Genomic DNA, 72,089 nt, shown 5'->3' with positions numbered 1-72,089 from the left:
CTTTCAAACAACAGCTTGAATGTAATGCCAGGGGAATTTGCATCTAGAGCCAAAGGCCAGAAGCACTCCTCAGAAATAGACATGCAAAACATGTGTTTTATACCAATGAGCCATAGCTGCTTTTCTAGCCCCTAAAGTAGTCTACAAGTCCTTTTGGGGGACTTGGGGATTAAGCCCTGAGCAGCCAAGCCAAAAGTAGATCACTGGATAATATCCAGATGAACCACATCCAGCTCTTCAGATCAGTAAAAATAGGAACTGATACAAGGTCATCCAGATGGGTCTGAGAAGTTGAATAAACAGGGAATCAGGACTAGGGATGAACACAAACTGGGAAAATGTGGTTCATTTTGGTTTCTGGTTCATGGCATGCTTTTAAGTGCCAAATGACTTGATTTAGTTTGTGATAGCTAGAACACCCCCACACCAGGCTAGAGATACCAAAATCATAGGGGGCTTCAGCTAACTTTCCTCTACTTGTTCTCCAAATTTGGTGAGGATTAGATATATGGAGTGTGAGTTATGGTTCCCCAAAGAAGGTCCATGAAAATGTTTTATGATGAAATGATAGGAAGTTTAGGAGGTTCAGAAGTGCATAGAATGGACTGTGCAAACTAGAGCAAACTCGCAAAGGACTTCTCCCTGATGCTCCTCTTCATGCCCTTCAAGTTATGTTGCTTTGAGGTTTGGTAAACATTTTGACTGAGTGGAGACTGTCTGGAAATGTGTCTATTCATTAATCACTGCAAACCATCATGGAATGTTCACACTGGTTGACCTGCCAAGGTCTTCAATTCATGAATTTTGGTTCATGAAACTTATTCATGCCAATCCATAGTCACATCAGGCTGGGCTGAGCAGAAATCAAGCAGATGGGAATTTGGGAATCAGCAAAAGATGGAAAACTGGCAAAACGAATATAGCTTAGTAGGCTTATTGACAGAGGTGGGCATCCTGGTGTAAAGGCTGCCAGAGAAATTGAATCAGCCTACCAGGCAGCTTCTAATCACAAAAAATAGATGGGCCTAAAGACACTGAAAGGTAAAGTGCAGTGTTGAGGTGCAACCAACTCATGGTAATCTCATGAAGTTCCATCTCATGATAATGATAATGTTCATTAAATCCTTGCCCACTTTCAATCTGACTGAGAGTCTCTTTACAATTACCTTCCCCTATTGCACCCCATTTCCTTCCCAAATTCTCTCAATATGCATCAGTACAACTTGGGTAATCACACTTATGTTAATTCCACACCTTCATCACTGCCATTAAATTCATAGCACATTCTTGTTCATGAGGACCTGATTACTGGCATCTTGTTCCAAAAAACCTTTGTACTGACATCAAGACTACAGCAGTAACTCTATGCACACATTTTCATGCATGCTGACTTACTAAAGAGTAGACATGCTTGGGATTCATGCTACCTCGATCTATGTGACCTCATGCCATGGATAATTTTCCAATTAAAATATTATTCGTTGATGAATGTTACAATGTATCTCTAAAGAAATTTCCATTCTCATATAATTTTTTCAACTATCTAGTCTCATATGTCTTCTGTTTGGAACTCATCCACTGTGCAATTAAAGTGCAGGTCAGTAACGTTGAACTAACATTGGTTTAAAATTCACCTAAGCTGTGCTGTTGTTCTTTTCTGTCCCTCATTGGAACTATAGAGCTGCATGGACAATTTACACCAACCAACCGAACAGCACTGCACCTGGTTAAAGAGGGAAGCATTTTTTCATTTCAGTGTAAAGAACTTGTATTGTTCATCCTTCCCTTGTATTTAAGACTGGTTGTCTTATACTTTGTAGGGAATGTATACATATGTCCTTTTTTTTTCTTTTGCCATCATAAGCCTTTTCATTGTGGTCATTTTTATTGTTGGTACTTCCAATTTGTTTCCCTGACACTATTTTATGTCATTTGTGCATTATACAATTATATGCTGCTTATATACAACTGATGAACAGATGGGAAAAATGTGTTAATTAAAATGAGGAAAGTGTAACACTAGGGACAAGGACAGAAATTCATAATTTTTATGGAAGAAGTAAAATTGAAACAAGTAGTTCCATGTTGAACCAGCAATAATCGGAAATTTGATAGCATCCATAATACAGACAGATCCAGTAATTGTCATGATATCACCCAGCTGATTTCTTCCATCATCTGCAACAGAAACTCTGAGAGGAACAAAATGTATCCAGATTGCAGCCTGTTGGAGACATCCAGTTAGTTAGGATTGCCACAATGACAGCTGCTATGCAATGCCTTTATTTCTGCTGCAGTAATCTTGATTCCTAACCACATTTTATTTCTGTATTTTTTATTCATGAAGTCTCCACTTGTTGTTCAAACACCCTTCATCCTTAAATGCATTGATCCTTGTACTTGTGCTGTTCACTTCTGTAAACCCCACTTCACTGGCAAGAAAAGAATAGATTTTGCAGCTTGCTCACCACTTTCCTTTGTCAGCTGTCAGTCCTTATTTTCCACGACTATACTACCTGTTGACTTTTTAAAACCAGAAATTTCTATGCTTATCAATATGGCTAAATCTGTGGATACATAAATCTAGAGACTGAGGACATGAACAAACAGTACGGTCATTTTACAAGCCCGAGAATGCCAACATTTGCTGAAATATCTGAAATTTAAAAAATAGGGTGGGAATAACTAGAACTTGTAGCTCTGAGAAATGAATGCCTTCCCAATGGGCACTGTGGTGGTTACCAGGCAGTCACAACTGTATGGTTCTAAGAAATGCCCTAAAAAAGGAATGCCCTCACAATGAGCATTGTGGCAGTTACCTGGAAGTCCCAACTTCAAGTCTTGGTTTCTGTCAGGAAAGGGAATGAACAGGGCCCTTTCCAAGGCTATTTTGACTTTTGAAAGAAGACTCAATGTGGCCAGACCTGCCACAAACCACCAGGTCACTTGCTACCACCCAACTTTCATGATTCACCCAGGCCTGACTGCCTGTTGAATAGCAGGGGGTTAGTCATGGGTGCTAAGGTAAGGAAGACAGTGGTCATGTAGGTAGACCCTCCAAAATGCATAACTTCCCATCTAGCTTGCTAATATACTAGGAACACATTCCTTTTTTTAAAAAAGCCTTCAGGAAGCCTTCAGGAAGGACATATTGATAACAAGAGACCTGGAAAGAGGACAATTAAAGGGCAATGCAATGTGGATGCTCCAGAAAAACCTGCTGCAGTTTGGAAAAACCTCCATGTAGAAGCAGCATAGTCTGTCATACTTGCTAGTCCTATGCTAGGAATCATATCATCAGAGTACTAAGTGGAGCCTAAAGATCATCTTGTCTAACTCCCTGCCACAACACAGAATTTGCTCATATTAACCCACATATGAAAATTCTTTCATTACAGACAGATTATTTGTCCACTAGCTCAGTGGCTGGCCAGCCCAAGCAGGTCTTTCTCATTCCTGAGATGCCAGAGTTTGGCCATGGGACCTTCTGTAGGTAAAGTATGAGCTCTACCATGGAACTAGTGCCCCCTTCCTGAAGAAAAAACTCATACAACTCACCAAACCCTCAACATAGTGATTCTCCTTCGTCTTAGGATAGTGCACCATAGGCTGAGAGTAGGCTAATAAAGGGCACAACATGGAAAAGGCCCCCAAATGCAAAGAACAGTCTATGAAAACACAGTCAGCAAGTCAAATGAGCATTCCTGATCTTGAACTGAAAGTAGATGCAGATGTCCATGATCCCTCTTCAGCTATCTACTCCCCTCTCCATTTTGGCACTTCTCAGTGCACAACTACAATCTGGTGCTGACTATTTCCCAAGTCATTTTTGACTAGTTAAAAGTTTTCTCTCCCAGAGCCATAAATTACCATGACAGCTCCCAGAGAAACTCAGCCTTTTTGTCTTCTGCTCATTTCCTTTCTGTCCCTTGCCATTGATCAAACCTGCAGAGTTTTTAGACTTTTTCCAAAGCAAGAACAAAGCAAAGCCGGGGCCTCGTCTAATTGAGATGTGAGTAATATTTAGCGGTATTTTCCATGCACGCATTCAACTATAATTAAGTCTGCACCTAGAAATTTCTGATCACTCTGCTGTCTTGTGCTTCTCTCCTCCCCTTCCCTGCCAGCATTATGATTAATGCCTCCCGTGATGTGCTGCCATTTCAGCTTTGTGAATACTTGATAACCCCCTTTAGAACATCAGGGCTCGAGTTTCTGCTTGCAAGGAGTAAGGAGACCACAAGTTGTACTATTAATCAATGTGTAATTCGGTCAGCCTATGGGGAGATATCAGAGCTTGGCTCTCTCTAAAAATGATATCCCCCATGGAATGTAATAAATATTTTTATTGCATGTGCTTTGTTGCTGAGAGCAGGGAAGCTGAGCCAGAGGGGAATACTAGCTTACTAAGTATCGCTGTTTTGCCTGAAGGTCATTAAGTACATTTGGGTGAGGAAGAAAAGGCAACGTAAGCCAATGCTTTTCCAATGTGTGGATCGAGGGCTCTAACAGGCACTAAAAAGCTGATGTGGAAAAGTGAGAATTGTTTTTCTACCCATTAAGGCCTGGTCTGACTCCCCATGTCAAAGAAGAGATGGAACAGGCATTGATGAGCAACTAAGATTCCTGGAGCAAAGTCTCAAAATCCCTATAGGTGAGCTTTGGAATAAATGAGAGAGAAGGGACAAGGAGGGCTATATTCAAGGTTTTCTTCCTCACTAACCAGACATTTTTCTTCTGTTTCCTAAATACTGAAACTCAAAGGACGGCAAAATGCTGTATAAACAAAGAAAAATTCTAATTGACAAGGTGCTGTCATCTTCAGAGGGAAGCACTTCTGTGAACACGGGAGAAATAATATGGTCAGATTATTCTCTGGATAATCATTTAGCACTGGAGTTGTATTATTTGGCACTGGAATTGAAGCACAATACTCTGCCTAGGTGGCAAGTAAAATGAAAACCACTAACTGCTCTCTAGAATGGTGTAGGTGCATAATATGCAGTGTACTCGTATTTATATTAGAAGTTGAGAATGCCAGACCATGAAAAGAGGAATTTCTAGCAACCCTCCCCCACTACAGAACCCCTTCCCACTAGAGTTACCAGACCTTTCCTTAGCAGCATTATAAGACTTACCTGGTTCAGCTACAGTGTACAGTGTTAAATCAGTCAGGTGTAAAGCAATGGGAATTTGACTATATTTTATGCAGGGAAGGGGAATGTTTATTTTTATTCCCCACCCTGAGCCTTCAGGATGGTACTAGTTATACATTTCAATAAATAAATGAGGTCCTGATTCCGGTTTCCTGGGATGACTCATTAGGGTTGCCAGCTAGTGCCTAGCAAATGACAACTGGTGGCTGGTAACTGGCAAGAGTCTGGGGTGGAAGCAATTTGGGGAGTGGGGGATAAAACCAAGTGATGGCATTATGTCAGTTCTGGGGGAAACTGGACATCACATCACTCTAGGAATAGGGTTTCCATAGAGTTTCCCCTGATTCCTAGAGCAATGTAGTATTGCTTGCAGACCTTCCTTGGAAGTGATGTCAAGCAATCTTCCAGTGACAATAATGTATTTTTTTCCTCCCACAGGCTGCCCAAGTGCTGGTGGGGGGTGGGAGGTGCAAAAAGCCCATCGCCTACCAACAAAACAAAAATGAATACATGTGTCTCATCGGTTGCTGCCACCCGCTCCCACTATATACATGTGCCCTTTGATGAGAACATGCCTGTAAATTAATTTTATTTACAGCAGAATGTATAAATGTGCACTTTGTGTACCAGTGTAATATGCATAAATTTATTTCCCACCGGTTCGTGCGCATGGAGATGCTTGCACATGTTGCTCCGCATACCATACCATTTTTTTTAATTCCCTATCTGGAAATGGGGAGAGGGGAGGGCAGGTGCAAGGGCAGGACAATGCTGGCGAGACTGTCACATGTTTCCCCCTCCATACAGGGTTGCCCCTAGATGCTTCCCAATGGGAAGTGTGATAGGGGGTGGCAAGAGTTTAGACAATTTTCCTCATCATGAGGCAAACTAAGCCAAAACTCATGCCACCCTATGGATAGCCTCGGGTTGCAGACGACATCGTGTGGAGGGGGCTTTAAAACCCACCAGCAACCGGAAGCTGTCTCAGGGAAGATTCCTCATGTGGAAACAGTCTAAGAATATTCTCAAATATTTTGGAATCAATACCAGCTACTCTATAAATAGGTAAATTGGGGGGGGGGGAACCTAAAAGAGCAGAAGTCATGCAAAAAACTATATATATGTTCCAATATAATTACATGGAACCATTTCAGACTGTGGTATTCATTAATTCACTAATTCACTAATTCACTAATTCATTCATTCATTCATTTATTCCATTTATATACCGCCTTCCCTGGAGGCTCAAGGCAGTTTACATGGAACAAAGGAACAGGAATAATACAGGGAAGTTATTAGTCATTAAAGAACGAAGGAACAATAAATGGAAAACAGTAGAACAATAAATTCATAACTAAAACATGTCGATGGGCCCATGAATGGTCAGTACAGGCATTTGTTTCAGTTTCATGGATCCATTTCTAACACAATATCCTTAGAAAGATGAGGCAGAAAAACAAGCCATAAATAAGAAAACCTTTACTCCTTTTCTAATAAGGATAAGTGTAGAGTTCCACATCTGGGTCACAAAAATGAGAAGCATGTATACTGGCTGGGAGATACACTTCTGGGTAGCAGTGTATATGAATGTGATCTTGGGGTACTTGTGGACTGTAAGCCAAATATGAACAGTTTGTTGCAGCAGTGAAGAAGGCAAATGCAGTCTTGGGCTGTATCAACAGGGGCATCACATCAAAATCACAAGATGTCATAGTCTTGACAATATATTGCATTGGTCATACCATAAGGTATACTGGGTACAGTTCTGGAGGCCTCAGTTCAAAAAGAATGTGGACAAAATTGAGAGGGTGCAAAGGGGAACAATGAGAATGATCTGGAGCCTGCAGACCATGCCCTGTGAGGAAGGCTGAAGGACTTCAGCCTGGATAAGAGGAGGTTGAGAGAGGATATTATTGCTGTCTTTAAGTATCTAAAAGACTGCCACTTAGGGAAGGGCAGGAAAAGGTTCCTATTGGCAGCAGAGGTTAGGATCCACAGTAATGGGTTTATACTATATTGGCTAGATATCAGAGAAAAAAATGTCTGTTAGAGTATTTCAGCAGTGGAATAGGCTGCCTAAGGAAGTGGTGAGCTTTCTCTAACTGGCAGTCTTCAAGCAGCGGCTGAACAGGTACTTATCCTGGATGCTTTAGGCTGATCCTGCACTGAGCAGGTGGGTGGACTTGGTGACTTGGCCCCTTCCATCTCTATGATTCTGTGATTCTAAGGTACAGTCAGAATATGAGATGCAAGGTAAAGTAATAAGTAACACAATGCCAGGTACACTGCCCTTGGTTGCTGCCTAATTGAGGTGTGTGGGAGAATCTAAGTGGAGAATACAGAGAAAAAAGATATTGCTTGTCCTGGGCTGATTCTGCACTTACTGTTTTTTTTCTGTTGTGGATCCTGCTGAATTTAGATCAATTTGAACTCAGGTCTTCCTCTATTCCCTCCCCCACAATTGAAACAGAAAGTGTTCTGCTATCGATTGAGAAAGCTCAGAGCGGGGAGGGGAGCCAAGCACAGCAGGAGTCTCTTTCTTTCCTTTCTTGAAGGGGGGGGGGAGGATTGGAGACAGCAGAGGAGGGGGAATAAATCCAAGAGGCAAATCTCTGCTGAGAGAAATTAAGGCTTCTGGAGCGCAGTCAATTTAAGACAAACCTTGCACCGGGAACCAGGAAGTCTTTGAACTACCGCCCTGGCCAGTCAGGAAAGACTGCTTTGCTCTGATGCATGGAGCAGTGAGTTAATTCCAAAAAAGGAGAAATCTACACATTTACTCATGGCGGTTTTTGAAATATCGAGACGTATATCCACTCCAGGATATCGCGGGGGAAAGGGAGAGTCACCACGAATCAATCATGCATGTTGCAGAGGGAAAATTTTAAGAGCCCAAAATCTAAGTGGAAATCAAATTCAGTGTAGACTGCAGGGATTTAGGTGATCTGGGTGATCTGGGATTTAGGTGATCTGCAGACTACACCCAGATCTGAAGAGCCCATTGCAATATGGAGCAGGGCAGCAGAAGGAAAAGCTAATAGTAGTTGTTATATAGACAAATCTTTAAAACTGGAGAGAGATCTCTAGGCAGTCACTGCTTAATAAACAGGCAAAAGCCTCTGTCTCAAAATTATTTAAGTTTGTGAAGGCAAGAACATTCACTCAAGTTCTATTTTTCCTTATTAAGCACTTGATAGGAATCACCCCCTTTTACTAGGAGCTATTCCCTTAAGGACAGACTATTGTTCCCTCTATTAGTAGCCAGACCCTTCCTGACACTGTGGGATAGTTTATAGATAGACACCCATTCTTTTAATATCACATTAAATTTAAACTTGCAGCACATTAACTGGCTGAAATTGATATTGAAATAGGTATCAGCTATATTGTTGAATACAAAATTCACTGTCTGTAGATGTCAGCTATACTGTTGAGTACAAAATGCATTGTTGAGTACACAATATGTCAGTCTATTGGACACACCTGGATGCTTAGTGTCAATTCTGGGGGAATGCAGGAACTGACTCACTAATAGGTTCCTCCTCATACCAGGAAGATGTATAATGAGGAAAATGGGTTTCCTGGGAAATGGTAACGAATCCTGTCAATTTCTCAATATCTCTTTTCCCTGACATCTACTTACCTAAATTAGCAATTCATAACACATTGCCCCATCTTAATAGCTTCCTGTCCAGTAATCAAGGGGTCATCAAGAAACTTTTTTTCACCTAGAGTTCACCTCAGGTAAAAACAATTAGACGTATTGTTTATTTGCTGAGAACCCATTGAAGTTTCTTCTGGAGCATTGTTCTTTGCTGGACAAGCCCATCACATGTCTCCCAAAAGCCTTGTCAAATCCTGGAAATCACATCAACACATCGTTTTAGAAGTTTGCACATAATCAATGCCTATATTAGGCGCCTAGTCATCAGTCTTTGTGTGTGTGTTCTGGGTGACTTTCATACATCCCTTCTTGTGTGTAGGTATTCCTTCTACCTTCCATGAAACACTGGCTGTCTTGCTGCTGGATTTATGGAATCTCTTCATGTCATCATGATTAGTAAATATTGCCTTTCCCCCAAAAAATGCTCTCCCTTTTCACTCCTTTCTTCTTATTGTATGTATGTTTCCTGTGTTTTGTGTGTTAGTTGTACCTCATTTAATCCTCTTTAATAAAGAACATGTTCAAGTCACATCTGACTGGCTTATTTAGAGTTTCTTAAAGGGAACCATCCTTATAAATACTGCTAAAGATTCCATAGTTACCCCCTCTCACTAAGTTTCTAATTAAAAGCTAATTTCCCTAATTAAATGAGACCTCCAATTTGGGCAATACCACTTCCTTATTTCAGGATCCTCCACTCTTAGTCTGCTTAATTGAACTTCAGCGTTCTCAGTGCCACTCTTAACTGCTACTCTCAGCTGTAGAATTCCATTTGAATTCCCTGTCACTTAAAGCAGGGGTAGTCAACCTGTGGTCTTCCAGATGTTTGTGGACTGCAATTCCCATGGGAATTCCATGGGAATTGTAGTCCACAAACATCTGGAGGACCACAGGTTGACTACCCCTGACTTAAGGTTCCCAAGCTGGTTTAACATATTATAGGGCCAAAAACAAACAAACAAACAAACAAAAACAGAACAAAAAAAAAAACAAGATGGAATTTGGGGTCCCATAATGGGTAACATTTTAGGAGCAGGTGAAGGAAGTTCAGTGATTTCAGCAAAAATGGAAGAAACTCCGGGAGCAGAACCAGCTAAAAATCTGGAGTGGCTAGGGAGCCTTAGACTTCATTCAATCCTGTGCAACGTTTAGTACCCTCAGAAGGATTCAGTCTATAGGGTGTTTTTTGTTCCTTTTGTCATGTTTGAATTTTTGGTGAGTGCAACAGATTAACTTTTAGAATAGAAGTCCAAATAAGGATAGGTTAGATAGAATGACTTGTGTAATAGCAAGGTATCTTGGATGGGTTGGGTACACTGGACTATTGATTTTCCTGAACTTGATGGCATTCTCTGGGATTGGGTCTGGGACTGAATTACTGGAGAAGTCTCAATTGTAGAAAGGACTATGAAGTTTCAAATTATTGTCGAGAAAACTTGAGTCAATGACTTGAGTCAATGACTCAAGTCATGAGTGTGAGAGAGCTCTCAGGCTTTAGGCAAAAGGCCTTTAATCGGTATGTTCCTTAGAGCATTCCAGCAGTTGTTCTACTCTCATATGATAGGGCCCAAGGGAATTTCTCTGATTTTCAAGGACCTCTGCTTTGATATCAAATTGACCTCTGGCATATGAGTCAGAGGATCTTTGGCAGTCCATAAATGCAGGGATCCCTGTGAGGGGAGTCTTGTAAATAATGGGGAACTATTGGGGGACCCCATCCTAAGGAAAGGAACTTATTTATGTCACATATATTCCAATTGAGATGAAGTCCAGCCATGTCTTGAGAAAGTGAAAGAACAAAACCTCTCTGCGCAAGGAAAATAAATACAAAACACAAATTTCTGCCCTTTGCTGGGAACAAGCTGTAGAAGCTGGGAAGTGGCAGGAGCTGTGTTCCTTGGCACTTAGCTATGCCCCTGTACCCTTTAAAGTGCCCTCTCAAAAAGGCACTCAGTGGTCCTCCTGGACTGGCTTCCATCCTCAGCCAAGAGAGTCATGCTCTGTCAACACAGCCCTGGATAAAAGCCCTGAGCTCTATAATAGACTTTTCCTGTGACATTTACTAAATCTTTAAGAAGTTTTCCTCTTTCTGCACTAAATATCAGTTGCTTAAGATAATCTGTGAACCTGTAGCCTGGCCATTAGGCACTCCCTTGTGACTGGGTTAATTCAAAGCAAATTATAGTCACTGCCAAAGAGCATGTGGAAGCGGCAGGCAGCACCGTGCTGTAACATTTACCCAAGAATGGGAGAAATGAAAGAGAATAATCAAATTCTCTCCCTCTAGGAACGAAAAAGGCCAGGTGTACGAGGGGGACTGGAATTGTTTGAAACAGTTGTGTGTGGGTTCCTGAAAGGCAAGTCAGGTTTATCATAGGAAAGAATGCACAAAAATAGAGTCGGCTGCATGGCAACCCCTGCCTGCCAACTTTCCCATGTTCCTTTTGCCTTCTCTGACTTCTGTTACTTTATTCACTTCCCAGACCTTTCTTCTCTTTCCTTCCCACTGACTCCTATATGCCTGAAATAGAGATGGGCAGAACTTCATGATTCCACCCAGATATTTTCGCACATGCCCTGAATTTGTCAGCATTCTTCTTACATGAACCTCTATCAGCATGAAGTGGAGGGTGGGTTATGAGGAGGTTCAGCTTTCTAAATACAACTGACTATGCCATGAGCCTGCACTGCTAGTGTGTGAGGTGGAATAATGATCCCTCAGTGTTCTGATACAGTTGACTGAAGACTAATGCAGTGGGCAAAATGGAGGGTACAGACAATGATTTGGAGACACTAGATGTTTCTCTGATGTTCCCTTTCCAAAACCACCTCTCAGAGGATTAGGAGAGCCTAGTAAGATAAATGTTTCACAAAGGTGGAAGATGGGGGTTGCAGTAACAATGGGGGAATCAAGGAACATTGCTTCTTTCCTCTACTTCAGTTGCCACAAAATGTAGGTGGAAGAGGGGGAAAGAGGTGATTTCACTTGAGTTCCCTTAAGCTGCAACTCTATCCTTTCTGTGGTACATTTTACTTGTGAGGATCTCCTGGGCATCAGAAGAGTAAGCAAACAAACTGCATGGTGAAGAGAAGAGTCTAGAAAGATATGATCTACCAATATCTTTCTCAAACTCTTCTGGTGGATCAAAATCTTTGGCTTTCACACTCTGCTTATAGGCCTTCCAGAGGCCTCTGAGTGGCCATCAATCAAATCAGTGGTTGATCTTATTCCATACCCTGTTTCATAGCTACTCTTGGGTCTTTATGCCACATTGCCATACATTTATATAGATGTCAACCGAATCTGTTATAATGAAGAAATCTTTCAATCAGTTGGGCAATCAGTTGAGCACTTCATCTCTAGAGCTTTCAAGCATTCTCTGCTCCTTTTAGTGTTTGCTGGTTCAGGAGAAACCAACAGCGACTGAGGCCCTGGCTTCTGTGTTGGCTCTTTTTTCTCCATACAGAATGAGCAGCCTGGCCATGACTGGAAAGTATTCTTGCATTCCAGTCCTTCCCCTGTTGAGTCTGCTTCTTGACATAGCTTCTCAGGTGGGTATTCCATCAGTGGAGGGCTTGACTCCTCCTAGGGTTGCCAATTCAGAGTTGAGAAATACCTGAGGCCCTTCTTCTTCCTACCCATTCCAGGCCCATTGTCGGCCATTTTGGGAGAGGAGCAGTTGACGTGACCTTATATGATCATATCACCTGATAAATGTTTAACAATTTTTTAAAAATTATATAACATTTAATTAACTCCCACCCATTTGGGAAACCCTTCGAGGGCTGTCAAGAAAACCCAGGATTTCACGAAACCCTAGTTGAGAAAGTCTGAGCTAGAGCAACTAGAAGCTCTGGCAAGTAGGCTGTGGCTCCCTCCACCAAAATTCCCATGGTTTCAATTGCTGTCACTATTTTAAAAATTAAGAAACTCACCCACATCATGAGCATAATGATTTTCTTCCATGGAAAACCTGGAATCAACAACTTTAGGAATTTCCAGAAGCAATATGGTTTTACCATATTGAATAGTTTTCAAGAACTATTGCTGACACTTCCCCCCCTAGTAGTTATATCATTACTAGTTTCAAAGCCCATTTATAAAAATGGGCTTTGAAAGGGGAGAAGGGGGAAGGGTAAGGGACATGCTCCCACCCACCCACCTTTTCCAACCCCCCCCCCAAATGCGGGCCGGTGCCCCTCCCTCCCAAGGCGAGACAGAACCCCAGGGCCACTCACCGGCTTCGCGCAGCTCCTGTCTGTTAATGGCGTGGGCATGGTCCTGGGGTGGGCAGAAGGCCAGGGCGGGCTGCAGAGGCAGCAGGAAAGCGGCATGGGGGGGGCAGCGATTTCCTCGGTGGCATTTTTTCGCGGCATCCAGCCGCATGCAGCATCCAGCGTCTTGCCGGCGCCAGAGGCCAGTGAAGCGGCTTCCAAGCGGCTGCCAATGCGAAACGGCTCCGAGACATTAGGCCGGCCGCAAGGGAGCCCCCGGCGGCGGCCTGACGTGTCGGAGGCGCTTCGTGCCTCCGACGCATCAGGCCAGCGGCAAAGGGAGCAACTGCGAGCCGCGCTGCGCGCGGCTCGCAATTGCTGGGGCTGGGAATTGGAGGGACCAATTGGTTCCCTCCGATTGTCTGTACGGAGGAAGGGTCCAATCCGGACCCTTCCTCATCACAGACACATCCCGCCCTAGAACCCCTTAGCCTTTTATTTAGTCCGTGGCGCCTGTGGCGCCACGGGCGGTTTAAAGATGCTTCTAGTGTCCCAACCATATACCCACCCCACCCCTCCTGCCAGGTTTAGCCTGGCAATCTTATCTGGCAAGCACAGACCAAAAGGCAGAGAGCCAGCAGAGGAATGCAGACTACACCTAATACAGTCATGCTAACTGGAGCTGAGTCGATATTCCAGAGAGATATACCTGGCAAGAGCTTTACCTCACTCAGTATATGACATTCATTTCTTCTATCAAGGGCCTTTGGTGTGCTTTCAGCTGGTAGCAGAACCTCTCATGATTATTATTTGCAGTGGGTTGGTTTCCTACATAAGGCTACTGTTGATGTGAGTGTGGGATCCAACTGGAAGTGGGGCATATTCAGACAGATACTTACATAGGATATTATGATCACACATGCAAACAATATAACTAAGGTAACTTTGCAAGATTCTGTCATAGTAGCAAAAAAAAAAATCACTGATCTTTGGATAAGTGCTGGATTGTTTCTTCCTTCCTCTGGATTGAAGAATCTCTTACTTGACTTTAGGACTAAAGGGACAGTTTACATGTTACTATTGCACTATGATGGTTGCTACTAATCCATAGTCAGTTCCCAGAATTCATTGGTGATGTTTAATAATGACAGCCATATAGGCTGTTTGGATTATGGTATTTCCCACACTAGCATCCGGTGAAGAGCAATGGCTATATGCCCAGATGCAAACTATGCCCAGGGTGTCTTAGAATGTGTTGCACACAAACTTGAAGAATGCCTGTCATTTGTTTTCAAGAAAATATTGCTCTAGGTCAAAGAATTCTGAAGCACTCTAATAACTTTCAGTAATGGGTAACGCTATGCCTTCTTGCCCCTTATTCACACATCATATTACTTTTGAGCTCATAAAGCACCAGTTTGCTTAGTGCCTACCAGCCCTCATTTATGGATGCTTCTGTAAATCTCAGTTTTTAAAAAAACACACCCTAATTTTCTTATGCTGCAGACTCAAAATATACAATAAATCCAAGTGTAACAACATTAAGCTATATAATTGGCCAAATATATGCACATTGGTTTAGTGTATCCTCCAAGGTAGGCTAAAAAGTATTACATTAGTGTGCATGCTCTATTTAATTGCAAATGAACATGTATTCATGGTTATATCAACCAGAGAGAACATCCCTGCCTTCAGAAAATAACTCAAGAACAAATGGAAAAGTTGATTAAAATTGATGACTTAAATCGCAGCTCCACTTGGTGATTTAAGTCACTAATTTTAAATCAATCTGTTCTGATTGGGGCAGAAGGCATTTGAGCTAGTACCACTAATAAGTCCCTCCGTGGCAATTAGGATGTTTCCTATATGCATAAAGTTGCATCTCATCCACTGAAGATGTGAAAAACGGTTATCAAGCAACAGCTTTAGTAGACAGCCCATCAAAGAAAATAAATACGAGGCACACAACCACCACCATGCCACGGGGTACTAAATTGTGTTAATATGAACTTTCATTTCTGTAGCTCTTAAAATTTAACTGCAGCAAACCTTTAATTTGTGGATCCTTGTCTTCTTCCTGGAAATATACATATTAACCTGTTGGGACAGTTCTTCTTTTTCCTGCCAACCAGTGTCAACAGTCAATCAAAATCTGTCAACATAGCAATTGTAACATCCTGAGCTCTAGTAGCAAGGCAAGTTGCCATGGGAACAAGGAGAGCGACTGTGGAATAGCTGCTTTAGATACAAGGCTGTCCGAGCCCTCCTCCCACCCCATCTGCTGGTATAAAATTACAGTTGTAGTAAACGTCAGTTCAATTAAGGAAAGCCTGGAGTTTATCTAAGCAAGTTCCCTGGAGGAAAAAAAAAGGACCTTTGAAGATCTGCAAAGTTCTTATCTTGCTACTGCCTTAGCTGTACTTAGAAAGGGAAAGGAAAGCTAAATTGCTCCTCATTTTGTCAGTTGGTTTCTTGTTTCCAATATCACACATCGTGATGGATGTCCATGCAGTGTCCTGCCCATGGAGGCAGCCTGTTTTTCCTGGTGGATCCCTTGATTGAGACATTTGAATTCTGTGAAGAAATATTGGCAGCAGAGGAATGAAAGGAAATCTTCAAAACCAGTCTGGAATTTGGTTAGACTTATTATATTTTCTTTTCATCAGATGTTTCAAATGAAGCCAGGAACTATATAACCTCTACTCAAATATGGCCTACATGACCAGAAAGAGGAGAAATATATCCTTAAGAATAATGATGGGTACCTTATTCTCTAACACAGGAAAGCAGAATCCAAGCAAGTATTTGGTTTTTCAGGCTCCCCTTACCAGCTTTAGATGCTTAAAGATTTCTGTCCTTCTTGGCCCAATATCCCCGATTCTTCATACTCCCTGAGTGGTTCAGGAGGCACATGTGGATCTTTGACATGCCACCTGTAGTTCTTCTGAGCAGTGTTCTCAAATGCGCTACCTGCTCCCTGTTCCAGGAAAGTTGCCAATGACATTGTCTGGTAGGCCTTGTACTTAGCAAGAGACTGGAGGATACGTTGACTGGGAGACTTCCTGAAGTTCAGACCTTATGCCAGGGATGAGGTCCAGTCCTTTCTAATTGTACCTCACCATTCTCTGCAGCCTTTGCCTCTCACTCAGCAGCCAGAGGCCTGTCAAAAAGGAGACCAAGCTGGCTCCAGTGGAATTAAGAGTACAACTACCATCATGGCAGTCATTCCTCCTTAACAGCAGTCTTGCTCTCCTCTGAGTGCCTTGACTATCACACTCTCCAGTCTGGGCTGCTGAACGTCATGCTGATGAGAAATTGGGGTGAGGAGGTGGGGTGCACAGGATATCCAGCAGCCAGGGGGCCCTTTTGCTTGATGATCATTGTGACTAAAGTTCACAATGAGAACTATAGAGTGAGCACCACTGCTCTAGTTATATATATCAACTCCATATTCCATAATCCAAGTGGCATCTCTGGACAATTTCCTCACCTCTCTGAGATTCATGACTGTTCAACAATAGGTGATCATGATCTGTTCTCTGGGGGGGAGAATAGGTTTACCAAGTACTTCCTGTTCACCAGTGAGGGGTAGGGCTGCCAGATCCAGGTTGGGAAACTCCTAGAGATCTAGGGGTGGAGCCTTGGGAAGACAGGGGTCTCAGTAGGTAGAATGCCATAGAGTCCACCCTCCAAATTATTTATTTTCTCCAGATCACTGTAGTCCGGAGATGAGCTGTAATTCCAGAGGAGCCCCAGGTCCCACCTGGAGGCTGGCACCCCTAGGGAGGATGAATGTTTAATAACAGGGAGATCCAGTGTAGCATAATGGTTACAATGATGGACACCCTAACTGTTTCTGAACTAAGGTTTTGGCTTGGATTTCCATTTGCATAGGGTCGAGATTTTCATCCATTTCTGCATTGAAATTCCACTTTTTTGGTGCAGACTCAACTCATCCCCTCAGTTGCTCCACAACAAGGGAAACCTCATAAATCCAGTTCTCACTTTTTGTACTGGGAGCTAATGGGGTATGAGTCAAGTATGGCTAATGCAAAAACATAGAAATTCTATTTTTCCAGTCTGTGTTCAACAGTGTTCCCTCCCCGTAATGTCACTTCCTTTGGCAACCACCCCAACCACCCCTGCCCCTTTATTTCCCCCCCCCCTGTCCATTCTAATGCCTCTGAATGCCCCATTTCCATGTCTGATTTTTGAAATTCAATCACAATGGTGTTATAACATTATTCTACTATAACATGCTTGTCATTATTGTCTATCCCCCCTCCCCCACTGCCTGCCTCCAGTTCAACATCACAAGCTTGGCACTCAGGCTACGGTTAGCAGCGAGGTTTTGGAGTCTTGAGTTACTATCCAAATGGAAGCAGTCAAGGAACTCCTAACTTGGGAAACTGGAGTAACTCCTCTGGGGCTACTAGTAATTTTCGTTGAGAATGACTGAACTAACTGAAAAATAGGAAAGTGGGGTCCTGGAATTAGAACTGATCTCCAGACTATATAAATCAGCCCCCCTGGAGCACATGATCCAAAGGAGGGTCAACTGCTTGGCTTGATACCCTACTGAGTTCCCTCCCTTCCCCAAACCCTTTTGTCCTTTTGTTCTACCCCTGCATATATACAGGAATTTCCTAGTCCAGAATTGATCACCGTAGAAGAGCAGGAAGTGTTTATGACGAAGAAGAAGAGTTGATTCTTATATGCCAATAAAAAAAGGGAAGAAAAAAATTAGGTTCTTGCGAAACCTCATGTAGGCCAAGGTTGTGAGGTCATTATAGGAAAGAAGCAAAGAAAGCTGCACCAGATATAGGCCAGGAAGCCAAGGGACACATCTTGAAATTCTTCTGTACATTTTATTGGCTGAAATAAATTCAGGGTAGAAGACTCCTGTCCTCAATTGACTACCCTATTTCTCATTAATTCACCCAATAACTAATGAATCTGGAGCTACCTGCTGGGCTGACTCACGTAGTTTTGCCCATCTGTAATACCACATTCACCCCCCACACAATTATTCTAGTAAAACAAACTCCTAAGAATTTTTCTCTACTCATCATGGATATATTCCATTTCTTCATAGACCTTCATTTTATGCTTCTGGAAGCCTTCCTTTTTTATTAGGCACAGCTCCTCTTAATGCCACTGCCAGGTTAATTAATAATTAGTAATACTGCATTAGCATTGCTCGTTTCCATGGTCAAAATATGGGAACCTCACTGCCAGACCCTACCACCATTCTGCTGGCTGCTAGTGGTGGGGCTTACACAGAAAAAGAACAAGTAGGGTACTTCCCTATTGGTGAGAATCAAGTCTGAAATAGCAGACCCCCTGGTTCCCCTCTCTACTTACTGGGAAATGAAGCTGTCGTCAAGACAAGTTAAGAAATTAATGGAGTTTGTATTTTTAGCAGAGTTGGTCTTCCAACAGATATCTAGGTAATTGAAGTCATCCATGACCACTGTTTTCCCCCTCTTTGAGAATTGTGTAATTTGGTCTAGGAGTATCTCATCCAAACTCCTTGACTGGCTTGGTGGTCAATAACAGACCCCCCACAATAATACCGTTCTCATTTCCTACTCCTTTTATATTTGTTGTTGTTGTTATGTGCGAAGTCATGTCCGACGCATCGCGACCCCATGGACAATGATCCTCCAGGCCTTCCTGTCCTCTACCATTCCCCGGAGTCCATTTAAGTTTGCACCTACTGCTTCAGTGACTCCATCCAGCCACCTCATTCTCTGTCGTCCCCTTCTTCTTTTGCCCTCGATCGCTCCCAGCATTAGGCTCTTCTCCAGGGAGTCCTTCCTTCTCATGAGGTGGCCAAAGTATTTGAGTTTCATCTTCAGGATCTGGCCTTCTAAAGAGCAGTCAGGGTTGATCTCCTCTAGGACTGACCGGTTTGTTCGCCTTGCAGTCCAAGGGACTCGCAAGAGTCTTCTCCAGCACCAGAGTTCAAAAGCCTCAATTCTTTGACGCTCGGCCTTCCTTATGGTCCAACTCTCGCAGCCATACATTGCAACTGGGAATACCATAGCCTTGACTAAACACACTTTTGTTGGCAGGGTGATGTCTCTGCTTTTTAGGATGCTGTCTAGATTTGCCATAGCTTTCTTCCGCAGGAGCAAGCATCTTTTAATTTCTTTGCTGCAGTCCCCATCTGCAGTGATCTTGGAGCCCAGGAAAATAAAATCTGTCACTATCTCCATTTCTTCCCCTTTTATATTTACCCAAATATAAAATGTACATTTAATATCATTATATGTTTGTCATTTCTAAATTAAGATGTGCTGCTGCCCCAGATTTCTGCATTGCAAGATCAAAATCCTCTGAATTCATCAACTAGCTCAAAGGTCCTCCAGAGAGAAGCTCATTTGGGGAGGATCTGTAACTTAGGCCATTGGCTGAAATTATTTACATACTCTTAACGAATGATTGGTGCAGATGTGCTATGGATTGTTTCATGTATTGTTTATACGTTTAATGTAAACCGCCCTGAGGAAGGGAGGGCGGTATATAAATATAATAAATAAATAATAAATAAATACTTTTTTGAGTGGTATAAACAATCCACTGCACTGCTTGTGGTTATGAATAACCGTGTATGATTTAAAGTATAATATTATTCTATGAAACTCACATTTCTAAACTGGTTAGAAACTAACACTAGAACACTTTTGTATGGTGCTTTGTGGCTGTTGATTATCTGGTATCTTCACACTTGCCCAAAAGGACAATTTCAGAGTATATGATGCAAAATGCCAAATGAGATCAACAGAGGAGCAGAAGGCACACAATAGTATCTGTGAAGAGATGGAATGTTCCAACCCCTTTCCCTACCCGAGCTTCCTCAAATAACTAATTAAAAAGGCTTGTTGCTTTACTGAGATGTTTACAATATATTTTCAGGTCATTGACAGTAAATTTGCAAATGAAAAATTCAATGGGAATGTCTCACCATTTAATGGGCAACTGTTTACCACAGAAGCAAAAACCCTTGGGTACTTAAGGGTTTGGGGGTCAGAGCAGGGCTTTGGGGGGTGACATTTATTTCCTCTGAACTGTAGATATCATTTGTTCACAAATCTATGTTGAACTGTGTGTTATATCTGAGCTGAAGATGCTGTCTTTTGTGTAATTTTGTAACATCAACACAAGTCAAGTTCACTTACTCATAACACAAAGAGGAGTTGGATCCTTGCAAAATGTTCTGGTTTGATCTAAGCTGGTCTGCTGAGAGGGGAGAAATACAGCACAAAATTCCAGCCCTCCTCCCACATCAACTTAGCATTTTAGGGAGCTGGGCAAGGTGCTATAAAAGGCTGGGCCAAGGACTTCTGGCACCCTAGGCAAGTAAACCCACTCCCCATGCTGCAAAGAAGCCACTGCCCTCTCCTTCCCCCCACAGCATGTAGAAGCTTCTCCTGCCCCCCAACAGAGGCAAAGAGTGAAGGAACAAACTCACCCTAGCAGGCCTTTATGCCATGGGTGGGAGGGCCAGCAAGAGGTCTGGTTTTGGCACTATTACCCAAAATAGATTTGTTCCCTGACTTATTTTGGACTTGTCTCCAAGAAATAACATCACACCATTGCCACAATGGCAGTTTTTCCGCCGCATCAGCCTACTGGCAACCCTAAGTGGTAAGGCAACAAGATTTTTGTCTGGCCCCTTGGAAGCTCCGTTAGTTTTTGTAAAGCATATGGTTTCCTTAGGATGCTTACCTGTAGAGATATTGCCAGGTATTGGAAGTTATGTGTTTCTAAAAAAGCAGACAAAGATTACCAGCATGTCTACTCAATTCTAATGTGGGATGCAAGCCAGGAGTCCTGAGATCCACATGTATGAGGGAACAACAGTCATCATGTCCTTTTTAAGCACATAAGTTGTGGGCTTGAAAGAAATCTCTCCTGCCAAATTGATGTTAAATTTTTTGTTATCTGTATCCTGTCATGCTATCTATGGAAAGATGCTTCTTGGGGTTGACAGGCAAAGGCTTTCTTCTAGGTCTAAAATGTTCACAATTGATGCTAGCAGATTTACTTTTTCAGTGTTATTCCCCACAGGCCATCAGAGACAGAGTGAGATGGGAAAGACTGAGCCCAATTTCAAATCAATCCATAAAAGATAGAATGAGCAGAATGTTTACCAACGAAGGCCTAGTCAAAACATATTCTGGCCTGTAGAGTAGCAATAACCAATGTGAATCATATATCCTAACTGCTTATTCTAATTATGCACAGTTTGCAAATCATTCAATAATATAGATTCTGCAGAACATATTCTACCACAGGATGCAGTGATGGGGAAAGGAATAGGCAGCTTTAAAAGAATAGATAGATTCATGGAGGATAAATCTTTCAATGGCTACTAGTTATCGTGACTGAGGGAAACCTCCACACTCAGAGGCACTAAACCATTAAATCCAGGAGAAAACATCAGGAGAAAATCTCAGCCTCTATGCCTTGTTATCGACTGTTCAGAAGAACTGGTTGACTACTTTATGAGACAAGATGCTGGACTAAATGGACCACTGGTCTAATCCAGCACCGTTCTTCTTATGTTCTTGTTGTTAGGTTCCATCAGGTCATTTCTAATACATGGTGACTCTCTTATTCTTAATTGAAACAGTTGGGATTGGGACTATATGCAAAAATTTGCACTTTGGCTGCTCCCCCCAGCCCTCCAAGTTATATTTGCATGATCCAGCCACAGCCAAGCACTGTGAAACTTGAAAGTAAGGAATGTGATAAAGTAACTGGTCTTAACTGTACTTATTCATGCCTGGATTATCCCACTTCCAGTAGGTTTTAAATATCCCACAGTGAAGGATTTGGAGGTGTTATCTCACTACTACATATTCTCTGCCACCATTTATCACTCAAGATAACATATTCTCTATTACAATCGCTGCAACTTGGTATTAATTAGGCAGAGGGTAAGCATGCACTGTGCCCATAGGCTAACATGCATCACAAAAAGCATGGCCCTGAGCTATCCACTGTATGAGGATACAAACGTAAGTGGTAGGAAGGTAGACAGAGAATCCATTGGTATGGCCAACTGTGATTTTTGTAAAATTGTTGTGTTTGTTAGACAAATTCAATATTTTTGATTGATGAGGTAATTTTAAATAAACACATTTATTTTATGACTTAAATTGTTATTGTTATGATTGTTGTAAATAATAATGTTGCAATGGGGAATTAGGACATAAAATTATTTAAAATGAGAATGTGAATTTATATTAATTATAATACTGTGTACTGTTAGTATGTGTGCTATTGATTCCATGATGTTAATAAATTGGACAGGTTGACATAATTTTATATAATCTTATTTCTTTTTTTCTTATTTTTTTAGTTGATGCTGACACTTTTTTAGTGTATTTGGGCATAAAATAATATCAGTTGCACTGCATTTCCCAATAACTATGTGAACTTTGCATGGACTAGTGCCAATTTGTAGCACTTTATCCTGGGGATCTAATTTTAAATTGTGATCAACATATTCAAAATATAAGGTATTAGTGAAGAAATAGCTATAAATTTCAAACAGGAGTGCCACTGTGACCATCTTAAAGAAAAGGCCTGGAGCACTAAGCTACAATGGAATCAATGACACAGGCAAAAATAAATTGGATGCCATGCAAATGAAAGGTGTGAAGAGAGAGGGAATAAGTGGGACCACACACATCTTTTTCTCAAGTGTTCTCAGTAAAACATAAGCATGCAGGTCAGCTGCAGCTGAAACAAGAAGTTAATCAGTAGAGAGGAGTTTATTATGCATTTGCAGAGATGAGAAGCTAATGAAAAAAAGGGGTTGCCATCCAGGCATGCAGAGGACAGTTAAGATTGGGAAAGGATGAATGTTGGAGTATTATAGAAAGAAAGAAACCCAAAATTCTGGGGATTTAAGGAAAATTAAAGAGATTATGCAGAAACATTATGGCCCAAACATCCCACAAAGTAAATTGAGGAAGACTGAAAACTATGAGGTAACAAAACTATGAAACTAAAACACAATAATATTGTTTTTAAGTTTCAATAAACTTGGAAGGAGACACAAAACTGTACTTAGCAATAGAATTGTATTTGAAGATTTCCTTCCATTAGCATTGTCTGCATTTGACAAATCATTCAGTATAGTCATACCAATGTAAAGTATGATCTTTTCTTATAAGATGTGCAGAGGCTACATAACCTTCTACTGAAAGTTCTCAATCTCCTCTCAGCAAGATGGAGTTCTGCTGTGTCAGTGGCAATGTAACATAGGGCATAGACTTTCCAATTTTCAGGAGGTTGTAACAGGGCTGAACCTGGTCCAGGCCCATAATATTAGTAATCAATAGAAAATTATTTCAATATGATTTTTTATATTTCCAAAAACCATGTGCTATCAACACTATCAACACTATCAACAATCATGTGGCTTTAAAAATATTTCTTTTCACCCATAATAGAATGCATCTCAGTCAAAGAAAGAGGTTAAAGGAGATGGGAAATATTATGATCTCCTTCACTGAGATCATTAGTGTAAATATTTAATTTGTGTATGAAAGAAAATACTTCTTCCCCCTGTCTCTTTCCCTCACAACTACCCTCTGAGGTAGGTTAGGGTAAGAGTGTGTGAATAGCCAAGGCCCCACATGGCAAAGTGGGAATTGAAACTCTGGTCTCCCTCAGCCTCGGGTCAACATTGCAATGTCTACACCTCTTAGATACTTGATACTCACCATGAATATCCAAAATGCATCTCACAATTTAGGCAAAATACTGGTTTCTTAGATATCCTGGCTCTGAAAATATGGGAATATTTGTTTGGTTGACGTAGGATTTGTGATAGCAGAAGATCTCACCCCCCCCCCCCAAACAGAAGCACAAAGAGCAAAAGAGAGAGAGAGGCTAAAGACAGAAATATCCTCATCTCCTCAACTTCTTTTTCTCTAAAGCTATGAGTCCCAGGATACCAAACTCAAGTTTACTTCCAGTACTGGGGCTACAGGCCTCTACTCATGCCACCTAGAGATGCTAGTTCCCAGTGGGACCTGAGATCACCTGGAATTATAGCTCATTTCCAGACTAAAGAGATTTCTCCTTAACTCAACAAAGATTTCAGACTTATTGCAGACATTAGCAAAGTTTCCATTTTTTAAATTTTATGCCCATAATTAGTTCCAATACTTTGGGGCTAACCACCCAACCCAGCTTGTGGTCAGTCCATCTTGCTGCTTTTCTGTGCAGACCTACCGGACTTCTACATGTCATGGATGGTAGCTATCAAAACTTTTTCTGACCCAAACTTTAATTCCCTATCCCAACCATCTCACTTCTTTACTGTCTTCTTGTATGATTGTCTAGTTTAATCAATGTGAATGTGTGTTTACAGGGACTCTTATTTTGTTTTTCTATAAAAATCCTTTTTAAATTAATTTCACAGTCTGCCTTTGCCTGAAATTTATGGTTAGGATCCTTCCCCTGCATACATAGGTGGAGAATCTTGCTTGTTACCCCTCTTACAAATTAGACTCCTAGAATTGCTAATGCTCCTATTAATAACCATTGTGTGTGTATGTACACATATACACAAAAATCCATCTAGTATATAATTGATATATTTAATATTTTAAATATAAACATGAATAGTAATAAATATTTGTATTTTAACATTTAGTATATTCTGCTGTTCAACCTCTAAGGTTCCTAGCTTATTTTGGCACCCTAACTTGACCTTTCAATGAAATGTGAAAGGACCAAATTTACAGATTTGATTATATTCTGGATACAAAGTAAATAAAAATAAGATCAAGATAATATGATAAAGGAAAAGGAACAACAATTAGAAAAACTAATGGGATGTGTGATAACTAAAAACCTAATTACATATTTGGGAGTAAGAGTAACAGATCAAAGTGACAAACTTTATAAAGGAAATTCCCAGAAAGCTTTCTTGATACCAATTCATATTTTAAAAATTACTATAAAATTATGGCTGAAAGTAATAAATAAAGTTAGATTAAATGAAAAAAGGTAAAGGGTAAGATTTAGGGTATTAAAAGATGATAAAAATGTGGAGGTCTTGCAATCCTAAATATTAATTTGGACAAGCAAGCAGCAGCATGAGTTTGAATAACTGACCAGATTACTAATCCTTTAAGGAAGCAATGGATTAAAAAATCACTGAGAATGATCCAGAAGCAAGATGGTAAAAATATTATAAGAGTCAACTTTCTAAAGAAGTGCAGACGTAGACTGACCATCGCTTTCACCATTTACCTCTTTAATAAATGCTCCTTATGATTTAAGTGGACCTTCCTCCTCTTCAGTATTTTTCCTATGCTAGGTTTCCCTCCCTCTCTCTGAAATACAGTCCATCATTGAAATGGCCAAAATTGCCAGCTGGATAGTGATGGTTAGTGAAAGATGGAGCATTGTTATTGTGCTTTATTGTTCGAAATGTTTAATGATGGTTGTAAACCATCCCAAGCCCACTTGCAATGAAGGGTGGTAAAAAAATTAAATTCTAAATATTATATAAAAATATAAATTCAAGAAAGAACATAAACAATTTAATTTGTGAAAGCATGCTGAACATATAAGGGAAAATAAAAATGGCAAATTGTCAAGCAAGAAGGCAAAAATATACTTTAGTTAATTTACTATCAAATAGTCTCAAAATTGAAAGAACAACTTATGAAGAAAGGCAGTTAGTTGAGAGAAAAACTATGTATGAAAAATTGATAACATGTGATGCAAAACATTTGTTAGGAAAAATCTATAAATTGTTATTGCAGTATGATTCTGAAACAAACAAAGCTTGTATGATAAAATAGGCTCAAAACCTTGGAAATAATATAACTATCAATGGGAGGTACTGTGGGGTTAATGAGCTGAAATTTACTGATTGTTAAAGGTTAAAATAAAACTGATATAAAATTTTAAAGATGGAATATTGCCCCTCAAAATATAATGGTAAATGCTGGAAATGTCAGAATAAAATGCATAATTTTATCAAATTTAGTGAACTTGCCAGAAAGCAAGCAAATACTGTATTATGATTCATGATAAGATGCAAAAGATGGTGAAAGTCAAATTTGCAGTAGCTACAAAATATTATTTTGTATTATTGTTATTGTTATTAAATAAGGTACTTCCAGATTAGACTTCTGTAACTCGCTCTACGCGGGCCTTCCCTTGTCTTTGACTCGGAAGTTACAGCTGGTCCAAAATGCGGCTGCCAGGGTCCTCACTAGAACACCTTTGAGGGCCCACATTCAGCCGGTGCTTCGTCATCTGCACTGGTTACCAGTCTGTTTCTGAATCAGATTCAAGGTATTGGTATTGACCTTTAAGGCTATACGCGGCCTGGGTCCCATCTACCTGCGGGACCGCTTGGTTGCTTATGCCCCCCGCAGGGCACTCCGCTCTGCGGGTATGAATTTACTGGTTGTCCCGGGCCCACGGGATGTGCGCCTGGCCTCGACCCGGGCCAGGGCCTTTTCAGTCCTGGCCCCAACCTGGTGGAACGAGCTCCCAGAAGAGCTAAGGGCCCTGCAGGATCTACCAGCTTTCCGCAGGGCCTGTAAGATGGAGCTCTTCCGCCAGGCATATGGTTGAGGCCAGGGCAGCTCTCCCACTAATCCATCAGAGGATCCCCTCCAATATTGAGATCTCTAACACCGAGATCATGGTTAGATCTATTGTATTGGTGCCACCCTCTTCTGAACATTATTCTCTCCACCAGGCTGAACTAAGATCAGAATTGTGACCACCGCCGCTATATGTTATGTGATATGTTATATGTAACTTTTAATTGGGGTTTTTATGGGGATTTTATTGTGTTTTAACTATTTATGTTGTAAACCGCCCTGAGACCTATTGGGAGAAGGGCGGTCTAAAAATTAAATAATAATAATAATAATAATAATAATAATAATAATAATAATAATAATAATAATAATAATAATAATATTAAAATGTATAGTAGGCCTGTTAAATACGTGGTAACAGCTCCTAGGATCCTTTACAAATCAAAATTAAAAAAAGAATCCTTACCAGATGCTACAGACTGTTTCAACCAGCTGCTGGAATATGGGACATTGACAAAATGTATACATTTATTATACAATAAATCAACATCAGAATTCAGAAGAAAAGTGAGTCCAATATTAGATTTTATTGAGTGGTAAAAATTGAGATGAAAAGAAATAGTTGATTTGATTTTCAGACCGTATATGTAAACTTTGGGGAATTGTTGATAAACTCCGGAAAAATTCTGTATATGGAACATTATATTTATCAGGTGATAACCATATAACCCCCTTCAAGGATCGCTGCCTTGTTGTGGCAAGGGGGCTTGCGTAGTTCAGTGAAGCTATGAGCTATGCCGTGCAGGGCCACCCAAGACGGACAGGTCATAGCTGAGAGCTCTGACAAAAGGTGATCCACTGGAGAAGGAAATGGCAAACCACTCCAGTATCTTTGCCATGAAAACTCTATGGACAGTTCCAATAGGCATAACGATATGACGCTGGAAGATGAGCCCCTCAGGTCGGAAGGTGTCCAATATGCTACTGGGGATGAGCAGACGGCTAGTACGAGTAGCGCCAGAATGAATGAAGCCGCTGGGCCAAAGCCGAAAGGACGCTCAGTTGTGGAAGTAACTGGTGGCGAAAAGACAGTCCGATGCTGTAAAGATTTTTATTCCATAGGAACCTGGAACGTCAGATCCATGAATCAAGGCAAGCTGGACGTGGTTAAACAAGAAATGAGAAGACTGAACATCGACATTTTAGGAATCAGTGAACTAAAATGGACAGGAATGGGTGAATTTAATTCAGATGACCATCAGGTATACTACTGTGGACAAGAATCTCGCAGAAGAAATGGAGTAGCCTTCATAATCAATAAGAGAGTAGGAAAAGCAGTCTTGGGATACAATCCCCAAAATGACAGAATGATCTCAGTTCGAATCCAAGGCAAACCATTCAACATCACAGTGATCCAGGTCTACGCCCCAACCACTGCTGCTGAAGAGGATGAAGTTGATCAGTTCTATGAAGCCCTACAACACCTTCTAGAAGCAACGCCCAAAAATGATGTGCTTATCATCATGGGGGATTGGAATGCTAAAGTAGGAAGCCAAAAGATAACCGGGATAACAGGCAAGTTTGGCCTTGGAGTACAAAATGAAGCAGGGCACAGGCTGGTAGAATTTTGTCAAGAGAATACAATGGTCATAGCAAACACTCTTTTCCAGCAACCCAAGAGACGACTCTACACATGGACATCACCAGACGGTCAACACAGAAATCAGATTGACTATGTGCTCTGCAGCCAAAGATGGAAAAGTTCTATCCAGTCAATAAAAACAAGACCAGGAGCTGATTGTGGTTCAGATCATGAGCTTCTTGTTGCAAAATTTAGGCTTAAATTGAAGAAAGTAGGGAAAAGCACTAGGCCACTCAGGTATGAACTAAATCATATCCCCGACGAATACACAGTGGAGGTGACAAATAGATTTAAGGAATTAGATCTGATAGACAGAGTGCCTGAAGAACTATGGATGGAGGTTCGCAACATTGTACAAGAGGTAGCAACTAAAACCATCCCAAAGAAAAAGAAATGCAAGAAATCAAAATGGCTGTCTGAGGAAGCTTTACAAATAGCTAAGGAGAGAAGGGAAGTGAAAGGCAAGGGAGAAAGAGAAAGATACACCCAACTGAATGCAGAATTCCAGAGAAAAGCTAGAAGAGATAAGAATGCCTTCTTAAATGAACAGTGCAAACAAATAGAAGAAAACAATAGAATCGGGAGGACCAGAGATCTTTTCAAGAAAATTGGAGATATGAAGAGAACGTTTCATGCAAAGATGGGTATGATAAGGGACCAAAATGGTAGGGACCTCACAGAAGCAGAAGAGATTAAACAAAGGTGGCAAAATTATACAGAAGAACTATACAAGAGCGAGCTTAACATCCCTGATGACCACAATGGGGTAGTTACTGACCTGGAGCCAGACATCCTGGAATGTGAAGTCAAATGGGCCTTAGGAAGTCTGAGTAACAATAAAGCTAGTGGTGGTGACAGCATTCCAGTTGAACTATTCAAAATCTTAAAGGACGATGCAGTAAAAGTGCTACACTCAATATGCCAGCAAATTTGGAAAACTCAACAATGGCCACAGGATTGGAAAAGGTCAGTTTACATTCCAATTCCAAAGAAGGGCAATGCCAAAGAATGTTCAAACTACCGCACCATTGCACTAATTTCTCATGCTAGCAAAGTTATGCTCAAAATCCTACAAGCTAGGCTCCAGCAATATGTGGACCGAGAACTTCCAGAAGTACAGGCAGGATTTCGAAGAGGCAGAGGAACTAGAGATCAAATTGCCAACATACGCTGGATCATGGAGAAAGCTAGGGAGTACCAGAAGAACGTCTACTTCTGCTTCATTGACTATGCTAAAGCCTTTGATTGTGTGGAACACAACAAATTGTGGCAAGTTCTTAAAGAGATGGGAATACCAGAGCATCTTATTTGTCTCTTGAGAAATTTATATGCAGGTCAAGAAGCAACAGTGAGAACTGAACATGGAATCACTGACTGGTTCAAAATTGAGAAAGGAGTTCGGCAAGGCTGTATACTGTCGCCTTGCCTATTTAACTTGTATGCAGAGCACATCATGAGAAATGCAAATTGGGATCAAGATTGGGATCAAGATTGCAGGGAGAAATATCAACAACCTCAGATATGCAGATGATACCACTCTAATGGCAGAAAGTGAAGAGGAACTAAAGAGCCTGTTGATGCGGGTGAAGGAGGAGAGTGCAAAAGTTGGCTTGAAACTCAACATCAAGAAAACAAAGATCATGGCATCCGGTCCTCTCAATTCCTGGCAAATAGATGGGGAAGAAATGGAGATAGTGACAGATTTTATTTTCCTGGGCTCCAAGATCACTGCAGATGGGGACTGCAGCAAAGAAATTAAAAGACGCTTGCTCCTGGGGAGGAAAGCTATGGCAAATCTAGACAGCATCCTAAAAAGCAGAGACATCACCCTGCCAACAAAAGTGCGTTTAGTCAAGGCTATGGTCTTCCCAGTTGCAATGTATGGCTGCGAAAGTTGGACCATAAGGAAGGCCGAGTGTCAAAGAATTGAGGCTTTTGAACTCTGGTGCTGGAGAAGACTCTTGCGAGTCCCTTGGACTGCAAGGCGAACAAACCGGTCAGTCCTAGAGGAGATCAGCCCTGACTGCTCTTTAGAAGGCCAGATCCTGAAGATGAAACTCAAATATTTTGGCCACCTCATGAGAAGGAAGGACTCCCTGGAGAAGAGCCTAATGCTGGGAGCGATCGAGGGCAAAAGAAGAAGGGGACGACAGAGAATGAGGTGGCTGGATGGAGTCACTGAAGCAGTAGGTGCAAACTTAAATGGACTCCAGGGAATGGTAGAGGACAGGAAGGCCTGGAGGATCATTGTCCATGGGGTCGCGGTTGGTCGGACACGACTTCGCACATAACAACAACAACATAACCATATATGGTCATGTCAACCCACTCCCTCCCCTCCCAAAATGGCCAATGATGGGCCTGGAGGGGGTGAAAAGGGGAGAAGCCTTGGATGGGTGTCGACACAGTCATGTTTCCCGACAATATTCTGCATGATCCCATCACTTTTGAGATTTCTTGAAACCTGAAGAATGTTTCAGGGGTTTCTCAATGGTAAAAAATGTTGATAAAGGCTGTATTAGGGTGGTGTGAAAGAACAAGATGCATATTATCAAATGTCAGCTTTATGCTGTTTTTTCAAACAGTAGTATTGTAATATGTAGTATTGCCCTCTTTTCAGAATGAAATTTCTATTAAAAGAAAATAAGATTCTGGCAACAACTCCCCAAAAGCAGAGACTTAAAGCTAGAGCTATTTTGTTGGGGTCTTTAAATGTCTCTGCAGCAGACCCTTCTGAAGCCATCTTGGTGTAGTGTTTAGGTGTGCAGACTCTGGTGAGCTGGGTTTGATTCCCCACTCCCCCACATGCAGCCAGCTGGGTGACCTTGGGCTTGCACAGCACTGATAAAGCCATTCTGATCAAGCAGAAATATCAGGGCTCTCTCAGCCTCACCCACCTCACAGGGTGTCTGTTGTGGGGAGAGGAAAGGGAAGGCGACTCTACGCCACTTTGAGACTCCTTCCGGTAGAGAAAAGCGGTATATACGAACCAACTCTTCTTCTTCTACCTCACAGAGTGTCTGTTGGGGGGGTCAGGAAAGGAAAGGTAATTGTAAGCCAGTTTGAGACTCCTTCTGGTAGAGTGGAGCGGCATATAAGAACCAATTCTTATTGTTATTATTATTCTACAGTAGGCATCAGAGATGTGTAGTTAGCATATTTAGATTAGGAACTTCCTGCTATTTTTCAAATAATCTCCCCTTGTATCCTGATTAGCTCAACAGGAGGCTTCCTGCTCCTTTGAGCACACAGCCTCCTTTGAGCACACAGCTAAATGTATGTGAGTACAGGCATCATGAGAAAGAGCCCATAGCCTTATGTAGAATCATAGAATCATAGAATCATAGAATCATAGAGTTGGAAGGGGCCATACAGGCCATCTAGTCCAACCCCCTGCTCAACGCAGGATTAGCCCTAAGCATCCTAAAGCATCCAAGAAAAGTGTGTATCCAACCTTTGCTTGAAGACTTCCAGTGAAGGGGCACTCACCACCTCCTTAGGCAGCCTATTCCACTGCTGAACGACTCTGACTGAGAAAAACTTTTTCCTGATATCTAGCCTATATCGTTGTACTTGAAGTTTAAACCCATTACTGCGTGTCCTTTCCTCTGCAGCCAGCAGAAACAGCATTCTGCCCTCCTCCAAGTGACAACCTTTCAAATACTTAAAGAGGGCTATCATGTCCCCTCTCAACCTCCTTTTCTCCAGGCTGAACATTCCCAAGTCCCTCAACCTATCTTCATAGGGCTTGGTCCCTTGGCCCCAGATCATCTTCGTCGCTCTCCTCTGTACCCTTTCAATTTTATCGATGTCCTTCTTGAAGTGAGGCCTCCAGAACTGCACACAGTACTCCAGGTGTGGTCTGACCAGTGCCGTATACAATGGGACTATGACATCTTGTGATTTTGATGTGATGCCTCTGTTGATACAGCCCAAAATGGCATTTGCCTTTTTTACCGCTGCATCACACTGCCTGCTCATGTTTAGTTTACAATCCACAAGTACCCCAAGGTCTCGTTCACACACAGTGCTACCTAGAAGCGTATCCCCCATCCAGTAGGCATGCTTTTCATTTTTCTGACCCAGATGCAGAACTTTACACTTATCTTTATTAAATTGCATCTTGTTCTCATTTGCCCATTTTTCCATTGTGTTCAGATCTTGTTGAACTCTGTCTCTATCTTCCGGAGTATTTGCCAGTCCTCCCAATTTGGTGTCATCTGCAAACTTGATGAGTAGTCCCTCCACCCCCTCATCTAGATCATTAATAAATATGTTAAAAAGTACCGGGCCGAGCACCGAACCCTGAGGTACCCCGCTACTCACCTCTCTCCAGTCTGATGAAACACCATTGACAACAACTCTTTGAGTGCGGTTCTCTAACCAATTCCCTATCCACCTAACAATCTGAAAATCCAGATTGCAGTCCTTCAACTTATCCATCAGAACATCATGGGGAACCTTGTCAAAAGCTTTACTAAAATCCAAGTAAATGACATCAACCAAATTTCCCCGATCCAGCAAACCTGTTACTTGGTCAAAAAAGGAAACTAGGTTGGTCTGGCAGGACCTGTTGGAGACAAATCCATGCTGACTTCCTTGGATCACCAAATTGTCCTCCAGATGTTTGCAGATCGCTCCCTTTAATATCTGCTCCATTATCTTCCCCACAACAGAGGTCAGACTCACTGGTCTGTAGTTTCCCGGGTCATCCTTCCTCCCTTTTTTGAAGATCGGAATAACGTTTGCTCTTTTCCAGTCCTCCGGGACATCTCCAGTCCTTAAAGAGGTTCCGAAGATGATGGACAAGGGCTGTGCAAGTTCTCTGGAAAGTTCTTTGAGTACTCTCGGGTGCATTTCATCTGGACCAGGGGATTTGAACTCATCCAGTGCAGCTAAATGCCTCTCGACCACCTCTCTATCCATGTTAACCTGCCACCCAGACACTATCCTTTGGCTACAGCCATCTCTAGATGTGCCTAAACACTTAGACCTGTGGGAAAAAACAGATGTAAAATAGGCACTAAGCCTTTCTGCTTTCTCTGCATCTTTCGTTAGAGTTTGTCCATCCGCACCCAACAGCGGGCCTATTGCCTCCTTTACTTTACGTTTGCTCCTCACGTAACTGAAAAATCTTTTTTTGTTACAATGGGCTTCCCTGGCCAATCTTAACTCACTCTCAGCTTTGGCCTTTGGCCTAGAAGAAATTCTTTGCCTAACAATACAGCACAGCAGGTAAAATAATTCTTAATTCCCATGAAATTCTAATTTTTATAAAAGGTTAATCCAATGTTAGTATAATATTGTCAATTTGAGATTTAATAATTTGGTTTCCTTTCCCCTCCTTATATTCCAGAGTTGTGGAAAATATATAATACTCTCTAAATATGTGTTATGTATATTTAATGTATTTGTAACCACTGAAGATGGCTGGAGAACCTGAAACACACCTCGTTTTATGTGGCTCATAGGACATATTCATCCACTAGGAATGTTTGTAAATTATACAGTCTGACATTTAGACTTTTAATGCTATATAATATTTATTTATTTATAATTGTATTTATTAACCTCCACTCCCAGACCTATCTGGCTCATGGCAATTTACAATAAAATCTTAAAAACCCACATATAACATATAAATAACAAGAGACCAAAACTGGTGGCAAAACCAAATCTATGAACTACCCCTCTCCCCCTACCTCCCATACCCTACCACAACAGCCACCACCACCCTGGGAGGGGTATCTACTGGTGATGTCTGGCCTATGAGTCTATGCAGGGAGGGACCCAGACTTCCTAGCCCAGCCTCAACCCAATGCCTGGTGGAAGAGCTCCATCTTGCATGCCCAGTGGAATGCTGACAGCTCTGTCAGGGCCCTCAGCTCTTCTTGGAGTTCATTCTACCAGGTCAGGGCCAGGACTGAAAAGGACCTATACCTGGTTGAGGCCAGGCCTGCCTTCTAGGGGCCAGGGACAACCAGGAGATTCATATATATTAATAAATATTTCAATTTTTGTTTGTTGTAGCTTGAACCTTCTGACACAAATTGAGACATTTAAAGTGCCAAACAGCTGATCCTCAAGATTAGCTGTTTTGTGGCATCTTTCTCCCCAGTAAACCCTTATGAGACTGCCAAGAGCCAACTCTCCACAGTTTCAGAGGGATTCACTGGAGAGACATTTAAAGACCCTGCCAACCACCTGATCCTCAGGATCAGCAGTTTGGTAGGGTATTTCTCAGTCAGCTGAATCAAGCCCACATCACTTTAAGCTTCTTGGATTCAGCCCATTTAAATGGATGGATAACTGAGAGCACATGGAGAGAGCTACTGGGGAGAGTTGCTGCTGACCAGGTGAGGCTATTGTGCTGACTGGGTGAGGTGATTGCTGGGTAATTGTTGGGAGGATTAAAAGGGGCTGCTCCTCGCCAGAGGAGACTCAATAGCGAAGAGCGAGACAGTTCTCGGGGACTTTGGAGCTCCAGAATAGATTTCAGGCCCTTGCAGAGGAGGTGCAAGGGTCAACGAGGGAAGAGGTCCCAAAACAAAGTCTAAAACAAAGGGAAGAGGCCACGGGGACAGAAGGAAATGGAGTTGAGGAAAAAAAAAGGAGAATACTGGTAATTGGAGACTCCCTGCTAAGAGGAATGGATCGCCATGTGGCTGGGCCCGACCCCCTAACCCGAGAGGTGTGTTGCTTGCCAGGGGCGAAAATTAAAGATGTTTCAGAACGGCTGCCCAAACTCCTCAAATCTACGGCTCGCTACCCATTTGTGATGGTCCATGTGGGAACGAATGACATGTCACTGAATACCATCGCTCCTATTAAAAAAGAGTATCAAGATCTGGGGAGGAAGCTCAAGCAAATGGGGGCACAAGTGGTATTCTCTTCAGTCTTGCCTATCAAGGGAAGAGGAATGCGTCGGGAGAGGAAGATAATGGAGGTGAATCACTGGCTGCGTACTTGGTGCCGGCAGGAGAGATTTGGTTTCTGGGACCATGGGATAGGCTTTCTTGAGGAAGGCCTACTAGCACCTGATGGACTGCACTTATCGAAACTGGGGAAGAATGTGTTTGGCAGGAACCTGGGGAGATTCATCAAGAGAGCTTTAAACTAAAGCCACAAGGGGAAGGAGATGATCGACATAGGGAGTGTATGGAAGGAAAACGATCGGGGGCAGCCCAACCGGCAAGGCCAGCTCATAGGGAACCAAAAGTAAAAGGATTCAGATGTCTTTATACTAATGCCCGAAGCATGGGCAATAAGAAGGAAGAGCTGGAACTTCTCATGCTGATGGAAAGGTATGATCTAGTAGGCATCACAGAAACTTGGTGGAATGATTCTCATGACTGGAATGTAATGGTGGATGGATATGAACTGTTCAGAAAAAACAAAATAGATCGAAGAGGTGGAGGAGTGGCACTGTATGTGAGGAAAGGGCTTACTTGTCAGGAAATTCTAGTGAAGGAGAGCATATCTACAGTGGAAAGCATCTGGGTGAAAATAAGCGAGGGGAAAACAAACAGTGTGGTGGTTGGTGTCTGCTACCGACTGCCTGACCAACGAGAGGATGTGGATGCTGCACTTTGTGAGCAGCTTGAGAAAATATCCAAGCAGCAGGACCTTGTCATCATGGGTAACTTCAATTTCCCAGATGTGTGCTGGGAAACAAACTCTGCGAAGCGTCCTCAGTCATGCAAGTTTCTGACCTGCCTGGCTGACAATTTCATTTATCAAATGGTAGATGAACCCACAAGAGGTTCAGCCATACTGGACTTAATACTGACCAACAGGCAAGAGTCGGTGGATGAGGTGAAGGAGGTGGGGACCCTAGGGGGAAGAGACCATGTCCTCATAGAATTCCTTTTGAGATGGGGAGCCAAGGAAGCTTGTAGCGAGACGCGGATGTTGGATTTTCGTAGGGCAAACTTTAATAAACTCAGAGACATGATGAGTGTCATACCATGGATGAGAATGCTGGAAGGGAAGGGAGCATGTGAAGGGTGGGCGCTACTCAAACAAGAGCTATTGCATGCTCAATCAATGACTATCCCAGAAAGATGAAAACACTGCAGGAGCTCTAAGAAGCCTATTTGGATGAACAGAGAACTTCAAGAGGAACTAAGAAAGAAAAGGAAAATGTTCAGGAAATGGAAGGAAGGACAGAGCTCTAAAGAAGAGTACCTAGAGGTTACTAGGCACTGTAGATCAATCATCAGAAAGGCCAAAGCTGAGAGTGAGCTAAGATTGGACAGGGAAGCCCATTGTAACAAGAAAAGATTTTTCAGTTATGTGAGGATCAAACGTAAAGGGGGCAATAGGCCAACTGTTGGGTGCAGATGGACAAACTGTAACGGAAGATGCAGAGAAAGCAGAAAGGCTTAGTGCCTATTTTACATCTGTTTTTTCCCACAGGTCAAAGTGTTTAGGCACATCTAGAGATGGCTGTAGCCAAAGTTAACCTGCCACCAACTGTCTGGGTGGCAGGTTAACATGGATAGAGAAGTTGTCGAGAGGCATTTAGCTGCTCTGGATGAGTTCAAATCCCCTGGGCCTTTAGGATGCTTAGGGCTGATCCTGCGTTGAGCAGAGGGTTGGACTAGATGGCCTGTATGGCCCCTTCCACCTCTATGATTCTATGATTCTATGATACTGTGATTTGGCTTGGATCAGCCTGAAAAAAAAAACAGAATCAACATTAATTTGAATTGGGGGGGGGGACTTATTTTGAAAGCCAGCTTGGTGTAGTGTTTAAGAGCAGCAGTTTCTAATTTGGTGAGCTGGGTTTTATTTCCCACTCTTTCATATGCAGCCACAGCTGAGTGCTCTTGGGCTTGTCACAGCCCTGTTAGAAGCTATTCTCATAGAGCAGTCCTCCTTAGAGTTCTCACAGCCTCACTTACCTATTGTGGGGAGAAGAAGGGAAGGCGATTGTAAGCCATTTTGAGACTCCTTCAGACAGTGAAAAATGGGGTATAAAAAACAACTCTTAGAATCATTGAGTTGGAAGGGACCTCCAGTATCATCTAGTCCAATCCCCTGCATAATGTAGGAACTCACAACTACCTGCCTACACACAGTAACCCCAATTTCATGCCCTGACCACCAAAAATCTCCAGAATCTAACCTGACCTGGAGGAAATTCCCCTGCCATCTCACAGCGGCAATCAGCAATTCCCTTGGTATGCAAGGAAGAGCCACGAGAGACAAACACTGGCACATCCCTTCCTGCCCACCCACTCACAATCTGCCTAAGTTCATAAAAGCAGCATTACTGTCAGATGACTATCTAGCCTCTGCTTTAAAACATCCAAAGGAGAACCCACCACCTCCCAAGGAAGCCAGTTCAACTGAGGAACAGCTCTAACTGTCAGGAACTACTTCTGGTTGTTTAACCAAAAATTATTTTGAATTAATTTCAACCCATTGGTTCTGGTCCACCCCTCTGGGACAACAGAAAACTGCTCTACTTCTTCTGTAGGACAGCCCTTCAAGTATTTGAAGATGACTATCATATCACCTCTTCATTGTCTTCTCTCCAGGCTAAACAGACCAATCTCCTTCAACCTTTCCTCATATGACTTGATCTCCAAACCTCTCACCATCTTTGTAGCACTCCTCTGGACATGCTTCAGTTTCTCTACATTTTTCTTCAGTTGTGGTGCTCGAAACTGAACACAGTATTCCAAGTGAGGTTTTACCAGAGTGGAGTAAAGCTATAAAATTACCTAACATGATCTGGACGCTATACTTCTTTTAATATAGCCCCAAATCCAGTTTGCCTTTTTAGCTATCAAATCACACTGCTGACTCATGTTCAGTGTTTGGTCTACCAAGACCTGCAAATCCTTTCAACACGTACTACTGCCAAGACAAGTCTCATCCGTTCTATAGCGATGCATAAGATTCTTCCTACCTAAATGAAGAACTTTACATTTATCACTGTTGAAATTCATTTTGGCCCGGTTTTCTAGCCTGTCAAGATCATCTTTTATTCTGATTCTGTCTTCAGGGGTGTTTACTACCCATACCAGTTTAGTGTTCTCTACAAACTTAATAAGGACCATCTCTATTCCTTCACCCAATTCATTTATAAATATGTTGATCAACATAGGGCCCAGGACAGATCCCCGAGGCACTTCACTCATCTCTCCTCTCCAAGAAGATGATGAACCATTTATATGCACCTTTGGGTACGATCTGTCAACTAGTTCTTGATCCACCTGACAGTAATAGGATCCATACCACATTTTACCAATTTGTCAATAAAAATATCATGTGGAACCTTATCAAAAGCCTTAGTGAAATCAAGGTACACTATCTCCATGCAGTCCTCTGATCTAGCAAGGTAGTAACTTTCTCAAAAAAAGAGAGAAGATTAGTCTGACATGACTTGTTCTTGAGGATGCCATGCTGACTCTTTGTAATTATAGCCATCCACTCTAGCTGCTCAAGGACCAACTGTTTGATTATTTGTTCTAGAATTGTGCCAGCTTCTTCTTTTTATCCAAGCAGAATTGCACATCCCTAAACTGATCCCAAAGGCTATATTAGTATTTCCAGCCCAAGGCTGGCAACTGGTGGGTGACTCACCAGGGGGGGGGGGGGACTTGCAACTGTATCACAACACAGCTGGTGGTGCACTGATGTTAATTCTGCTGTGACCTGAAAGTGATGGCATTGTACAGCCAGCATCGCTTTAGCATTCACCCATACGTTTACATATATCATTCTGGAAGTGATGAAATGCTATCAGGATGCTGCCAATCCACCCATTTCCCCCCGCCTCCCAGCTGATTGGCAGTGTAAATGCTAGCAGAAGACTGGAAGTTTCCAACCAATGTAAGAGTTCTGGCAAGCCTGCATGAAATACAATATCAGTGTTTCAGTTTCCAAACAGAAGCCAGGGAGAGCACCTTGGTATTTACCCTTTCCATAACTAGGTTTTTTTTATCCTGAGAAATTGCTCAGCCTGCTATGAGTTGCTGATTTTAATTATTCTTGGCCCTGAAGCCAATAATAATTTAGATCTCCCTAATGCATTACAGTTAAAAACCTAATTGGAAAGTACATCTGGAGCACAACACTGCCACCCATTTTCTTAATGATGCAGCAGGACATGGAATCAAAGGGCAGTTTATAAAAAACTTAATTTTCCCCCTTAAAACAGCAAGCTGACATATGCATCAGTGAGAAAATGAGAGCTAAGCTTGGGGTTTGATTCATGCCTTGAGTATTATCAAATTCCATCAGTATATGCAGTTGTTGGGCCAGTTGTTGCCAAAGCCCCATCCTCTTCAGAACACCCTTCTATCTCTACTCCCTATCCAAGTTAGAAGTCTTCAGGGTTTTGAAGGTTAAGATAAATTCTGCATATTAAACCATTCACAGACTGCAGTGTGAGGCTTCCCATCTCCCCCTTCCTACCATAGGCCACTGAGGCTACTAAAATTTGTTCCTGGGAGTCAGTGGGTCCTCCGGAAGAGCTCTGGGGCAAAATGGGACCAGGGGCACTGATGGAGGGGGTACAGAGGGTACTAATGGCAGAAAGCAAAGAGGAACTAAAGAGCCTCTTGATTCAGGTAAAGGGGGAGAGTGCAAAAGTTGGCTTGAAACTCAACATCAAGAAAACTAAGATCATGGCATCCAGCCCTCTTAATTCCAGGCAAATAGATGGGGAAGAAATGGAGATAGTGACAGACTTTATTTTCCTGGGCTCCAAGATCACTGCAGATGGAGACTGTAGCAAAGAAATTAAAAGACGCTTGCTCCTGGGGAGGAAAGCTATGGCAAATCTAGAGCATCCTAAAAAGCAGAGACATCACCCTGCCAATGAAAGTGCATCTAGTCAAGGCTATGGTCTTCCCAGTTGCAATGTATGGCTGTGAAAGTTGGACCATAAGGAAGGTCGAGCATCAAAGAATTGAGGTTTTTGAACTCTGGTGCTGGAGAAGACTCCCTTGAACTGCAAGGTGAACAAACCAGTCAGTCCTAGAGGAGATTAGCCCTGACTGCTCCTTAGAAAGCCAGATCCTGAAGATGAAAAATACTTTGGCCACCTCATGAGAAGGAAGGACTCCCTGGAGAAGAGCCTAATTCTGGGAGCAATTGAGGGCAAAAGAAGAAGGGCCAACAGAGAATGCGGTGGCTGGATGGAGTAACTGAAGCAGTCGGTGTGAACTTAAATGGACTCTGGGGAATGGTAGAGGACAGAAAGGCCTGGAGGATCATTGTCCATGGGGTTGCGATGGGTCGGACATGGCTTTGCACCTAACAACAACAGTGAAAGTCTTTTTGTAGTTCACATTGTTTCAGAGACTGTCTCACTTAATTCAATGGGTCATTCTCAGGTAACCATTTTTTTTACAGTAACAGGAAGCTGAGTGATTTGTATTGTTGTGATATTTATTTTGGATCGAATGTCCTGGATGAGGGGTGGGGTGGATGGATTTTTTTCTAGAGGCCCATGGTGGCTCTCAGCATCCTGAGATGTGGCATCTGCAGTGGGAAGGGAATTAGGGAGAATCACCTCCCGCTCTTCCACAAATGGAAGTGCTCCCACTGGACCAGCTTTGCATTAAAAAAAAAAAAAGAGGGAGGGGGTTATGACTACATGATGTGCATAGGGGTATTGGTATTTTTAATCTGCTCTTGCAGAAAGAATTAAATAAAAGAGTAAGGGCTGGTGGGGAGGAGTTAGGGCGGGCTCTGTCCGGGATAAAAACTCGGAGGAGCGAATCAGGAGCCGCAAAGCAGCTCCTGATTCGTTCCTCCGAGTGGCACTCCACGGCCAAGTGTCCAATAGGGAGGCCCGCTTTGCGCACCTCCCCTTTGGACACTTGGCCCATCTCGAGGACAGCCCGCCGCTAACTCCACACTCCTCCCGAGCCACAATCCTACCCGGATGGCTGCCAGGGAGGAGGCTCGCCCCACTTCCATGGGCTCGGGGAACATCGCTTCCCCTCTGCCCAGCGAATGCCGTTCCCCGCCTATGGCACTCACTCCTCCTCCGCCTGCCTGGCCGATGACGACCGCACCCTTCCCACCCGCACCCAGCATGCCCCTCCCTGCCCGCCACCCTGATCCCCGATGTCCTGTGACGGCCACCGCTACCCGCACACTTCCCCCCCACCCCCACCCCACTCCACTTGCGCCTCAACGCCTCCCCGCCTGTCCCTGAACTTCCCCGCCGCTGCCGCGCCCACTCCCCATCCTCCAAAGCCCGCTTACCTACTTTTTTGTGTCATCTTTGTTTCTTTGCTCCAACTGGAATGATCTTTCATTCTCAGAGCTTTCTTCATTGCCCAGTTTCCACACCCATACATTGTAATAGTGAATACTATAGTATGAGTTATCTTGATCTTGGTCACCAGTGACACATCCTTACAATTAAAGATCGTTGATGGATACATGCCATTATATGCTATACCAAGTGTAAGCAGAAGGTCACTCCAGAGTTATCAGTCACTCAACAAGCAATTGAAGGAAAGCTCTCTGCCCTTCCCCCAGTCATGTTGTAATCATTTTTTATCCTTTCCTTTAAAGTGATCACAGCATCTTCTAACTTCTTTGGAAGTACATCCCTGCACGCACTTTTGCTTTGGATGGCAGTTCTAGCACCCACTCCCACCTGCTCTCCTCTTCCACCTTCATATGCACTACCTGTGCACTGAAGACCTGCTCTAAAATTTTTGTCCAAGTCATCATTTGATGCCTGGCTCCATGATGTGACTGGTGTCTTGAAAAAAGACTAAGTAGCTCCCAGAAGGAAAGGCCCCAGTGGTATGCTATTCTAGCCACATAGGAATCTTTCTACTCCTGGTAATCTGAAGATGCGGTATGTTCTGAGCATAACAAGCTTCCATGTTTACCATCTATGGGTGGCTCAATCTGTGATACTTTCTTTTGTTTTCTACCTCTTAATGCCATCATTTTGCTTCTTGTATATGGGGGGGGGATAAATTAGAGCTTTCCCCTTTCACTTTCCCCATTACATTAATACTCCCATTAATAATTAATAACATCAAACCGCAGTTTTCATGTTCACCATTTTAATCTGTGGCCTTGCTCTATGACTAATATGTCCAGCTTCCCTTTCATTACATAAATATAATAATAAATAAATAAGCAAGCAAGCCTCTTAAAACTGCAGTGCTAAATACTATTCAATATAAGCAAAATGCAAGCACTGCAATGCAATGCAAGCAACATGATGTTCAGGCTGCAGGTTGATTCTGACATACTGCTAAGGGAATCACAGAAAAATTACACTCAACAAATGGCGATTCAATGTTCTATTTTTCCCTTTTTCCTTTGTGAAATTCCACTCAGATACATTACTGATTCTTGAAGTTAAAAGGAACATCATTTATAGCAACATGTGACCTGGTTCCTTTGGTGTTTTGCTTGAGAATGTATTAAAAAAATAATTTGACAAGGATTCTTGCCCCTTATGTGGAACATCCACATAATGGATGAGAATCGTCCCCTGCCCCCTCCTTCCTCCCCTCCACCCCCCACTCCTTGTCCTTATCTGCTGCTGTGGCTCACTGGGCTGGCCCCACCCCTGCCAATCTCCTGAGGCTTCCCCCACTCTCCAGTGGGCAGGAGCAGCCTCAAAAGGCCGGCAGAGGTGGCGCCAGCACAGCAAGCCTCATCACTGAGGCCCGCCTGCTGCCACTGTCCCCACTAGTCTTCTGAGGCTGCTCATGCTCTGCAGAGGGCAGGAGCAGCCTCAGAAGACTGGCACTGGCAGTGACACCAGAGCACTGAGAGCACTTCACTGCTCTGGTACCACTGCAACAACTGCAGTCCATCTAGTGGTGTGCTCCCTAAGGCGGGATGACGGACATCATGTCCATCTACATTTCTGGTTGAGGGAGCCTGCCAGTTGGTGTTCCACATCAATAAGATGACAAATTGAGAATCCAATATTTGCATCTGTTTGGGAGCATTAAAGTATGCATGCTAGGTATATTCAGACAGCCTTGCATTCCATTTATTCGTCATCATCAGGTACAACTTGGTACAGTAGCAGACATGCTAGCTTGCCAGAGGCAAAACTGTTGCTGGGCCATATCACGTATGCATTTTATCTGTAGACCTCTGGCTCTGTGAAGGGTAGGGGGCTGTTAGTATACCCCCAGCTGTTCCAAGGTGATAGGAGATGTCATAGGTGTGTTCCAGTTGCTTGCAGACAGATGTAGGCAGTGAAGCAGCACAGATGTAGCTATAACTTTGTACAGGTTGCCATATACAAACTGATTGGGGGGGAGGAAGCAAGTGTCCAAAAGGGGTAGGCTGCCAAGTATTTCTGCAACTCCATATGTGACATTTTTAAAACTAATGATACAATTTTGTAGATGCCAATTTGCCTGCGTGTGGATAATATATTGAGACAATTTGGCACTTTGCACCGAAAACTCTACCAGAACATTTAGAAATCGTGTGGGTGGTAATGCGCACTGAGCTGACAGCCTTTCTCATGATACGTTTGGCTCTGAAGGGGGAAATAGCCGAGAAACAGCAAACTGTCCAATCACCTTGATTCATTTTGGATCTTGCGGCGCCTAAGGAAGTCTGTCCTACTGTAGGAGTTGGGGAAATAATGGATTCCTCGATGCAGTTCTCAGTTTCACTCATTGGACTAGCCAATTCATACTTAGAAAAACATGTACACCTAAGTCTATGCTTAAAAGTGCACTGCACGTATGGGACAAGCATGTGCTTATATCCCATTCCGTTGCTATAGATACCCTTGTCAGGAGTGGTGATTGGCTCCAGTTCCTTTTTGCAATTACATCTGGTAGCCAACCCAGATCTACCTTCTATTGCCACAAAACAGGAGCTGATATCCAGACACCAGTCCTGCCTCTCCACCCCTCCCCAAGTCTTGCCCCCATACATCTATGTCACCCCCTTCCCTTTTTTTCAGAGCTGCATCACAGAAAAGCCCACTGACAATACCAAAACCTCTTTATGACATCACAGAAAGTGATGGTCATGCAGTGGATTAGATGTTAGACTCCCACCTGAAAAACTTGAGGTTAAATCCCCCTTTAGCCATGAAGTTCATGGTGATCTTGGGCCAGTCATCATTTCTGAGGCCATTTATAGGCTTGTTTCTAGTTGTGATAATAAAATGGTGGAGAGGAATGATAGTATGCTGCCCTGATAATGGATTAAAAATCACAATAGGCATGATAATAAACTAGGAGTGGAAGGCCCAGTTCGTACCAATTTAAATCCAGCCCTAATGCTGGGATTATTATTGAAAAATAAGCACTTTCCTCAGATACCCCTGGGGAATTCTGCTGTTTAATGGATATGAGGTTTCATGCTAACCACAATTATTTGATATGATGATGTAGCCATCTTGCCATAGTTTCATCAGCATCATTAATGGGTGTCACTATTCCCATTAGGTGAAGTCTGGAAAGGTCGGTTCCAGATTCTTGTAGGCCCTGGATGAGAGATGAGGACAGGGGCCCCTTTATCACTTTGAGCCCCTGTTGGGGAAAAAAGACAAGCTGCAAATGAAGTAAAGCATCTTTCCTCTGTGTCAGCTTTTCACTACTCAATATATAGGCAGAGATGTCTGAATTCCTAGTCTTTACCGGCACAGGCTGAACATGCCAGGTCCCAGAGTGGAATGGCAGCCCCTAGGTATAAAAGGTGTTTGGGACCTGGAATAACAGCACCTAGAGTGGCATGATGGCCTCTGCTAAATGGCACCAAGGGCCACATTCCTAACAGCTGAATGGCCCCTTCTGCCTAATCCTTACTTCCACTATCTGAGCCTGCTTGAATTCCACCTATGTAATCCCAGGATTTTAGGGGAGGCATAATGATGGAGCATAGTTTTGTTAAATAATTTCAAATCACTTAATTTAAGTATTTTAAAGATAGCATGTTTACTGTATGAAGTTTTAACTGTGAAACATTTAGAAGCTGCCCTGAGACTACTTTGGAGAGTTGAGAGGCATAGCCTAGAAGCCCAACAAACAAACAAACAAACAAACAAACAAACAGTGTTCTGGGACTAGAATGACATGTTCAAGGGTGAGATGACAGTTTCTGTGATTAAAAGTTGTGCTTTGCAGTTGTAATCCCAAGCCTCAGAGTGGAATCAAATGCCTAATACTGATTCCAGTCCTAGTGGTTGTCTTTCTGTTACACCAGGCACTGCCGTTCCACTCTCAGGGCTGTCATTCCAGTCCCAGAACACTCATGGTACTAGAATTGCCAGCTCTGGATTGGGAAATACTTTGAGAGAAGAGTCAGGAGTGGGTGGATTTGGGATGGGGAGGGACCTCAATGGAGAATAATGCTATGGAGTCCACCCTCTAAAGCAGCCATTTTCTCCAGGGGATCCCACCTGGAGACAGGCAGCCCTTCATTCCGAGGGCTCTCATTCCATTCCAGAGCCCTTCTGCTATTCCCAGGGGCTGTCATTGCATTCTAAGGGCTATCATTCCAGTCCAGGAACACGCCAGCCCTAGGGTATGTCATTCCAGGCCTAAAACATACCTGTTACACCTAAAGATTTTTATTCCACTCACCGTACAATCATGCTACCACCAGAAGCTATCATTCCATTCGGGGGGGGGGGGGTTGTCATTCTGTTCCCAAAAAACTCATGCTGCTCACAGGAGCTGTCATTTCAGTCTCAGAGCAGTTTATCAGCCCAGGGACCTTTATCCAAAATCCATCCCTCATTTTCATTGCAACTTTTTTTTGTGCTGTAATATATTTCAATGGAGCCCATGCAAGTCATTTGGCATTCCTGGGTCCCATTAGTGCCATTCAGTGCTTCATTTTACTACATTCCACAGTAAGTACACCAAATCCTCCTAAGCTCACAGAAGCAAGTACTGTGTGCAGACAGCAGACTGGAGACTGCAGGGGAAAGCTGGGGAGGTAGGCAGGTAGGGGTAGAGGAGATCTGGGAAGGAGATAATCCCTCCTCCACCTTCAGCTAAAAGCTCAACTACACAATGTCTGGAGAACCAGGGCATGAGCAGTGAAGTGAATCTCCCAATTTTGGCCAAAGGAGAGAGGAGAAGTCTTCTAAGGAGACAAGAAGGATCCCTGCCCAGTTAAAAAGGGAAAATCAGGTGTGAGTATTACCTTGGACATGTACAAGAGAAAATTTGCTTTAGGCTCTTCTGAAGGCAGAGGGATACTGGTAAGAACGGAAGCTGTGGGTACTAGTAGGAGTTACCTGCCTTTGGGAAACCTGGGGAAGACACAGGAATTCAACTGATAAAAAAACAAAGAAGAAAAACAGAAATGTTTTTGGTTAAACACAATAACCAAAGCCTCTCAGAATAACGAAATCTCACGATCTAAGATAAAGCTTTAAGAAACCTCCCCCAAAACCTGTAACTAATAACTTCTAACTGTAAAATATCTGAATTGTATGTTAAAAGTTGAATGGCGTCACTATTCCCTTTTCCTCTTTGTAAAAAAAATTGTTTTTGTTAGTTGTTTGATAGCGACGGTCTCAATGCTATTCTGAAGGAAGATGTTTTTAAAGAGGACTTTTACACCTTTCAAAAATGTTCCAGCAGTCACAAAAAGGAAGCTGATTTTCCAGTCATCAGTTCAACTGTTTATTGACCTGTCCCATTCAGTAGGCCCCTTCAGAGTATTACTTCCTAACCATTCAGTACAATGCAACGGGCTTTTCATGGATGCGTGTTCTCACACAGCGTGATTGAAGTCTACTCCAGCCTTGCTGTGTAACTGCTCTGCTCAGCTGGCAGTTGTTCAAATGGACAATTAAATCAGTCACAACTCAGTTGTAAAATAAAATAAATACTGTGTTTTAATACATGCCTACCCCTCAGTGCTCATCTAAGTAACCGATGCTAATGGCAAATGATCAGTTCAGGGCAGCAGTATCTTCATGCATGCACAATTTTGCAAACCTGCTTGTCAGCCGTTCACAGCTTGAGGGCATGGCCCCAACAGGCTGGTGATTGGCTCACATCTGACCGACCCCTCTGAACATGGTAAGTGGGCTGATGGACATGTTTATGGTGAAATTCACAGTATCACTAATCTATAGTTGCCAACCAGCCTACAGAATATGTTCCACCTACTGAGTAGAAGTTTAACATGCAGAAATGGACAGGTAAAGCTCTGCTGTGACATGGAGATAAATATAATTTGGGGAATAACTTCCCACTATGCCTATATTAAAAGGCCAGGCCGTTTTTCTACAGACCTGTTAGCAACCCTATATGGAAAGGGCAATCTATACATTTAAACTTAAATAAATAAAAATAAATAAATACTTAAAACCTAAAATCTAGCAATACAAAATTAAAAATCGCATCTGGACAAATTTGAGCGCATCCCAGGACTGCTTCAAGCTCCTCAGCTGTACAATATTCACCCACATCTCTCCAGGAAACAATGTATGTATCCCTAGCCTCTCCTTTCCCTTTGTTTACAAATTATGCATAAATATTTACCAGTCCTAATCTCTAAACCTATCATTCTTTTTAACATGATACATTGAAATATTGTCCTCCCACAATTTGATATCCCATCTATGCCCACTGAGAGGCTGAATCTATAGAATCTGCTCCCAGATGCAACCCTTTGGTCCCAAATGCAACATATGAACTTGTCCCTACCTGCAAGCCCTTTTGCATCACCTCCCAGAACATTCTCCAGACTCTAGGTGCACCTGGGCCTGCCTGCCTGCCTGCCAGCCAGTTGGCTCGTGCCAGTTCTTGTAATCCTCTGCAACCTTTCAACCTGCCTCTTGACAGGAAAAATTACCAACTTTAATGCACTTGCGACTTAGCCAGTTAATTTGCACCTGTATCTAATTTCAGCCTTGCTAGAATAACAGGGCAATTCTGTAATCAAAATATTGGGAACAATTGTCAGAGCTGCCACTCAACAGCAGCTGCACAAGAGGAAGGAAAAACTTCCCTGAATCTGGGGAGGTACAAGGAAGCCTTTTCAAGCTGGGGGAACAAAAACTGTTGATGCTACAGGCCTATAATAAAAGGCAGCTATTTATTAAAGGTGGCTGTACACGGTGTTCTGTCTTGTCCCTCCTGTGCACAGATCTATTAAAAGCTGCTTTCATTAAAGCTCAGGGGCCTTCATGGCATTGTCCTGGCTAGATTGCACTTAGGTAGTATTAGAAGAGAGTCAAAACCATTAATTTGGGCTAGGTGTAATTAAAAAGCACTTCTTTTTTTTGGACTTCTTCAGAATGCTCCCCTAAAATGTTGTTTGATTTTCAATAAAATCCTGGACACTTAGAAAGAACTGTGCTGATGTCACAAAGGCCACAGGATATTGGTCAGGGATACTCCCAAGCCTTGTGAGCAAAGCAATAATATGTGAAGCTGCCTTAGACGGAGTCAGACCATTCATTTATTAAGGTCAGTATTGTCTACTCTGATTGGTGGCAACTGTCCAGAGCAGGGTCCCTGACCTTTTTGACCCAGCAGGCACTCCAGAGTTCCAATACAGGGTGATGAGCATAACCAAAAATGGCCACCACAGGAAGTGGGGCAAACCAAAAATGGCTGTCACTGGAGGCAGAGCCAACCCCCCAAAAATGTCAGGGCATGAATGTAATGGTAACTTCAACTTCTCAGACAGAAATTCTGATTAACAGGGTGTCCTTTTAAAATGAGCATATGGTTTTCAAATATTTTCTTGCTTAAACATAGCTTACTTTGCAGTCATACAGTGAAGATCCTTGCGCTGTGGCAGCAGTTGCAGTCAAAACAATTTTTAAACATATCTGCACAGCTCACTAGATCTCCAAAGGCCAATCAGAAGCCTTGCTGGGCAGAAGCCCTGCTGGCCCTGCCCACTTTCTAGACCCAACAGGTGCCAGGAAAGGTAGCACCCATGGACACCACACTGGGAGACCATGCTTCATAGTCTTGCATATCACCCACTACTTAATCATTTTAAGTGGAGATGATGGAGACTAACCATGGGGACTTCTGCCTTCAGATTACTGCTCCACCACTGAGCTGCAGACCCAAGTGACTACAAAAAGCATTAATGGAATCCCTAAGATTTTTCTGATCATGTTCAGAGGTGGGACGCTTCCCAGTCTAACTGAGCTACCGTTAGTCAGATTCCTTACAGACTTTCTATAGCCTATTACCATCCCACATGTTTGGCCACAGTCAAGTTCTAGCTCTTGCTAGACACTGTGTTTTTCTTTCAACACTCCTGGGGCCTAGCCACTTCATGCACTTTTATAGTCACATCGCCAGAAGAGAGCTTACAGAGAGTACAAAAGGGAACTGTAACTACTCTTTAGTTCAGAAGTGCCCTGTTGCCCACTGGGAGTTATAATGGCATTGGTCTAACTCTAAACTAGATGAGAAGGTGGGACTTTCACAATCATATTTTCCCAGAGCTTTAACAAGTTTGATTGCAGTTGTGTGTGGCTCTGGAATCCTGTGGGGAGAGGGTCTTTCCACCCTTGCATGGCAGTTGTCTATTGAGACCATCCTTCCTGCATGGCTATTATATTTGGAAGGATAAAGGACAGGCAGCTTTGATAAAACCATGCTAGGGCAGAAGGAATTAAACCTCCTCTCCCAATGGGACTTTAAATTGACTTAGAATCCCTCCCCAGCTAAAATTTCCCCTTGCCTCTCCCAGCACTTTCTGAATTCTCTTTCTGAATGGGGCAATGCCGCTTGTTCAATGCAGCCTTAGGAAAGGAGCCCCACAGTGCCTGACATTAATAGTGAGGGAAACGAGGGATTCTTTGTGTGCCCCACCCTCTGGCCAAGCTAGGCTGACAGCAGTCCAACCTCCAACACTAGCCCAGACTGGGCAGGAAGGGGGGAAAGTCAATGATGAGGAATGAATTGGATGATTGCAGAAACAAGGGGAACAAATGAAGCTTTTAAACTGAAAATGAGAACCAAAACTGGAGGTCAGGAAGGAGCTCTGCACACCCTTACTGCAGAGGTAAGTTATTGCCTTGATGCCTTGTTCTTGTACTTTCCAGAGACATCTGGCTATTCACTGTCGGAAATAGGATTCTGGACTAGGGGCATCCTTGGGTCGTTAGCGCTCTTCAAGCAACTTCACAAGAGCAGTACAGTCTCATCAGTGGTTTGCACTTGCGGTTTCTTTCTTGTGCCTGAAAATGCATGATCCTGTCATGGTGCTCTTAGCTGCAGACATTAATGAAATAACTTGTGATCTGACAGTGCCAAGCTGCTTCTGGGAAGGTGTAACACAAGGATTTATACACCTGGGCTATTTGTTCTGACTTTAAAAGGAAAAAAACCAACTGCTGTCAATGTTATTTCATAAGGTGCAAAGCAATCCTCATCAGAGTCAGGACACTGTTGTTCTAATCATGCTCCCTTGTCAATCCTTTTTATACCATTGAACCTATCACCTAATGCTTTTTTTCTTGGTTTGTATCATTTATCTTTCTCTTTCTCCATGTCATTAAGCTCAGTTTACCAGATACAGAAGGTTCTGTGTGCACAATAATGGTATTTTATAGAAACACTGGTTCATGCGCCTAAATCCCTCTAAGTGTTCAATAGACAGGTGCACACCAAAATGGAACACATCACACTGACTCAGCCTATGCACACAATGGGCCAATAAGTTTCTCTTTGATCATTTTTCCAGCAGCTGTCTTCACCAAAATGATTGCCCGTTCACCACACCTACAGAACACAAACCCATTAAGCCATTCCCTCATTCCTTAGTAGAGAAAAACAGCCAAGTAACAGTTGTGTTAACCATGATTTCAAAGTTCCTTCCCTTCATTAAACCCCTTATAATTACATAGTAAGTTTAAAAAATATATACTCCAATACAAAAAACAAATCCATGGGAGCATTTAGCTATCACCCTAATCTGATGTTCCTCCCTTATCACAAAGATGAACAAGCCCTAGAGGTGTCTATGTGGATGCCACTTAGTTTAGAAGTGGTTTCTCACACACTGCTTTGGGTCTGAACAGATTTTTGTGCAAACTTACTGTACCCTCTTATCATGATCCAATGAGGCATAAGGCATATGCTCCTTGAGGCTTAGAATTTTGACATGCCTGCTGTATGAGAATTTCTGACAAAGATATGGTAATAGCAGGAACTCTGAGGTGGTGGTGGAGGAGGAGAGCTTGTACCCCGCTTTTTACTAATCTAAGGAGTCTCAAAGCAACTTCCCCACAACAGACACCCTGTGAAGTAGGTGAGGCTCTCAGAGCTCTGAGAGAACTGTGACTGGCCCAAGGTCACCCAGCTGGCTGCATGTGGAGGAATGGGGAATCCAACCCAATTCTCCAGATTAGAGTTGATCTCTCTTAACCACTACACCAGGTCCTCTGTATTTTTAAAGGGCTAAAGTGAGGAAGTCATTCTCCAAACTCATGTATGTATGTGTTAAACTAGTCATTTATCCGTACAACCCTTCCAAGCAGGTCAGGCACTCTCCTTTGCTAAGTGTTCCTTTGTTCCTATTTTCTATTCTCAAAATTCCTGTCAACCACAAAAGAAAAGTGATCCATTATTCCCTGGAAGCACTTTATGTAACAAAGTTGGTGCAGAAGATGCTCATTCTAGTCTCCAGGGTTCTCAAGGTCACCACATAACCTGAGATGCTGCGTCTTTAATTAGATTTTCCAGCTCTTGGCACCAGCCATGACAGAGGTGGATGTGACTATTGTTCAAAATAGGGTTGATTTTGCTTATTTAAATTCCCAGGCAAGGCGTGCCTTTAATGAAGCTACATAACTATAGCAACCAAGATCTGTCAGGTATTGTTTGGTCCTGCTGGGGTTTAAGTTGTGTTTGGCACGCTTGATGTTTTTTGCCCTTTGACCCACAATGTCAAACACAAGGAATTGCACTCCTCCACCTACCTGTGTAATCACCTCCTTCTGCCTTGCAGCTGACAACACGTGTGCTTCCCAAATTAAAATAGTATTGACTTTTCCATTAAAAATCAGTATATCTGCAGAACATGAACCCCGTGCAGAAGAGATAGTGAGCCGTTTGTTTAGTTCTCTTGCTGAAGATTATTTCTGTTATCATTAGTATGTTGATTATTGTAATCATTGAAAGAGAGAGGGCTGAGAGAAAAGTCATGCAAAAGGGAAATGAGGGAATTAAAAGATAATAGTAAAAGATAATAATAGCCTCCTTTGTTCTTATGTTTCTCTCTTGACAACGTTCCGTACATACTAAATTTCAGTTTAATACTAGAGCCGGTCCCCTCGTATGCTGATACAACCCTTCAATAGAAATAAGTCTTTTTCCTCGGGATGCCTGCAATTAGCTGTAATGCTCATGAAACCAAGGATTGTTACTTCTAACGTGATGGTAGTTTCCCTTCACATTGTTAATACTGAGCCCAACTCTTATCTAAAAAAAAAAAATCACCCAACATATATGTGCAGATAGATGCATACAATATCATGGGAGGACACTCTATGACACACAAATGAATTGTGTTTTCTCAGGTATACCTCATAAGTCCAGAGCTTCTGAGCTGTTGCCTGAGCATGCTCTCCTTCTATGTTTTTATTATTTCATGCAGTTGTAAGTGAAGATGTCAGTTGTTTATTTCTCTTACAGATTTCTGATATTTCCAATATCTTCAGTTATAATTTTTCTCAATATCCTTAGGAGTGAGATACCAGCTAAAAACATTTTCTATCAATTTTCTCTTAACATCTGAATGGCTGTAAACTTGATTTGTTTTTCCCATAACTGTTCCCACTGTGACATAAGTATTTGCTCTCTAAAATTTTGTATCCATTTAATCATGTAGTTTTCATTTGTTCTTCTCTTTCAAATTGAAGAAGTAATTTATATATCCATTGTAGAAAATTATCTTTTTGCGTAGTAATTGTCTGTTCAAACTCAGCCTTTTCTCTTAAGGCTCTGCCATTAATATACATTGCGTTCTTTAATCTTGAAACTGATTGATAATAAATTCACCACTGAATATTAAATCCCTCATTTTTAATATCTTGCAAAGACTTAGATTTCCCCTGAGTATTTAATGTATTCCCACAGGTGACTTTTTTTGTTCATTTTTGTTTCTTTTACTCTTATCGTAGTAAACATCAGATGGGAAGCTTGAGAAGTTCCGTTGTGAAAACTCAAGAACCCATCTCTAATTATATGACTTTTTTTGTGTGTTTTGATTGATTTCTTTATCCATAAATGAATATATAAGCTTTCTTCTAAGCCCGCTGATTCCCATTTCACTAAATTCTTTCTAGGATCTTTCAGCCAATCTGTAATCCAAACCAAGCAGGCTGCTTGATAATATAACTTTATATTTGGAACTGCCAATCCCCTTCTTTCTTTCTTTTTTTTTCTCATCTTGAAGTAATCTGAAGCTTATCCTTGGTTTCTTGCTATTTCAATTTAATGTGTTTACCTGTCTTTGCCACTCTGACAAAAGCCTCTCTTTTTTTGTATATATGGCAACAATTGAAATGAGAAGTTTAACTTTGAAAGTACATTCATTTTTACCAAGGACCATGAGGTGTGTGTGTGGGGGGGGGGTGAGCCAGTGGTGGCGGCAGTGGCAGCAGCAGTAAGGCCTCGTGGGGAAGTGTGTGTGTGTGTGTGCAGGGGAGGCAGCATCAGTGAGGCCTCACGGGGAAGTGTGTGTGCATGGGGGAGGCGGCAGTGCCCACACATCAGAAGGGCTCATGGAGGAAGAGGGCCAAGGCGAGTGGGGAAGGTTGAGTGGCAGGTGGACAGACCAGTAGGTGGGGTGGGAGAAGAGGAGCGGAAGGGACGGGGGGTTGGCAGCTAGAGCAGCGAGACAGCCATGGCAGCGGCAGTTATTTAGGATGACTGGAGATAAAGATGGCAGTTTAACTACTGCAGGGATGGAAATCTTCCTGTCTCACCCTGCTGTATTTTTTGTTTGTCTGCTGTGTCTTGCATGGCAGTGTATATGTATTGCCACATATAGGTTTCAATATTTTAAAAATAATTGTACTTGGGGAACTTTGGAGGCACACAAACCTCTTATTGGTTGCCTCCATTGATTGACAGGCTGAAGAGTGGTGATTAAAAGAGCACATTACTCTTGCTGTTGCCTTTTTTACCACCAGTGAGAAGGCAAGATGCTGCAGCAGAGTATGGAGGGGAGAAATGGAGGGGACCCTGATTCAGGTGCCCCCTTCTTCTGAGGTTAGAGGGTGGCAACCTGAAAAGGGGTCTTCTTATTCACAGCACCAAAACATGGAACTCTCTCTGGAGACCCATTTGTCACCTTTCTGTCGCCACCTCCTGCCAGCGTTCTGTTTGACATTCCCTTGATGATCCCTCCATATCTATATCTATATCTATCTATACCTATACCTATACCTATACCTATACCTATACCTATACCTATACCTATACCTATACCTATACCTATACCTATACCTATATATCTATATCTATATCTATATCTATATCTATATCTATATCTATATCTATATCTATCTATACATACACACACACACACACACATATATACATATATATGTATCTTTAACCGCTCCTAGCGGAGCGGATTAAATAATTCCCCACAGCAGCGGCGCCCGCCCTGACGCCGGAGCCAGTGCCCACTCGAGACCCTGGCCCGCCCACTTCTCCAACAGGTAGGTCGTGGCCCGGGGGGGTGCCGCTGCGACCTTGCCGACCGGACCACAGCCGGACTCATGTGACGGCCCGCCAGCTGGGAAGCCGCCGAGTCACGACGCCCGCTAGCGCCTGCTGCATTCCCAGTACAGCGGGCTTACTTTCTAGTATATACATATATATACACACATATATATACACATACACATACACATATACATACATACATACATACATATGTATATGTGTATATATATATGTATATGTATGTGTGTGTGTATATATACCTACACACACACACACACACATATATGCCGCTGGATTTAATTCTGTTAATAGTGTGTTTTGTTGGTTTTAATAGGTTTTTAGAATTTGATTTCATCATGTATGTTTTACTTTGTTAAAAAATCACTAAATAAATACATCAGTGATTTTTAAAAATTTGCTCATTTATTCATATGGCCCTGGAATCAAGAAGTTTACACATACTAGGTTTGACAGAAGGTATAACTTTAGAACAAGCATGTCAATAAAATTGACAGTGGAATGGAAAGGCTTATTTCAGTACATTTACAAACAGTGCTATTATAGATTTGTACATATATAAATATTCAACAGCATGAATGATCCACATTAAAGTTTATAACAGGTATTGTTTTGTCTAAATGCAGGGTCTTATTTTCTCTTGTAACAAATTACTTTTTGTGTTTAATAACAGACTGAAAATCACTCTCGTTAATAACCAAGTGATGGCTCCCACATTGGTAGCCAAATCTGTGCAATGGGGGCAGAGTCACATCATGGAGTTCTGCAACCAGGGGGAAAGTAACTTGTGAGTAACCACCACTACTCAAATTCATAATGATGTCACAAAACCAAAGTGTCATGAGTTCTGGCTGGAATGTCAAATGAAAATGTGGTGATCTAATGAAGGAGATGTTATCCAGCCAATGAAAAAGGTAGGAAAAGCTAAAGCTAAAGTGAAAAAAAAGGTGGTAAGGAGTAGAGTCATCAAGCCAGGGAGTCTGGAGAACCAAATTCTGGGTACCCTGCTTACTCTTGGGATTCATGAAGCTGGGCAAGTCATGTGCTTTGATTTTATATGATGCTTAGCTTGGGCCTGAATAAGTTATGAGAAGCCTAGAGGAAATCTCAGAGGAATCTGTTTGGGGTCCCATGTGAACTCTTGACATTTCTCCTTCCTTGTAAGTCCTTCACACATCTCCCTTCCATAATATGAAAAATAGACAGAATTCTTTTTTCATTAAGGATATTGTACTGAAAATTTGATAACATTAATGTTGTTGGGGCACAGAAAAAGAGGCCCACTCAGATGTTGTTCATGTTCTTGGCTGAGCATTGGCAGGTTTATCATCTCTCCCTTCTCTTCCAGGACCAGGCAGATTGTTTTTTGCACCCTTATTGACGAGACACCCTGTATGGCCTCTGATCATTCCTGAACCATCTCATATTTTGTACTTTTATTGTGTGGGGAAGGGATCTAAATCCCTTTTCCTAAAAGCAGAGCTCTGCTAACCTAAAACAAATTGAAAATGCAGGCCATTTTTATTTTTCTGGGCTGATTTGCTTGAAGTTGCCTTTGCCACTTTAATATTTTTCTCCAGGAAGGTATTGTAAAAAGAAAACAAATAAGAATGGAATTTAGAAAGTTTTATGTTGATTGCAGGAAACGCGAATACGATGCCATTTGTTAAGATCTTTGTAGTCCCCGCGGCAGCATGTCAGCTTCATGTTACACTCGGTCATAGCACTACAGTTTTATGATTGCAATTTATAGCGTTATACCTTTAATATAGTAGTGTATTGTAAAAGGGTGTTTTTAATTAATATTTTAAGCCCTGAAGAACACCACAGTGGCACATGGCAGAACCAGAAAGATAATTTATAAGGTACGTAGTTATTAGTCTAGAGAGCCTGTTCCCAGCATGGATTCCAGCTGTGATTAGGTAGGCAGAAAACCATTTGGTACCTGCTGGAAAAACCAAACACAGCAAAAGAGAATGATCATTTGCTGGTAATGCAAGAAAACCTCGCCTCATATATGGGTTCCAAAAAGTGGGGTGAGGGGTGACCTAAAGGTAAAGGTAAAGGTATCCCCTGTGCAAGCACCGAGTCATGTCTGACCCTTGGGGTGACGCCCTCCAGCGTTTTCATGGCAGACTCAATACGGGGTGGTTTGCCAGTGCCTTCCCCAGTCATTACCGTTTACCCCCCAGCAAGCAAGCTGGGTACTCATTTTACCGACCTTGGAAGGATGGAAGGCTGAGTCAACCTTGAGCCGGCTGCTTGGATTGAACTCCCAGCCTCATGGGCAAAGCTTTCAGACTGCATGACTGCTGCCTTACCACTCTGCGCCACAAGAGGCTCTTGGGGGGTGACCTAGGAGATAGGAAAATAAAGGAGGTAGACCTGTACTATTCTCAATGACAGGTAATGATGGATCCCACGGAGCGTTTCTGCAGTTAGAAAGGATTTTGCTCCATGGAATAGGCCTTCCTTGCCCTCCCTCATCCACTACACCCACAAATACATCCCAAATGCTGCTCTTGGGGAGAGGAGCAGCATGAAGGGGGTGGGTCAGGGGTCTGCCAGAGGAGACAGGAATCAACTGAGAGTTTCTTAACATATTCCTCTTCAGTCCATGGAAATAGTCTGCAGGATCCAACCTTGTGAAAAGGATCACTGAAATAAGAAGAGCAAGCCAACAAAACCAAGAAGTGTAGCAGCAGCACAGTGTAATGTGATGGTCAGAGTGTTGGACTAGGATCTGGGAGGTCCAGTTTCAAATCCCCACTCTGAAATTAAGCACATTAGTAGAACCTGAGCCATTTAGCCTCCAATCGCTTTTGTCAATCGCTTGTCAGGAAGAAGTGGAGATGAGAAGGACCACATATATTGTGCTGAATACCTTGGAGGAAGGGCAGGATAAAATGTACTACTTAAATTAAAGCACAACATCTTCATATAGTACTGTAACAGCTTTTGTGTTTTAATTTCAGTAAAGAGGGAAACTAAGGGAATTCATTCTGATAATAAAAACTGAGAAAGGAGCTCCATCAAGTAGTAGGTGATCAGACCACCCATCTTCAGGCAAACATTTGAGAATAAGCCAGTCAAGATACAGTGGCAATTTTGCTGTCTCTGGATTCAGAAGAGGGGTTCCAATATTGAGCAGGTTTGACTCCCAAAAATGTCTCATATGAAGTATAAAATATAATCTTTAACCCACTCCTGCGGAGTGGATTAAATAAAGCAGTAAGGGCTGTTGGGGAGAAGTTAGGGTGGGCTCTGTCCGGGATAAAAACTCGGAGGCTCCTGATTCGCTCCTCTGAGTGGCACTCCAGGCCCAAGTGTCCAATTGGGAGGCGCGCAAAGCGCGCCTCCCTATTGGACACTTGGCCAGTCTCCCGAACGGCGCACCACAGACTCCAGTCCTCCCGAGCCACCATCCTGCCCGGATGACCGCCAGGGAAGAGGCTTGGCCCACGCCGCTGGGTTCAGTGAAAATGACTTTCCCGCCGCCCAGCGACTGCCCTCCAATGCCAATGGGACTCGCCGCTACACCACCCCCCTCCCTGCACACCACCGCCCGCCTGCCTTGCCCGACGAACCTGACCCTCCGTCCCCGCCTGCCCTGGCGCACGCCCTTCCCGCACCCACGACGAGCTTCTGTCTGTGGCCGCCCCCGGCCGCCCCCTTCCCACCCCCACCCCTACACCACAACTTACCGAATGTTGCTTCCCCGATCCCTGCCTGTCCCCGGCCTTCGTGCCCACCTCCGCAGCCAGGCCCCACCCAAAGCCTGCCTGCCGTCGTTGGGCCGAAGACATCCCCGCCAAGGCGCTCCGCCGCCACTGCCGTGCCTGCCCCGCCGCTGCCTGTGACAAGGCTGGGCCGAGGCCACCCGTGCCACAGCTGCCCTGCTGCTACCCTCGCCGAGGCTGGAACGCTGCCGCCAGTGCCGCCGCTTCAACACTGCCGCCCGTGCTGCAGCTGGCATGCCACCACCACCGCTGCAGCTGGCCCGCCACCCCCGCAGCGCACCACGTGCCCGCCCACCTCAGGACCGCCCGCCAAACTGCATCCCCGCAGCTCCCATCTGCTGAGGAGCTGCCAGCGGCGAAAACAGGTAGGCCGCTTCCCCGAAATCCAGCCCCGGTCCCGCTGAAGCCTTCTGCGGACCGGAGGGGGGAGGAGGAGAAAGGCTTCTGAGGCCCCACAGGCACAGAAGCTTTTGGGAGTTAGGGGGGCCGCGCCCATCTAGCACCCATTTTATTTAAAATTAAAATGGGCTTTAGTAACTGAATAACTGAATAAGTCTTTTGCAACAGACCACAGAGAAGTCCTTGCCTTCAGCCAAAGAAATATAGCAAATGCCCTCTTTGACCAAGGCAGGAAAGCTTGCTGATAAGGTGCTTTGGGGAAGCATACATAAGGCTGAACTACTCAGAATCTTTGGGAACAGAGTCTAAATGGTTAAGATGATGCTTTTGTTGGATCCCATGTACTGGTAGGATATCAGGCTCTTGAGCTACTCTGACTTCTTCTCTTCTTGAGTAAGGTTCCAATTTGTCCCGCATCCCGGGGCTTTAAAAAAATGTTCTGCCTGGCCATGGGCAACCTCACAAGCCGCCCCCTCTCTGCCAGCAAGGCCCAGTCCCCGAAGCAGCACCCTGCGCGACAAGTGAAGCCCAGGTGAGGATGCCTGGCTGCAGCTCCCTCGGTGCCAGCAGGAGGGGAGGGGGAACAGAGGGGGAATAGGGGGAGAGGAAACAGGCTGCCACCACCCCCCAACCGCCGCTGAGCAGGAGCCGCCCTGCCGCTGCTGCCGCCATGCAGGAGTCGCCCCCACCCCCCCCTGCCGCCGCCCCTGCCCCGGTGTCCCGCTTTAAGCTCCCTAATAATCTGGTCACCTTATTCTTGAGTGGACTTCTTCAAGCTTGTTTAAACTACTCCAGTCAAATGTGAACCTTTTCACATTCAAGTGAATCACAATCAAGTGATAGTCTTTTCCTCCCCCAGCTTCTTTTGCCTCCTGTGTGAGGATGATAGACAGATGGAGGTGGGAATGTCCTGGTTTATTCTGGAATTTTCTCCATCCCATTTAAGCCTTCCCCATCCTTCTGTATTATTTATTTATGTGCAGGCCCTCCCCAAATTCCTTCTGAGTACTTGTCTCCTATTCCAGTCTGTGGGGCAGTCTGAATGAGAATGCTAGCTCATAGGATGGCACAGGAGAGATGCGTTGCAGAGATACACATCACTGGGGACCTCTTTGATACGATGCATTTCAGATCTAGAGATATTAGTTAGAAGAAATGCCGGTACAGTTTGCCCCTTCTATCTCCTTCATGAGCACATTACATTAAAGGAAATGCTGGGGGATACATTGTGTTGTGCATATATTAGAAGGAGCCTGCAGCTAATTGCAGGCCTAGAGGGGATGCAAATCATATTAGGGGGAAAATGTGATATGGAAAATACATAAACAGTACATTAACCTTAAAGATCTAATTTATACCGACAGAAGCAAGTTTATCCTGCCCATAATTCTTTCAATTTGCCAGGGCACTGAGGGAGCCTCCAGGTCTCCTCGATGCCTAGGCACAAAAGGGTGGCTGTACCTACTCAACTGGCTTGAGTGTTTGTGCAGCATTGCCCTCTGCTGGCTGCAGCCAGCTTCTATGCATGCTGCTTTTCATAAAGATGGCCTTCTAGTGGATCAGCTTCTTGATGTTTCCAAGCAGAGAGTGCAGTAAAAATGCCTGAGTGTGTTATTGGTCCACATCCCTCCTGAGTAGCTGATGAACTGAAATGCCTCTAGATGGATGGTTCTACTATGGGGCGGAATCCAAATACAGTGACACATATTTATTTACGGTTTTTCAGACCAAACTGTGAATCCAAATACCCTGATTGCATGCCCAAGTGACTTACTTGAGGGCATGGGCATGCACATGTCACAATTGTCCCCTCGACTGCCTTATTTGCTGAGCAAATGCAAGGAGCCTAAGTTCTAATTCTAATGCCCATGGGAAGCAGTTGCTAGGCAAGTCTCACCTCTAGCCCACTACTCCAAGGATCAATGGGAAAGATGTGCCCATTTGCACTGAAACCAGACAGGAAATGTATTGCTATCTTCTGATTACATCCAGTGGCCCTTGTTGCAGTATCAGTTAGGCCTGAGGAAGCTCCCCATTATGCTGGTGTTTAAAATTTGAAAGATTTCTTCTATTGTTTGTAGGACTCCTACCAATAACTGATGCAGCGTGGAAGAATTTTGTAGGGCTTCTACTCCTGCTCAGAATATTCCCCCACCCACTTTTTTAGGCAGCCTTATAGCTGACAACATTTGAGAAACCCTGTCACCTAGCAGCTTGCTTGCAAAATGTACATATGTACCTCCACAGGAACACTATGGAACAATTAAGGAAGCAGCAGCAGACTGGAGCGGGAACAGAAAGAATCAATTTCCTAGGAGACTATGTCACATCCTAACACGTTCCAAGATCTCTTTCATAGTCCTGTATACTCATCCTCAGGCAAATCACTCATCTTGAAGCTTGCCTTGGCTGGCATCCAACTTTTATGTTTAATTTTTAGGCAGTACAAAGGATCAGCTTCTACCTTTCCTTATTACCTAGAGAAACTAGCTGCTGGGTGCCTATCAGTAGATGTTTTCTCAATGACCAAATATGCATGGGGTGGGAAGTCCGGGCTGGTGGTGACGGGGCAGCAGGGCAAATCCCTGATTAAGCATGATGTTGCCGCCATCCCAGCCACCATCCAGCCCTGGCTCAACTCAAGGCCTTGGATAGCCCATGGTAAGGGAACACAAATACTTCCGCATTCCCTATGCTGTCACGGTTGCCATCTGCAGCCCTGCTGGGCCAGCCCTGTACATAATGGAAGACAGGGACATTGCATGCCCTGGATGGCTTTGCGGTGCCACAGAGCTGAACAGGATGGTCTCCCACCCCTGCAATGGTGGGGTAGCAGCAAGCCACTCCCCTGCCATTGTGCAGTGGGTCCCCCATATCCCCAATCTCCCCCTGCTTCTGCTGCCAGTTTCTGGGCTGTTTCCTGCCTGGTACCTGGGTGTCACTGGGTAAGGGAATCAGGTTGCTAGTCCAATTGCTAGTCCAATTTTCGTGTCCATGATAAACTCACCAGGTTGCTAAAAATAGCCATTCTCTCTTAGTATGAGCCTGTCATCTGTAATGCAATATGGTGATACTATTACTGCCTACATTAGTGAACTATTGTAAGGGTTGTTGAATATATGTTAAGTGCTTTGAACACTGAAAGCACAACATAAAAGTTTCATATTATTATAATGATTTTGAATCTGATGCTGGATTAGTGGGTGTGCTTCCTGTTTTAGGAGGTCATTTGTTTCCACTGCACTCTGTATATCTGTAAATAGTGAAAAGATAATGTGGGCTCTCACTCAAAGGCAACTAAGTTCTGTTGTACTGACTTTGAATTTCTTACCCCTCGGGAAGCACATAACACTACACAGAAGAATCAGCAGCCTTTCCAGTGAGAAATGTCATCGTAGGAGCCGCATTGGATGTTGACTAACAACCACTATGTTAACAGAAAGCAGCATCTCCCTTTTTGCTACTATGGATTTTGAGCCTTATCTTAACAGTGCCCCTCCTCCTCTTTCTCCCCCTGAGAAGCTGCAGATGACTTTTGGTGACCCTGTAGGATTTTCAAGGCAAGAGATGTTCAGAGATGGTTTGCCATTGTCTGCCTCTGCAGAGCAACCCTGGTATTCCTTGCTAGAATCCCATCAAAATACTGACCAGGGCCAACTCTGCTTAGCTTCTGAGATCTTTTGAGATCAAGCTGATTTGGGCCACCAAAACCAGGGCAGCACAGACTTAGCTATTCTTATTTTACTTTGCATGTCCACTATAAACACATGGGAGAAGAATTAAGAATATTTCTAGGCTGCACACAAAAAATATTGATTGAATATTTGCAGTTGTCCTCTTTTTAGAGATCATGGTCTCTCTTTTTTGGTGTCCATCCTCTTTTGGTCTCTTTTCTAAAAAAACTGAAGAAAATGCCCTCTTTTGCGGTTGGAAGGTTAGGAATATTCCTAATTAGTAACAATTACCACAGATTAAATAGTACGAGAATTTAAAATGAGATTTGTCATACTGATCACTTGTAGCCGGTCAGGAAATATGCTTTATGTTTTCCTTTTCAAAATATGGTAATTATATGTAACATTATCCAAGAGTTGTGTATCTGAGGATTCACATAGCCCTTCTCCTGTCAAAAACTAAAAATACATAAAATTTAAAATGTCAAGCAAATGATTACTGACCGTTTCAGAGAGTTTTAAGTGAAATCATAGCCCACAGAAAAGAGAAATACTCTGGGACCCAGTGAGCCACATTTCACTTCAAAGACAAATTCTATTTTTTTTGGGGGGGGGGGGGTAACAGGAGGAGAGAGTTCTTTGCCTTCTAAACTAGTCTATAGACAGACAGATGAACATTATATGGTAGAAAAAATATAAATAAATCTCACGGTCTGTGTTCATTCATGTGCATAATGAAAGAAGAAAAAGGCAGTAACTAGATGGAAATAAATTACTTGTAAGCAGCAGCAGCAGAGGAAAACAAAGACTTGAAATCCCCCCCAAAAAGGTGAGTGTTAAATGCTTTTTTACCACTACCATCACCACCTGAGTTACCGTTTAGGGCCTCGAAACCAAAACTGCAGAATATGTTGTATTACTCTATCAGGTATGTGTCTTCAATTCCTGGACATACGATGATGATGATGATGATGACACCCAGGCTACCTGCAAAATTTTGTTCCTTAATAGACTCCTAAGGAGCCTTTTGCAAATCTTGCCTGACCAACACACATCTGGCAAATTCCACAATATACTGCCAGTGCTCTGAGCATGTCTTATTTCCTAGTGAGTCATTTTCTCAACAGAGAGTCTGACATTCCTGCTGGTAAAAACCCGAATTCAGCTACTTCATGAATGATGTCATGTCAGCACAAAACTGCAAAAGCAACATCAGGAATGTGCATGGCTTTGGAAAACCAGCTATTTTGAGCACTTGATCATTCAAACAGTAACTGTCCCCCTTACTAGCTGTCTCCACAACAATTAATGCCAGAACATTTTATTCATTTATTTAGAGAAAATAGAGGGGCAGCACCAATTACAGAGATAAAATATAGGCAAAAAGCCTGTGGTGCAAATGAGGAAGAACATTTTATTATGCAGGTGAAAAATTCCTTACACATTTCTCAGTATAGCTTTGTTGGGGGTATCTGTGCATCTTTCAGTTATTTTAAAGGAAACGTTTGAGTCACAGATTCTCCTGAGAAAACCATAAGGGATTTTTTAATGCAAATAATAAAGTACTCTTCCTCATTTGTGCCATTTTTTCAACCATGATATGGTGGCTTTTATGAATCCTTTTTGCTTCAAAAAGGTCGGGCAAAACTGAGAAGGTTCAGAGGAGAGTGACCAGGATGGTCTGGGGCCAAGGGACCAAGCCTTATGAGAAAAGACTGAGGGACTTTGGAATGTTCAGCCTGGAGAAAAGGAGGTTGAGAGGGGACATGATAGCCCTCTTTAAGTATTTGAAAGGTTGTCATTTAGAAGAGGTCAGGGAAAGGTTCCTGTTGGCAGCAGAGGATAGGACCCACAGCAATGGGTTTAATCTACTGCCTAGATATCAGGGGAACATGTTCACAGTCAGAGTAGTTCAGCAGAGGAATCAGCTGCTTAAGGAGGTGGTGAACTCCCCCTCACTGGCAGTCTTCAAGCAGCAGCTGGACAGATATTTACCCTCAATGTTTTAGAATGAACCTTTACTGATCTAGGGGTTGGACTAGATGGCCTGTATGGCCCCTTCCAGTTCTAGAGCAGGATTTTTATACTCCGCTTTTCACTGCCTGATGGAGTCCCAAGGCAGATTCCAAACATCTTACCCTTCCTCTCCCCACAGCAGATACCTAGTAAGGTAGGTGGGACTGAGAGAGCTCTAACAAAACTGTTCTATGAGAACAGCTATGGGAGAACTGTGACTGGCCCAAGATCACCTAGCTGATTGCATGTGGAGGAGTGGGGAACCAAACCTGGTTCACCAGATTTGAGCCTGATGTTCTTAGCTATTATACTAATTAAAAAGTAGTCCAGCACTGCTACTTGAAAAGGGAAAGCTATGGAGCAGATACAGTGCCCTTGTGTGATTCAGCTTCAGTGAAGCAATACATATTGAATATGCCAGTTAAATGTTCCATCAGGGAGGAGTCATAGCAATCATTGTTACGGCTTTAGACTAGCCATAGATATTTATTTATTATTTTCAAACAACCAGTTCATGGTGTTTTACATAAATCTAAAATCCCATAAAACAATAAAATATCCAAATGGAACCCAAGATGTCTATTCCCACACCCAACCCCCATATCCAACGGTCGCCTGGCCTCCAGAGTGCAGCTACGAGATATATCCCTGGTGGCTTTTATAGGCCTGCACAGGGAGGGAGCAGTTCTTCCTAGCCTGGGCCCATTCTGCACACATTATATAATGCACTTTCAAAGTGCTTTTGCAGCTGGGTTTTCCTGTGCAGAACAGGATAATCTAGTTCGAAAGTGCATTGAAAGTGCATTATCCAATGTGTGCAGAATGTGCCCTGGCCTCAACCAAATGCCTGTTGGAAGAGCTCTGACTTACAGGCACTGTGAACATTGCAAGCTCCATCAGGGCTCTTAGCTCTTCTGGGAGCTCATTCCACCAGGTTGGGGCCAGGGCCGTGACCAGGTGGTCTGAGGACAGGTGGGGATCTAGTAGTTGAGCCTGGCATAGATGGAAGAATGCCACTTGGGCTACTTTCATGATCTGAGCCTTCAGAGATAATTAATTTACAAATTAACTCAGCAATAAAAGAAATTCCTGCTAAGATCAATTCTTAAAGACAACAGCTGTCAATTAAGTGTGGGCTATAAGAGGAAACAGTTAAAATAATAATATAAAAACACCAATGTAAACAGATAATTTAAAGTAAAGTTTAAATTAACCTAATTCCTTTATCAAGAAACTCCATTTCTTATAAGCAAGATAACAAAAACTTTGCCACAGCATATGATAGAGTAGCCTCTTTGTCTTTTAATAAGGATTTGGTCAAGAACAATTCTGTACATTCTGAGTTGTTCAAATGCTTATATCACACTAGTGGGGGAATATTTGTGCTCTTTCGGTCATGAGTTAAAATTCACAGTGGAGAAACATGTGGGAAATTGCCTTAATAATATTAGTGCTACATGGACAGCAATGTAGCTCCATAGGCCAGTGTTTGAATCTTTCCAGTAGGCTCTCCTCCCCTAAGCTGCTTTTCAACCTGTCTATTTAGAGTTGTCTTCTTCCAGGGCTTCAAAAGGAATGCAATACAGGTAGCCTAATGGAAGGCACTTTTCTGCCTCTTGGGCCTTCTTTGTGCCGTGTTTGGGTAGAATGGCAGTGTGGGATAGGATATGGCAGAGAAATAGGGTAGCCAACCTCCAGGTGGTGGCTGGAGATCTTTTGGGATTACAATTTATCTGCAGGCAACAAAGATTAATTACCCCGGAGAAGATGGTTGCTTTGGAAGATGAACTCTATTGCATTATAGCTGACTGAAGTTCCTTTCCTCCCTAAACCCTGCCCTCCTCAGACTCTACCCCAAAATCTCCAGGAATTTCCCAACCCAGAGTCGGCAGCTCTAAAGAGAAACCAAATGGATACTGCAGCCAAAGGAGAATTTGTATTAATGTGTCAGCTGGTACATGAGGAAATACCCTGACCGCAGTCTATTCCATGCAATCTGCTCTTGAGATCTGACCAGCCCATGCCACATTCCAGTTTCTATCCTTATCTGGATAGGTGGGAGGGAGTAAGTGAAATGAAAGCTGCCTCCACCTAAAACAAGCATAAGCTTTTGTATGACTGGGCAGAAAATCTGCATTATCTCGATCCATTGGCCCTTCCACCGTTCCTGCTACAATTATTCAATGGCCCATTTCGACTATTGCTCCAGCTGTTGCCTTCCCAGTTTCTTCAGCAAATGGGAAGCTTGCCTTCTACATGGTTGAGTATCTTTTCCAAGCAAGCCGCACCAAAGTCTCATACAGGTGAACCTTGGAGGGCTCAAAAGAAAAACTTTCCTATTCCAGGAACCCCTCTGTATGGGAGATGCTCAAAGATTAAATGGGACAATGAGTGACAAAAGTCAAATGAACTGAACTGAAATGCAACAAGGTCATGTCTGCTCTCGATACACAGTGGAAATGAACAATTGCTGGTGCTGTGAGGAGCCACAGTAGTCCAGCGCCAAGGGTATCTGGCACAGAGGATCAGGTCTCTAGTCGCCTGGCTCTCCAGCACTGACTGCTTCCCATGAACTGCCTCCGAGAAGCTCAGCTTTCAGTCTTTGCTAAAAACAGCCAGATCAGTGTCTTTTCTTTAGACAGTCAGTTGAAAATCTTTTAAAGAAATCATCTTGCTGTGAAATACACTTTTATTGTCTGAAATGAAGACTGAGGCAAATGCTGGAGCTGGTAATACAAAATGCCCACTCAGTTCTATGTCAACACAGATCATTTTTATACCACAAAAACAGGCAACTCAGAGTGTTGTGATGAGGGGGAGAAGGGGAGGGCCAAGAAACAAACTCATGTTAGCAATTGTAGTCTGGAAGACTATAGTGAGTCGTGTTTGTGTTTTTTTTACTGTTTCCTTCCTAGCTCTGCAATAAATAAAACATTTAAAGCTATTGATGGCAAAAGACCTATAGACCAAGGTACATAGCGCAGCAGGACTGCCACCTTTCTCAGGGGGGGGGGGGGCGACAGCATTATTGTCAGTCCCAGGAAAAAATCAGAAGAGATGTCACACCCTTCTAAGTTTTATCATAGAGTTTCCAGAAATTCATAATGTGACACACATCCAAAGTTTTTATAGGAGTGATGTCATGCTGTTGTCATTGGTTCCACCTGTGTCACCGCCTCCCCTGACTCCTGCTAGTTAAAGGAGTGGCTCTCCTTTCTCATCCTGGCTACTTGGGGGGGGGAACAAAAATTAGTCAAGTAGCACTTAAAAGATACACAGATCTATTGAAGCATAAACTTTTGACACTTCAGTCAACAGAATATAAGAGGGTTATGTATCAGGATCAAAACTGTAGAAGATATAGAATTAAAATGAACATAAAATCTGAAAATAAAAAGCATGTTTATACATTATTAATAATAGGTTCAAACAGCCAGGTATTTTCACTGTAAACTTTAAGGGCACAAGCTAGCCAAAGGTAAAAAGCACTTCAAGTTCCTCTGCATTCTGTGGAAGAGGTGAGTGCATGCTTGAAGCTCAATAGGACTTAAAGTACTTCAGTTTGGCTGGATGGTACCCCATGTATTCATTATCACAGCTTCATTGATTGCATTCTTAGCCATTCAAGCAAAAGTAGGGAGACTTGAAGCATTATTTATTTATTATGTACATCATTTATATTCTGCCTTTTTTGCTGAGACTCTAGGCAGATTAACGGAGACCAAACAGTGCAGGTTGGCAGCATAACTCGACCAATGAATAGCACAATAGGACTAGGATTGCAGAATTAGAAAGCAATGCAAACAATGAACTCCTCACCACCCAGCCTAGACACAGTTCTATTGCTTCCCTCTCCCAGTATTGGCATTCTGACTGTGCAGACCCAACTAACACACAACAACCCTTTTTCATTGTTATCATTGTATGCCATTCAGTCACGTCCATCTCTTGACAATCCCATATCTTAGCTGTCACCATGATATCTGATCCTGCACTGCCTCCCTCAGCTGTGCAGTGTTCTGGCCAGTGTCCATTCCAATTGTGTCTAACCATCACATGCTTTGTTGGCATGGTTTCCTTTTTCCACTGACCAATCCTAGCATGATTGTTTTCTCCGTTGAGTTGGATCTCATTATATAGCCAACGTAAGTGAGCTAGAGCAGTGGTCCCCAACCTTTCTGAGGCTGGGGACCGGCAGGGCATCGGGCCGCGCCCGCGCGGACCACGGCCATGCATTGGGCCGTGCCCGCGCATCGGGCCCTGATTCCCTCTCCCCGCCCTCCCACAGTAAGAAGCTTCCCGGGCCGCAAGCTTGTGGCCTGGGAAGTTTTTTACTGCGGGGGGGGGCGGGGAGAAGGAGCCGCGGCCCGGCGCCATGGCCTTCGTGGCCCGGCACCGGGCCGCAGCCCGCAGGTTGGGGACCACTGAGCTAGAGTTTCATGATTTTGCCTACCAGTAATATATCAGACTTTATGAGGTGGAGTATTTCCTTGTTTGTGACTTGTGCTGTCCTTGGAGCCTACAGAAGCCTTCTCCAACACCAGAGTTCAAATGAATCAATTCTTCTCTTGTTAATATACAAACCAAAAATCTTTATTTGTAACATCACCATTCTGCAGTAGCTATAGACAAAGAAAGATAATTGACAGTATTCAAATGCTTATCCTGGATGCTTTAGGCTGATCCTGCGTTGAGCAGGGGGTTGGATTAGGTGGCCTGAATGGCCCCTTCCAACTCTATATTCTTAGATCCTTAAGTGACATATGAGGATGCATCTCTTTGATTCTGGATGCTACTAAGACAGGGCATGAGCTTTTGTCTTCTGTTGAGTAGCCCAAACCTAAAGGGAAAATTACCAGAGGAACTGAAAACTCAAAATGAGCTCAGGCTGGCAATGAATTCTAAGAACAAAACAGGAACGTTTCTAGGTATGTTCAAAAATCAGTGGAAGGAACATGAAGACTACTGGTCAGTGGTGAAATGTCAATAGGTCACAAAGGGAAGACAGAGCTGCTGAGCTCCTACAGAACTGAGGAGTTGGCAAGAAAATATTGGCTACTTACCTCACAGAGCCAACAAAGAACACTTTTCTGGGTGTAAACTCCATGGAGTATGCAGGCATCCTAGGCACAGCCATCATGCACAAGGGCTTAATTTAGCTGGTGGGCCTTCCCTTGGCCTCAGACCAGGGTTGGATAGTACCCTAACCCAGTGGTCCCCAACCTGCGGGCCGCGGCCCACTGCCGGGCCGCGAAGACCATGGCGCCGGGCCGTGGCTCCCTCTCCCCGCCCCCCCTCCGCAGTAAAAAACTTCCCAGGCCGCAAGCTTGCGGCCCGGGAAGCTTCTTACTGCGGGAGGGCAAGTAGAGGGAATCAGGGCCGGGCCGCGCATTGCGCATGCGCGGCCCGTGCGTGCACGGCCTGATGCGCGGACACGGCCCGCGGGCACGGGTGCAGCCCGCAGGTGCGGGCCAATGCGTGGGTGCAGCCCGCGGGCGTGGCGGGCGCGGCCGGTCCGTGTGGGCGCGGCCCGATGCCCTGCCGGTCCCCAGCCTCGGAAAGGTTGGGGACCACTGCCCTAACCCACTTCCTTTCCCCTAGTTTGATTCCCATCTAAGCTAGGAGCCATAACTGGGCTGTTCCCCTTGGCCTCCTCCCTCAAGCCTTTATAGAACCAAGGTGTGCCCAGTGGCCTCTCTCTACCCAGCAGCCTTATTGGTTTGTAGCCCAATCTGTTATAGACCAATATCACTTCTTGTGCAATATCTGCTTAATTACTTTCCTTCCTACCCCAGGGTAGGATTGTCAGACAGTTGGCTGACATTTACAGTTGGTAATACTGTACACTTAAGTTCTGCAGCATATAACATAAATCTTAAACAGATCCTCTTAGGATATATTCTAACTAAGACCATCTCTCCAGTACGGTCTTACCTGTTGATGCCATATCTTATGCTTCAAATTTGTGGCACTTGTTCCAAAATACAGATTTTAAGCAAGCATCAGACCCGCTTAATGGGTTCTGCATTTACTTTGAAAGGGATCCACACTACTTCCTGTCATTAACAGAGCCTTTGTGTGTACAGTAATGTTACAATATTCTTGCATTGTCAAAAAAATTAAACAGACTCACTTTACAATCGTGTAAATACTAGTGAGTTTCTGTTTTGATTCCTGCCACTGGTGGTTCCTTCGTAAAACCCTGAAACAGCTGCTTGCCTCCATTCTCACCCATGAACTAGGTCCACTTGGGTTCGTTTTTTCCCACATAAACAGCATAAACATAAACAGTATTTTTTCCACATAAACAGTATTTGCATTGCCCCCCCTGCCAAAAAAAGCTCACTTTGCAAAGGGGAAGTCTGACTTCCAGCCCTCCCTTAAAGGGAACTGTATTTTCAGTAGGGAAACAAAGAGTTTTCCCTGGCTCCTTTGTAGGCTCTGTTGGGCAGATTGTCTGCTTGTTATCAATATTATTATTCAAAATTACATCTTCACATAATCAACAATATTTTTTAAGTCACATGACTCAGGGACAACTTTGGTAGAGGCAGGAGGGAAGTAGGGGAGGTTAACACAGAACAATGACAACACCAACATGATGAGACAAAATGGCAGCATTTCAGGAAAACAAATTCAAATTCATGAATGCCTCACTTGGACACAGAGAGTCAAGATCTGAAGGAGGGAGTCGTTGTAAGGGAGGGCTCGGAAAATGTGGGGTAAGGAGGTGCAAAATTTGTATTTACTCCTGAGGAAGCAAAGTTTTGTGTAGAAATTTTTGCATTCTTCAATACTTTAAGAACACTGAAGGGGGAATTTGCTCTTGTGCTAAAATGGTCTAAGCTCATCGCTGTTACTGTATGTATCGCATAAGTACTGCAAATATGGTTTTACCTGATGGACTTTGGGAATTGTAGTTTTGTGGGAGGTACTGAACATATTCCTTCTAAGGTAAGTCTCAGTATTTATTACAATTTACAAGATCACACATGCCTTTCAAAAGCGTCAGACAGTGGGCTATTCAATGAAGACAGACACATAGAAAACGTGAGGATAGACGCTGTTCTCTTTTTTTCCATAGCAAAAGAACAGCCAAGGGAAAAAGGGGAGCCATAAATGAAAGTAAAACAGAAAGGTTTATGAGTGACTCACCAAGCAGAGTATCAAAGGCCAAGGCAGGTAAGCAACCCTGATTTGCATATGAAGAATAGTCCTGAGCTGGGAATGTTGCCAGCTGATCCCAGAGGAGGTGAATCAAAGACCGGATGGACTATCTTGGAGCAATAGAGCAGTCATTAGTCACCACCTGA

At 43.2% G+C, this 72,089-nt stretch overlaps 1 long non-coding RNA gene across 1 annotated transcript; it reads left to right on the top strand.

Annotated features, from left to right (window-relative positions):
- Nucleotides 1–55,804: 55,804 nt before the first annotated feature.
- LOC143838442 (uncharacterized) lies at nt 55,805–57,868 on the top strand. The gene is made up of 3 exons (XR_013231395.1): nt 55,805–55,861; nt 56,760–56,812; nt 57,562–57,868. It is a non-coding gene; the product is annotated as an uncharacterized LOC143838442 (long non-coding RNA).
- The last annotated feature ends 14,221 nt before the right edge of the window (nt 57,869–72,089 follow it).

The sequence above is a fragment of the Paroedura picta genome, chromosome 1 (assembly GCF_049243985.1).
Source record: "Paroedura picta isolate Pp20150507F chromosome 1, Ppicta_v3.0, whole genome shotgun sequence".
Lineage (NCBI taxonomy): Eukaryota > Metazoa > Chordata > Lepidosauria > Squamata > Gekkonidae > Paroedura > Paroedura picta.
Note: the sequence above shows the minus strand (reverse complement) of the source record. Positions and strands in the feature narration are given on the sequence as shown.